This window comes from Hemitrygon akajei, chromosome 8, assembly GCF_048418815.1.
Source record: "Hemitrygon akajei chromosome 8, sHemAka1.3, whole genome shotgun sequence".
Lineage (NCBI taxonomy): Eukaryota > Metazoa > Chordata > Chondrichthyes > Myliobatiformes > Dasyatidae > Hemitrygon > Hemitrygon akajei.
Window position 1 is genome coordinate 27,230,422 of NC_133131.1, and position 72,089 is coordinate 27,302,510.

The 72,089-nt window shown below is 39.3% G+C and overlaps 1 protein-coding gene across 1 annotated transcript; it reads left to right on the top strand.

The window, feature by feature from the left end:
- The first annotated feature begins 2,876 nt into the window (after window positions 1–2,876).
- aifm4 (apoptosis inducing factor mitochondria associated 4) lies at window positions 2,877–56,717 on the top strand. The gene is made up of 19 exons (XM_073053491.1): window positions 2,877–3,028; window positions 5,157–5,280; window positions 6,641–6,750; window positions 8,253–8,362; window positions 13,409–13,453; window positions 13,566–13,647; window positions 14,352–14,464; window positions 17,685–17,771; window positions 19,913–20,004; window positions 24,320–24,450; window positions 31,103–31,216; window positions 31,689–31,762; window positions 31,862–31,925; window positions 35,859–35,935; window positions 38,821–38,938; window positions 43,117–43,215; window positions 51,185–51,260; window positions 51,371–51,475; window positions 55,352–56,717. Exons 1-19 carry the CDS (start codon window positions 3,004–3,006, stop codon window positions 55,383–55,385), a joined length of 1,680 nt encoding a protein of 559 aa, XP_072909592.1. The 5' UTR covers window positions 2,877–3,003; the 3' UTR covers window positions 55,386–56,717.
- Window positions 56,718–72,089: the final 15,372 nt, after the last annotated feature.

Below are 72,089 nucleotides of genomic sequence, written 5' to 3' on the forward strand. Positions count from 1 at the left end.
TGGCGGGGTGGTGATATGTCTCTACCATGTCTCCTTCCCTCTGCTAGCCTGCAGCTCATCCTTGGGCAAGGTGCAGCATCTGCTTAGCCCCACAATCAGGACCAGGTAGTGGATGGTCAGATGAGTAGGTGGTGCATATTACAAGTCCTGGTTATGCAACTCCTGACGACTGGCAACCAATCTGTGAAGAGTATTGATAATGGTGGGGGTGGCCCGCCTTGTAAAGACACTGCCCAGAAGGCAACGGCAGCCCACTTCGGTAAGAAAATTTGCCAAGAACAATCATGGTCAGGAGACCATGGCTGTCTACATCACATGACACAGTATTTTATGATGATGACAGCATGAAACTCACAATTCCCACTTGTTTTTTTGTGTGGGGGAGGGGATTTAGGGATTGATGATCTTGTTGCCTTTTTTGTTAGTTTTTTTGCGCGGGGGAGGGGGATATAGGGGCCGATGTTCTTGTTGTGTTTCGCGTGGGGGAGGGGTGTTTGGGGCCTGATGATCTTCTTATGTTTTGTGTGGGGGGAGGGAGTTTCAGGGGATGATGATCATGTTGCCTTTCTTCTTTTTGTACGGGGGGGCAGGGTGGGTTTGCTGTTTCTCTATGAACTGATGTCCATGGTTTTTCTTTGTTTCATGGACGTGGCTAGAAGAATTTCAGAGTTGCATACTTTGATATTAAGTGAAACTTTGAACCTTTGTATTTCCTAACTATATAATAAACATGGACATAATTGTGCTACAGATACTGAGCCACTTCATATTTTTCACCCCTTCAGAAGCTATAGTCAGTACTGATGGAAGATCTTAATGATGACAGATCTTTGGCATAAAATCTTGATTCGTATTTAACAGTTAATTAAAATATTGGTTCCTCATAGATTAACAAGCATTATTTTTATGGACCATCACTGGGAAATCCATTGACACACAAGGGCTAAAGCATACCTCCCTCCCTATCCTCAGGCCTCCGAAGTCTTTGACCAACTCAGTTGGAACCTGACATACTTATTTCATGTTTTCAATATTGGTTTAGGCCCCACCCTGCGGACAGACCCCCTAAACATTGCACCACTCCAATGGGCAGAGAGGAGTAAAGAAGGAAAAAAAAGGAAAAACTTGTTAGTAATTTCTTTTACTGCAGACATCATAAACTGTTGATGAAAAAAGTGCAACAATTACATCATTACTTCCCTATGCTTCAAGGAGACTGGTTTTCAACAAGGTGACTCGATGGAAGCATATACAATTATGAAACAGGTGTGACAGAGATGCAAGGGAAACTGTAGATACTGGAAATTTGGAGCAACACACACAAAGTGCTGGAGAAATTCAGGAGGTCAAGCAGCATCTATGGAGGGAAATAAACAATTGGCATTCCAGGGCAAGAACCTTCATCAGGTTCTGAAGGGGCTACTCCAGGGTAGACAGAGTATTTTTTCCAATACTGAAGGGGAGAGATTTAAAAGGAAAGGGGAAACTGCCCAGTGGATTACTGGCACCCGATTGCCCACCACTGAGAACATCTACCATAAACGCTGCCTGGGCAGGGCGAAAAGCATTATCAAGGATGCATCTCACCCTAACCATGGACTTTTTACTCTACTCACATCTGGTAGGCACTACAGGTGCCTCCGCTCCTGCACCAGCAGGCACAGGAAGAGCTTTTTCCCTGAGACTGTAACCCTGCCAAACCTCACATCAGAGCGCTAGATAGATACTTTATTCATCCCCATGGGGAAATTCAACTTTTTTTCCAATGTCCCATACACTTGTTGTAGCAAAACTAATTACATACAATACTTAACTCAGTAAAAAATATGATATGCATCTAAATCACTATCTCAAAAAACATTAATAATAGCTTTTAAAAAGTTCTTAAGTCCTGGCGGTTGAATTGTAAAGCCTAATGGCATTGGGGAGTATTGACCTCTTCATCCTGTCTGAGGAGCATTGCATCGATAGTAACCTGTCGCTGAAACTGCTTCTCTGTCTCTGGATGGTGCTATGTAGAGGATGTTCAGAGTTTTCCATAATTGACCGTAGCCTACTCAGCGCCCTTCGCTCAGCTACCGATGTTAAACTCTCCAGTACTTTGCCCACGACAGAGCCCGCCTTCCTTACCAGCTTATTAAGACGTGAGGCGTCCCTCTTCTTAATGCTTCCTCCCCAACACGCCACCACAAAGAAGAGGGCGCTCTCCACAACTGACCTATAGAACATCTTCAGCATCTCACTACAGACATTGAATGACGCCAACCTTCTAAGGAAGTACAGTCGACTCTGTGCTAAGCAGTATTGCACCCATATTGTACTGTCTCAGTACTTTTATATTTGTGTGCTGTAGCACTTACTTTTTATTGGCAGTTATTTTGTAAATAACAATATTCTTTGCATTTCTGGTTAGATGCTAACTGCATTTCATTTGGCTTTGTATCTGTACTCGGCACAATGACAAGAAAGTTTAATCTAATCTGAAGATTTATAAAGCCATTATTTTACACAGAGTTATAATTACCTGGATTGTTCTGCCATGGGAAGTTGTGGAATGAGATACCACAGCACTTTATGTGGATTTAGACAGGCTCATGAAGAGACAGGGCACAGACCGTGTGTAGGCAGATAGGACGAGTTTGGCTTGGCCTCATATTCAGCACAGTCATCGAGGGTTAAAGATCCTGTTCCTGTGCCGTACTGTTCTGTTTCACGATAAAGAACAAGTTTTGCGCGATTCTCTGAAATAAGTCACTGCGGGATCTCTGCATCTCAGTGCCCGGGCGGCGACAGCTGGTGACATCAGGCGGGGCGGGGCTGTTCCTAGGAGACAGGCACGTTACCCTGTCGCCCATTGTTTACCCCGGACTCTGCTGACGTTGGCTCGGCAAAGCCTTCGCTGCTCAGAGCTGTTGCTTCCCTTGCAGGCTCGCTTCCCCGTGGCTCGGCATCTTCCGTCGCTGCGTCTCTAGGTTGTAGCCGTCTGAAGTTCACCCAGTCAGGATGGGAGTAGGCAAATCTAGATCAGGTACTAAATGCCTCTTTAAAGCGTATTCATGTGTTCGGAGAACTTGTTCCTCGTTAGCATTATGAGCAAAGATGTATTTCACACGGTGCACCCGGTATAATCAAGAATCTTATATTGTGTTCTTTCAAGATGAACAGAATATCATGAATGGATATTGGAGAGTAGTAAGATAAACTTGAATGGTTAACTTCTTGAGTAAAAAGTATCATGTCTTTTATGTATTAGCACCATATTGTTTAAGGAGAAATGAACTGATTCATATTTGCTTCTAGATTGAAGAGCGTTTCAAATGAACGGAAATAGAATTTACGATTATTATCAGCGGTTAATTGCTTTATTAAAATGAAATATTTGATTATACTTTAGTTTGCACAAGGAGGTCCCAGTTAATACACTAAAGATAAAGTCCCGCGCCAGGAGCAGGGCGTAGACTGAATTCTCAGGATTTTCTGTTTATCATACTTAAATGAAAAGCAAAAATTAAACCTGACATCTCTAAATAAAAAAAAATTATAGTTGTGTTATTGCTACTTGTGTATCTTTATGCTTAACATTTTTTTTTAGTTGTTAGGACCACTTTTGAGGTGTTGTAGAACTTTGTAGTACCTTTTTACAATGTTTCGCTGTTTTGACTGAAACTTGCTACTCATTTAAAAATAAGAGTAAAATTGATAGCGGTAACAGATCATTTAAACTAAATATTGGAAGATAGCACGAATGGAAAGGAAAATTTGTTCTAATATTTTTCTAAAAACTACCTGCATCAAATAAAGCATTTCCTTATTTAATCAAATTAGCAAAAATCCTTAAAATATGCATGTTGGTTTAGATTGTAACATTTTTAATAAAGAATTAAGTATAAAGGTAGTGTATCTGTGTATATCAAATTACAGATTTATTCCTGGAATGTATCTATAGAGCTACCTTTATTGGATGTGTTTTAAGGGGGAACTTGAATTTTTCCTTCTGGGATTGTGTTTATAATAAACTATTTATATTTAGAGAAGAAATAGTTTTCAGACTGAGTAACACTGAAGTTTAATTGCTTTTGCTTTAATGGTCATTTAGTGAATACATTTTAGTAAGTTTTTTTAGCTTCTATATTAATTTTGTTTTAGAGATTTGTAGTTGCGATCCAAACACAGCTTCATTTATAAACAGATATTCTATTCCACTGCAGAAGATCTGGACTGTCAACATTTTAGGAACAGTTTCTTCTCATCTGCCATCAGATTTCTGAATGGACCGTGAACACGCCTTTGCTCTCCATTTGCATTACATTTTTTTATATTTCTTAAGTAATAGTAATTTTTATGTACTGAACTTCTCTGCTGCTGCAAAACAATGAATTTCATGACATATTTCAGTGATAATAAACCTGATTCTGATTCTGTCAAAAAATTAGATGATGTTCTCTGGCACTGACTGTTGAAACAATTTTCATCAGTCTTGACCGTTCTCAGAGGCAGCATGATTTAAGGTTCAGAAACAATGCCTAAACTAATCTATGTGAGTGTAAACATAACTGATGGCATTTGGGGCATTTCTGCACATTTTTTAATTGAGTTACAGGAATAAAACACTTTATCATCCCTTATACAATGCAGAAGGAGGCCAATTGCCCATCGTATCCTTGCTAACTGCAAAAGCGCTGTCTAGGTTTGTCCACCCTTCCAAAATTTGGTTTGTAGCTTTGCTGGTCATAGCTTGAAAAAGCAGTCAACTGAAGTTACTCTTCTGTGCTGCAGTGCAGGTTCCACACTAACAGCAATATGAAGAAATTTTCTTTGACTTTCACACCTCATGTTCAAGATCTGATTTAACACTGAACAACGATAAAAGAACCTCTGTGTCTTTAAACAAATAAATCTTTGTTCTCTCAGATCCAAATTATGTTGTGCTAATTTTGTCATTTATGTGTAGATTCTTAATATTTGACTATAATTACTGTTGAAATTATTTTTCACAATGCCATTACTGGCACTGTTTATAAAGTAAGACCTATGACTAATGTACTAAGGATTTCTGAGTTTACGTAATCAAACTTGGAAATGGTATTGGGCTGCCTGTCATTTCACAAAAGAAAGAGCTTATAATTCTTTTCCCTTATTCTTTTTTCTCACTACAGTTAATTTTCCTATAATTGACAGCCAAGAGAATAAATCTCCCAAGTATACACATAAGACAAAAGAGAAAGAGGAGGCTATAATTGTGAAAGAGATTTGTTCAGTTGAAGAGATGAACGAAGGAGAGTAAGTGTTCATACCATTTATAACTGCAGTTGACAAAATATTAATGTGCTTCTACTCAAAGATCTATTGTTTGCACAATAACCTATAGGACTCAATTACTATTGTGGAAATAGTACTGAGGAGCTGAGGAGATCGAGCCACCAACATACCGAGCTGTCTTCTATTTTACTGCAGGAACACACAAAAATTTGGAGCAACTGAGCAGGTCCAGTGGTATCTTCAGAAAGAAATGGACAGTCAATGTTTTGGGTCAAGACCATCACATGACTTGCCCAGATGAAAGGTCTCGATGTGAAAAGTCCACTGACCATTTCCTTCCACTGATGCTATCTGACCAGCTGAGTTCTTCAAGACTTTTGTTTGTTGCTCCAGATTACAGCATCTGTAGTTTCTTGTGTTTACATTTTAAAGTTACTTACTTTGTAATTTCAAAATATACATTATTTATTAAAAGTATACACAGGAAATACAATTACTTTTTCATTGCACCATCAAATTAATACATCCTCTTACAATGCACCAATTCTACTCGTTTCCACTTTAAAAAATATACCCATGAGAAAGGATATTACATAATCATTAGCCCCTCAAAGTTCAGTGATAGCAAAACCCCATGTTGTAATTCTTCCCCACAAAACCTTAGCAGCAACTCCACCAAGTTTTAGTCTGTTCTTTTGGTATGCACTCCTGCATATTTGAAAAATATGCCAGTTTGTATCTTAGCGTTGGAGAGCTTCTCATTAATGCTGACTTCAATTTTACATTTGGTTCAATATTGACATGGTATTCTCCCTTTACCTTAAGCTTCCAATGGATATATCAACATTAAGCTCTGAGCTTTATTATCAGATTCACTTCTAGGATTTTGGTGAAAGCAACATATTGGTTGTTCAAAATTTAATGGTAGCAAAATATATGCATTTAAGTAGAGTTAATTATCTGACCACGAAGTACAAAATTAGATTATCAGAGAGCAGCAATCTTGTCCTGGTTACTGATGATGTTAGGTAATTATGCTGCTTGTGCATGCGTTTCAAGGATGTCTGTGGAGAGTAAGAATTTCAGGTTGTATACTGTATACATTCTCTGATATTACATAGAATCATTGAACCACGATCTCCCTTTGTAACATGTGTCCAGTTATAAATTTATAAAAACGTTACCTACACATAACTTTGTTTCTTTATAAAAGTAGCCCCGTCTAAAACTAATTAGAATACTCCAGCCAACAAAATGTTAAATTTTAATTAATTTTGAAGATAGGAGAGAAATTTAAACTAGAAGAGGGCTAATGTCTGGTGTCTAATATTCTTTCTTTTGAGTGGAATTAAACTTTTAATTAATCTGCTGTTGCATGCAGGATGCGTGAATTTGAAGTAGAAAACCATAAGCTGTTGCTTATCAAAAGCAATGGGGAATTTAGTGCCCTAGGGCACTTGTGTACTCATGCTGGAGCTCCACTGGTAAAAGGTAATATGTTGTCTTTCATACATGTAAACCCATTCATTATTGCCACATATTGTTGCATGTTTATACACATTATTTAAGATCAGTAATTTTAAAAGGGTAACGTACAGTAGTAATGATCTAGAGAAGTAATTGGTTAATTTACCTTGTGCTCACACGTCGGCATGTGACCAATACCAAATGGATCTACTCACATCTTTCCCATCCATCATCCCTGACTGTACTCAGGGACTTATATGAAACTGTCCTCCTGAAGACCCCTAATAGGAAAATCTGGAAGTGGAACTCAGTAATGAATTTCTCTGCTGCATTCCCTGGACTGATCGAGCTATTGGTATGCAATGCAATTATCATTTAGTGCAAATTCCCCAGCACAATTGAACTACGAGGCAAGTACACTAGATAGACTTAGAGTATTAAGCTTAGTATCTAACATAACAACTGCACTAGGAGTTAAGGTTGTGTGTGCACTCGTGCATACACACATACAAAACAAATCACTGTCTAATTTCCTAGAGTAATGAGTTACTGATTTTGGTGATGATTTCCACAGCTCATATAGTCTACCCAAAGTTGGCTCTCTTTGTCAAAGTAGGAAGAGCCACAGGTGCACTTTTCAGTGTCTCACAACTGATAATATAGAACAGAAGATCATAGTATGGGTCCTTTGGCCCACGATGTTGTGCCAGGTAGTTCTAAACCTGGTTGATGATCAATCTAACTCTTTCTTCTAACATGGTCATAACCTGCCATTTTTCTTCTTTCCATTTGCCAATTCAAAAGTCTTTTAAATGTCCCTGCTGTATTAGCCTCTACCACCAATCTCAGCAATATGTTCAGGCATCTTCCCTATGAGGAAATAACTGAGTCTCCTTTGCCAAGAAAATGCAGTTTTGCTTTTCTGTTGTACCTCATTTTGTCAAAATACACGGTTTCCATTACACTTTTTCATGTCAAAAGGCACTGTAAGCAACAGCAATGTATATGTAATCTCAGTAAGACTCCATAACACCTACTGAACTGAACCTTTTTTTAAATGATACTGGCTGTGAAAGGAATATCAGGCAGGACCCTTTGTTCTGTTTGTGTCACTACTCGGCAGGACTGGAGAGAAAAAAGCTGAGGAGTAGATTTGAAAGGTGGGGGGAGGGGAGAGGGAAATGCCAGGCAATAGGTGAAACTTGGAGGAGGAAGGATGAAGCAAAGAGCTAGGAAATTGATTGGTGAAAGAGATAGAAGGCCATGGATGAAAGGAAAAAAAGATGGAGGGGTGGGGAGGAGCACCAGAGGGAGGCAATGGGCAGACTAGGAGATATCATGAGAGAGGAACAAGGGGATGGGAATGGTGAAGGGGTGGGGTGGGGGAGGATTCCTGGATTTGTATATTTTTATTCTCTGAAATGAATCCTAAATGTTATCCAATGTATGACGAAATTTGATTTCAACATGCTTCTCAATGTATCTTCTCATCTTATACACAGTCTTATATCTTTCTACATATCTAGGAGTTCTCTCTAATGGGAGAGTTCGATGTCCCTGGCATGGCGCCTGTTTTAATATAAAAACAGGTGATATCGAAGAGTACCCTTGTCTTGATGCACTACAATGCTTTCCGGTACAATTTTAATTATAATAATGATTCTATTTGCGCTTGAACTATGAATTGTCAGTGACATTTATGCATAACTAGATATTGAAGTTAATGTCCAGGTGGTAATTTTATTTTATTTTAATAAAATATTAATTATGTAAATTCATTTTAAGATTAAAATTTATGTCTACACAGTTAAAGATTTGTATTGAAGAATTATTCTGAGCAGAATAGATGTAGGGAAGGTATTGTTGAGCTAATGATAAATGAAAATCTCAATAAGAGATGATGATGGATCCCTAGAGCAGTGCATAGCCTCAACTTAGCACAAAGTTACTAAAATATTGATATAAATGAAAACATTCTTGGGTTATAATTTCATAATGAATCTTCAGGATTTTCAATAGACAATAGACAATAGGTGCAGGAGTAGGCCATTCAGCCCTTTGAGCCAGCACTGCCATTCAATGTGATCATGGCTGATCATCCAAAATCAGTATCCCGTACCTGCCTTCTCCCCATATCCCTTGACTTCACTATCTTTAAGAGCTCTATCTAACTCTTTTTTGAAAGCATCCAGAGAATTGGCCTCCACTGCCTTCTGAGGCAGAGCATTCCATAGATCCACAACTCTCTGGGTGAAAAAGTTTTTCCTCAACTCTGTTCTAAATGGCCTTCCGCTTATTCTTAAACTGTAGCCTCTGGTTCTGGACTCCCCCAACCCCGGGAACATGTTTCCTGCCTCTAGCGTGTCCAATCCTTTAATAATCTTATATGTTTCAATCAGATCCCCTCTCATCCTTCTAAATTCTAGTGTATACAAGCCCAGTTGCTCCAATCTTTGAATATATGACAGTCCCGCCATCCCGGGAATTAACGTCATGAACCTATGCTGCACTCCCTCAATAGCAAGAATGTCCTTCCTCAAATTTGGAGACCAAAACTGAACACAGTACTCCGGGTGTGGTCTCACCAGGGCCCTGTACAACTGCAGAAGGACCTCTTTGCTCCTATACTCAACTCCCCTTGTTATGAAGGCCAACATGCCATTAGCTTTCTTCACTGCCTGCTGTACCTGCATGCTTACTTTCAGTGACTGATGAACAAGGACACCTAGATCTTGGTAGCGCAATGCTGTAACAGCGCCAGCAGTCAGGGTTCAATTCCTGCTGCTGTCTGTAAGGAGTTTGTACTTTCTCCCTGTAATTGCATGGGTTTCCTCTTGGTGCTCCAGTTTCCTCCCACATTCCAAAAAGTACGGGTTAGGGTTAGGAAGTTGTGAGAATGCCATGTTGGTGCTGGAAGCATGGTGATACTTGTGGGCACATTTGTGACACAAACAATGCATTGCACTCTATGTTTTGAAATACATGTGACAAATAAAACTAACCTTTAATCTTCAAGATGCAAGTTATTGAATGAGTATATCTTAGATTTTCATCAGACAGCTTCTCTCACCAACCTCTATTACCAATGATAGCTTCTTCATGTTTTTAAAATTCAACTCACCATTGCTATAAAATAGCTCCATAAATGTTGGCAATTTTTTTTGGGTGCTTTGTCAGGCTTGAATCCATTCAGGCACAGCATCACCACACTGGCAGTTTTTAGCAGATTCACTGCCCGGCATTAGCTGCTTAAACCTTGGCTAATTGCAATCATCTTACAATTTATGACCCAGGGCCCTCACACAAAATGCAACCCTTTCCATTCAACTGAACAGCACAAAGTGAGACCAAACCTAAAACATTCAAAGTTCAAAATGAATTTATTGTCAAAGTAAATATATGTCGCCATACACAACCCTGAGATTCATTTTCTTGCAGGCATTCACAGTGCATATAAGAAACACAGTAGAACCAATGAAAGACCGCCACAACAGGACAGTCAAACAAGCAATGTGCAGAAAAACAACAAACTGTGCAAATATAACAAGAAAGAGAAAAAATAATACCATTATTAACATCTGAGCAGACTAGATGTCAACAAGGAAGTGTTGAATGGGTTAGGGTTAGGGAATGCCTTGAATGCCTGGCTTAGAGTTGGGGAGCGCTTACAAGAAGCAGTTCATTGACAATACAGGACCAGGTGGTTAAAACAAAAAAGTCAAATGTACATCATAAAAAAAACAACAAATTCAAGATGACAAATGCAGAAAATTCCAAGAGAAACCAGAAGCAATATGACACATTACAGGATCCTGCAGCAGTTTAATGCAATCTGACTACTTAGGCACAATCGAGTGGCAAACGTCATTCACCAAACTCTTGCCTTAAAATATAAACAATGAAACGCCCATACCTGACTATAAGTACAAGCCTGATCCAGTTTCAGAATCAGAGTCCTACAATTACATTATGATCAATCTATTATTATAGATAAGATAATACGTAATAACCATCTGGATATAATATTGCTGGGTAAACAAGCAAGAACAACTAATTTTTTATAGATATAGCCATTCCAAACACACACAACATACAAAGATCAATAAATGTAATCTCCAAAAATATACTGAATTAAAAGAAATTGAAAGACTAGAACATGATTAGAACGTATTTTGTCTAGAACGTATTTTGTCCCAAAGAATTGGTATCATCCCAAAATTGTTGCACAATACCATTAAGCTGTTAGGCCTACACAGCAATATTTATGTAAATCTACAGAAAGTCACAACACTAAACACCACTAGAATAGTCTGAAAATTCATAGCGATTAAGAAATATGCTTAGAAATTTGCTTGGCTAAGCCTGTAGCTCAGATTTTACCAGCTTGAGCTGAGAGAAAAAAATAATAGATAAATAAAGCATTAAATATCGAGAAAATGAGATGAAGAGTCCTTGAAAGTGAGTCCTTAGATATTGGGAACAGTTCAATGATGGGTAGGTAAAGTTGAGTGATGGTAACCCCACTGGTTCAAGAACCAGGATAAATAATAACAATTCCTGAACTGGCTGGTGTGGGTTCTGAGGCTCCTGCATCTTCTTCCTGATGGCAGCAGTGAGAAGAGTGAATGGCCTCAGTGGTGCGGGTCCTTGATGATGGGTAATTTTGTCTTAAGGCATCGCTCCTTGTAGATGTGCTCTATGGGTGGGCAAGGACTAGACTGTATCCATTACTTTCTGTGGGCTTTTCCTTTCAAGAGCAATGCCGTTTCCATACCAGGCTGTGTTGCAACCAGTCAGTATACTCTCCACTGACTATAGAAGTTTGTCATAGTTTTAGATGACATGCCAAACCTTCACAAGCCTCTGAGAAAGTAGAGTCGCTGCTATGCTTTCTTCTTAATGATGCTTAGGTGCTGGAGTCTAGACAGATCCTCTGAAATGATAGCAGACGGATTTAATGTTGCAGACCCTCTCTCCACCTCACCTCCTGATGAGGCCTGGCTCATGGACCTTCATTTCTCCTCCTGAAGTCAATAATCAGCTCCCTGGTCTTGCTGACAATGAGTGAGATGTTGTTGTGGCACCATTCTGCCAGATTTTCAATCTCCCCCCTGTATATCGATTCATCAACACCTTTGATTCATCCATCAACAGTGGTATTGTCAGCAAATTTAACTATGGCATTGGAGCTGTGCTGGGCCTCACAGTCATAAATATAGAGCGAGTAGAGCAGAGGTCTAGTCACACAGCCTGTGGTCCCTCATTTCCTTCCGATACAGCAATCTTGCCCTTAGGTCATCAGTCTTGTTCTCCAGTGACAGCATATTTGCTAACAAGGTGCTGGGTGGAAGAAGTTTAATTCCTCAGTGTTTCAGTCTGGATTGTAGTCCTCCTCTCCCTCCCTCTTTTGCAGCCAGGGCGATGTACCATTGTCCACTTTAAGGTGCCATACCTGCATTCTTGATCAATGTCCATCAAATCTTTCAGAAGATAATAGACAATAGGTGCAGGCGTAGGCCATTTGGCCCTTTGAGCCAGCACCACCATTCAATGTGATCATGGCTGATCATCCACAATCAGTACCCTGTTCCTGCCTTCTCCCCATATCCCTTGACTCCGCTATCTTTAAGAGCTCTATCTAACTCTTTCTTGAAAGCATCCAGAGAATTGGCCTCCACTGCCTTCTGAGGCAGAGCATTTCATAGATCTACAACTCTCTGGGTGAAAAAGTTTTTCCTCAACTCTGTTCTTAATGGCCTACCCCTTATTCTTAAACTGTGGCCTCTGGTTCTGGAACATCGGGAGCATGTTTCCTGCCTCTAGCGTGTCCAATCCCTTAATAATCTTATATGTTTCAATCAGATCCCCTCTCATCCTTTTAAATTCCAGTGTATACAAGCCCAGTTGCTCCAATCTTTCAACATATGACAGTCCCGCCATCCCGAGAATTAACCTCGTGAACCTACGCTGCACTCCCTCAATAGTAAGAATGTCCTTCCTCAAATTTGGAGACCAAAACTGCACACAATAATGAAATCACTGATTTGTTTAGACAGTTCAAAAGTACAGTACGTTACTTGAGGACATTCCTAGCTAATTTGGCTTTTTGAGATGGCCAGCAAAACTAACTGATGACCTGATGTCTAATGAACAGTTTTCAAAGGCATTGTCAATGGCTGCTCTAAAGTATTAGACAATAATATGTAATTCACAGCTCATTTGCCCATATTGCTTTCAGATCTTTATTTGTTTTTCTGCTTTGCCAGGAAGAAAGCCAAGCTGTAATACACCATGGAACTTCGAACAATGTATCTTTTAAAAACTGTCATTTGAAAATGACTATTCTTTACATGAATGAAAGAGCACCCATAAACATTAGCAATGGATTAAGATTTAAATTCATCCCTTCAAACATTTCTGCATGTCTTGTAATTCATATGACAATAAGGCATCTCTTTCTTTTTAAGACAGGGTATTCTTTTTCACCTTTTTTTTCCATTATGGCATATCTGAACAATGAAATCCTGGGATACATTGAACAGATGAGACAGTTTATAAAACAGATGAATAAACTTCAGAAATAAATCCCCTTTTGCGTGAAGTTGGCAAGACAGATGCTTTGAAGAAAAAAAACCACTCAAGTATAATCATTTTAACATTGTTTTTGCTTTTGATTCCACAGGTTGAAGTTCAGAATGGCAAGGTTATTATATCGGCAAGTGTTGAAGTACGTTTTCTTTAGTGTGGCAAAGGCAAACTTCAAAAATAAATTCTTATCATCTTGTTTGTCTACCTGTCAACGGGATTCAGTATTGTGTGGGTGTGTTTGTTTTAAATAGACCTTGGAAGAAAACAGAAGGATCAAAACCATGGTCACCCCATCACCAACAAATAAGACAGTCATTCTTCTTATAGGTGGAGGTAGGTATAGTGTATCAACTAAAAGGTTGTATTCTCTACGAAGTGAAGTAATTTGCCTCTGCATGTTGCAGTGCAGCCGCACCAAACCAAAGCAATAATCTGCTCTGAGTCACGTTTGATGTCTGAAATAAAAAAATAATCTGCCTGTGCTCACGTGCAAAGATTATTTTTAAATTGCTAAACATTAGGAAAGAACAGGCCTGAAGTTTAATCTTGTTTAGCATTAATAGCTTTAAAAATTAAGCTTTGATAAGTACCTTAAGAAGGAAATGCTGGAAAAGCTTGGCAGTTAAGGCTGAGTTTTTGGAAAGAAGTACTAAGCTTTGGACTTGAGACGCTTTGTCACAACCCACCAAGCTTTTCTGGCATTTCCTGTTTCTGTTTCAGCTTTCCAGCATCTGCAGTTTGTTTTAAATTTCTTGTGTTTGATGATGTCTTCTTTAGCTTGGCCTCACTATGCCTGATTTTGCTATCATATTTCTATGTTAATGTTTACTTAGGGCATATTATATGGTTAATTTCTGAATATTGTTGTCAGTGTCCTGAAAAAAGCCCAAATGAAAGACAAGATGTAGAAATCACATATTTTATTTTGAGCAAGAACTTCCAAAGTAACTATTGCCAAAGTGAGAATATGGTTCTCTTGTAGATTTATTGAAGACTTTTAAATTAACACTCTTGTACATTTTCACTTCTGCAATAAGGTCCAGCTTCGTTAATTTGTGCAGAAACTCTTCGCCAGGAATTTTACACAGGACGCATAATAATAGCAACCAAAGAACAACACTTGCCTTATGACCGTACAAAACTCAGCAAGGTTAGTAAGGAAATAGTTATATTGCAGGTTAAATAATTAGACACACTTTTGCCTCTAATCTTCATTCAATACTGCTAAATTTGCTATTATATCACTTTGTTTCATAGTAAATGAAACACTATCAACACTGGTGGACATGCAAAATCTAAAAATTTTTGACCCTTGGTAAATCTGGACTTGCTTGAAGAATATTTTGCATGTGAATTGAAACCAAGATATTGTATAGATTCGTAATTGTTTTCCATTAGTTGTTGGAGCAGCACTTATAGAGAAGATTATGTTAATGCCTGCCCTTACCTGTTAGTTGACAATCTGTTGAGGAACCAAGGATATTAAGTAAATTGGTCTCAAATTAACCAGAGGTACAGGCACACAGTGCACGACCACCTGTAATGTGGTCATTCCCAAAGAACCCTTTACAGTTTAATGTGGTAGGTATTTCAGAGTGTATGAAAACATGACCATGGAAACAGAAATGTTATACAGTATGTTCTTTGTATCAAGACAAATATCATAAAGATTAATAAGTTTAAAATAAAAGTTATTTAATTACCACTTTCAGACATAATGAACAACTGTCAGCATTATTTAATGTTATCATTTTAAGTATACTAGCCCTTTTCTGATCTGAATGAATGGCCCAGTCCTTTTCCTAGACTGCAAGGATATTGTTTCCTTGTTACGTCTATTGCAATTATTACTATAATTTCCTTCAATTTTTATACTGTCATCTTTTTAAAAAGCTTATTCTGCAATAATTGGAGTTAAATGTTGACTCCACCTCAACAACAATATGATATCATTTTGATGAATTGTGCAATTAGTTGTGTATTTTATGATGTATTTTCCTATAAAGTAGTGGATCAAGGACTGTAAAGCACCAACATTTTGATTCCAGTGAGTTTGATAACCCACCATGGTTAGCATTGATCAGATGGCTACCAAATTAGCATAGCGTAATTCTGTTGTTAACATATGAAAAGCAGTGACTCAGATAGTGGATTTCTGGTTTGCTGAACAGTAATCCACAAAGAATTTGGCACTGTATATGTATATGATATAAACAATGCTTGGACTACATAAATAATGTTTGGACAAATGCTCTGAATTATAGAGATTTTTGCAATGGTATTTTAAAATCTATTTTTTGTTAACCCTATTTCTGAAAATCGGTAATGAGGAAATAATTGAATGATCCTATTTGACACCACTCAAATTAAAACAATATCTAAGATACTACAGTAAATGCAATAATTGAGATTACCCAGTTAGAAGGTATTGTCTGTGTCTGCATGCATAGTGATTGTCTTTCCTGAGCTGTTTTCTCAGTAAATTGAAGGGTTATGGGAATACAGATCCATAATTCTTTGAAAGTGGCATCACAAGTGGATTGGGTTGTAAAGAGAGTTTTTGGAACATTGTCCTTTATAAAGCCAAAGTATTGAGTACAGGAACTGGGATGTTACGTTGAAGTTGTATAAGATATTGGTGAGTCCTAATTTGTGTGCAGTTCTGGTCACCTATCTATAGGAAAAATATCAATAAGATTGAAAGAGTACAGAGAAAATTTACAAGGATGTTCCCAGGACTTGAAGACCTGAGTTATAGGGAAAACTTGAATAAGTTAGGGCATAGTTAGGACTAGATAACAGTATATAAAATTATAAGTGGTATAGTTAAAGCAGGCTTTTTCCACTGAGGTTGGCTGAGACTAGAACTAGAGGTTATTGTGTATTTAATATTTTAGTAATATTTGAGTAATATTGTGAATTGTTTGACTCAGCATTCTTTGCTGTTTACATAATTCATTACGAGTTATATGTGAAAGTATGTGAAAGGCATTCATCATTACACCACCATTTTATAAACATGCATCTCACAAAAATGAAAATGAAATAGGTACACATTATCCCTGGCTCCCAGTGTTTTTCTTTCGATTCGTTTCATGTTTTGGACTTACAAAGCGTAACAGTGGTAATGAACAAGATTTGAAATGAACCCAAGACAACTACCTGTTGAAGTTCAGCATGTTTTTACTTCGCAAAGGGAAAGGAGATATTTAAATTTTTTAAAAAATGCAGCAAGATGCTGGAGTTAAAAAAAATGCAGTATGTGGTTCTTTGGGCAAGGAAAGATGATTGAGTTTAAATAGAGGCTATGGATGTCTATATAGTAGTTGTATTATATACTGTACTTTATAAATAAGTTGAGATGCATTTTATATTGAGTTGGAGCTTATAGCTAGACAGGGAGGAGTAATATTGTAAATATATTGTTTGATTAAGCATTCTTTGTTCACTTAATTCATTATGGGTTATATGTAAAAGTACGTGAATGGCATACGTCATTACAGCACCACATCATAAGTGTACACCTCACAAGAATAGAAACTACGTAGATACATGTTATCCCCAGCCCCCCAACTTTTTCTTTTGATTAGTTTTATGCTTTGGAGTTACGAAACTGTACTGTCATGGGTTAAGGGTGGAAGGTGAAATGTTTAAGGGGAACATGAGGAAAAGCTTCTTCAATCAGAGGATGGTGAAAGTGTGGTATGAGCTGCCAGTGGAACTGGTGGACGCAGGTTTGATTTTAATATTTAAGAGAAGTTTGGATAAGCATATGGATTGTAGGGGTGTGGAGGACCATGGTCCTGGTGCAGGTTGATGGGACAATGCAGGACAATAGTTTGGCATGGACTAGGTGGGCTGAAGTAGTACTCTGTAACTTCATTTAAAGAACAGAAGCAAATAGGTCTTGGTTGTGGGTAAAGATTGTTTTAGTATGTTGAACTGAAAGAGAAATTGAATGTAATCACTGTCAAAGTAATTTCCAGCTCAGACAAGATTTGTTCTACTGTGTATGCATTAAAGAAATGACAAGAAATTACTAATTTCAGTGCAAAGTATGTTTTTGTAACTGCAATGATTGTGACATTGCTGTTACCTCTATTCTTGGACTTACATAGATTTCTTGAAAGCATTACACCCATTTACTTGTCAACAATTCTATAAAGATTCTTTTCTCTTTTGTTCCTTCCTCACGGACTCTTGGGAACAGTATTAATTGAATGAGCTGAGAACTGATATTATTAGTTGCATGACGATACACCCATAAGGTGATTTATCAAGCTAACTGAACAGAGCTCTGTATTTCCTCTACAAACAGCACATTGCATTCTCTGAAACATTTCTGACTGTATTGTTGTGTGTTTCTTCAGAAGTTAGAAATCAGCATTGAAAGAATCTTGTTACGGAAGTCCGAGTTTTACTCCACTCATGGTATTGAGATGCTGACGAACAAGGAGGTGAGATGTGACATTTACTCTCAGTGCTGGTATTTTACAGCCACTTTTACAGCCACTTTTAGCTACCAGATAACAAATAAATAAACCAAGAAAAACAAAAGTCATGGTTATACATGGTTTTGTAAGGTGCCTAGCTTTGTTTCAAGCTAAGGTGTATCAGCAGGTTTATTGTGGCGAGGATAGTTTCTGGTAATGCAGTAAAAGCTTTACTATCCGGAGTCCATGAGGAACAGGGTTGATGGTTAATTAAGGGTTAAAAATAATAGCAACACACAGAAAATGCTGGAGGAACTCAGCAGGCCAGGCAGCATCTATGGAAAAAAGTACAGTCGACGTTTTGGGCCGAGATCCTTCGTCAGGACTAACTGAAAGAAGAGATAGTAAGAGATTTGAAAGTGGGAAGGGGAGGGAGAGATCCAAAATGATAGGAGAAGATGGGGGGGGGGGGGGGATGAAGCTAAGAGCTGGAAAGGTGATTGGCAAAAGGGATACACAGCTGGAGAAGGGAAAGAATCATGGGACGGGAAGCCTTGGGAGAAAGAAAGGGGGAGGGGAGCACCAGAGGGAGATGGAGAACAAGCAAGGAGTGATTATGAGAGGGACAGAAAGAGAAAGGGGGGGGGAATAATAAATAAATAATAACCAAATAAATAGATAGATAGATAAATAAGGGATGGGGTAAGAAGGGGAGGAGGGGCATTAATAGAAGTTAGAGAAATCAATGTTCATGCCATCAGGTTGGAGGCTACCCAGACGGAATATAAGGTGTTGTTCCTCCAACCTGAGTGTGGCTTCATCTTGACAGCTCTCTAAATTGCATTAATGCCCCTCCTCCCCTTCTTATCCCATCCCTTATTTATTTATTTATTTATTTACTTACTTACTTACTTGTCGCTCTCTCTCCCCACTCCCTTTTTTTCTCTCTCTGGCCCTCTCACAATCACTCCTTGCCTGCTCTCCATCTTCCTCTGGTGCTCCCCTCCCTCTTTCTTTCTCCCTAGGCCTCCCATCCCATGATCCTCTCCCTTCTCTGGCCTTGTATCCCTTTTGCCAATCAACTTTCCAGCTCTTAGCTTCATCCCTCCCCCTCCTGTCTTCTCCTATCATTTCAGAACTCCCCCTCCCGCTTTAAAATCTCTTACTAACTCTTCTTTCAGTTAGTCCTGACAAAGGGTCTCGGCCGGAAATGTCGACTGAACTTCTTCCTATAGACGCTGCCTGGCCTGCTGCGTTCCACCAGCATTTTGTGTGTGTTGCTTGAATTTCCAGCATCAGCAGATTTCTTCGTGATACATTATGTGGTATAGGTATTGTACAACACTACCTTGCAAACCACCGAAAGCTTTAAGCAATGTGCAGCAGAAGAGGTGGCTCAGATGTCCTAAAGTGCTGAGCTGATGTTGGCCCAGGTGCTCTCTAAGTGCGGTCCTGTTTTATCGCATGGGTTTTCATAGCACTTTCCTGATATCAATCAGGATGCTCTTTCATTGGTTGTTTCCTCTAACGTCCTGGTTAATAGGAAGCATGAAGTAACCAAATGTTATATTGTAATAGTCAATGATGCAGAGAATGTATATCTGTGCAATATAATCTTACACCAGAGCTTTACCTGTTCAGGAAATAAACCCTTACAACAATTTCACTCAAACATGTTAGGATTATTTAGGCTATCGTTTGACCCATTTCCCAGTGGTTTTGAATTCACAGTTTAACTTTTCAGTGAACTATTCCACAAATAAAAAGGGTAGAGTGCTCAAAGAAAAACTGGGCAGAGATAATAATACAAAGAGGCAAAGTCTAGAGTACAAATAGTGAACGTAGGTGCACTAGGATGCCCTCCTTTTATTTACACATTGTGATGGCATAATGAGATTTCCTCAAGTTGTCTGTGTAGCTTCAAGTATTCAACATATTTACAAAATATCTTTCTGCGTTATAGTTGCCAATACTACATGTACTGAAAAAGAAAAATATCCAGAAGGAAAGGATTCCAAGTGCTTCCGTCTTAGCAGAGGTTTCCATTCAAAAATGTAAACACACACTTTAATCCTTGGCCTAAATGCTGCAAGTACATGCTGATAGCAGAGGAATGTATTCCCTGAAAGGTTCAGATGTAAATGCGTTGTTTCTGTTATGTTTAGGCAATATCGGTGAACACGGGTAAAAGGAGGGTTGCCTTTAAAGATGGAACCACCCAGCAATATGACTACTTACTGATAGCAACAGGCTGCATGTAAGTGACTGGTTCTTTCTGATTTGCAAATACCAGCTACCTGAATGTGTAGGTCGAATGCTTTCCAACTTGCTTATAACTTTTAATGTTTTTGTTTATATCTAGACTTATTAGATTATCTGAGAATAAGTTGTTCTGTTCAGTAGGAACAATATATGGTTCATCTTGAAACTTGAAATTATGCCAATTTTTCAAAACTCCTTTCATTCCTGTGATAAATTTACTTTATAGCATAACAAATGCGCTGTGTGAACATAGGCCCACATTAGAAACAGTCAGAAAGAAGCATTGAACTGCGGTGTACAGATCTAATGTGATGTGGCAACGTTAGTGACTTTCACTTAATAGAGTTTACCATCGGTATAGTTAGGTTTCTACCTAATTTTTGGAATTTCAATTTCACTTGTCTCAGGGGTAACAGGGATAGAAGAGTTTACAACATAGAACATAGAACAGTAGAGCACAAGAACGGGCCCTTGCCCACGCTGTTCGGCCAAACCAAATAAATTCAAAGTACATTTATTGTCAAACTATGTATCCTATATCCACCTTGTGATTTGCCTCCTTACAGACAGCCACTAAAGAAAGAAACCCAATAGAATTTTTTTTTAAAAGACTGTCAAACACCCAACGTGTAGAGAGAAAAGAAACCAAATTGTACAAACAATGAAAGAAAGCAAACAACTGAAGTCCACAGCCATGAAGCCAGTCGTCACTGTATCTGATCTGGGAGACCACTGGTTGCAGGCCACAGTCTCAGTTCAGTGCAGAAGAGATGTGTAATCCTCGCGGAAAAGTGAGCTGAACACTGGCCCATCGCTCGCCTCTGGCCCCGACACACTGGCGCTTACATTGGTCAAACTTCGGCCTGTTCCTTGCACTCAGACCCAGGCCTTGCCATTTCCGAAATGCTCTCTCAGTCCTGAGCCCTGCCACTTCGATTTGGTCCGTACTTGACCCTTCCAGTTCGGCTCGCCGCTTAAATTGACGAAACCTCAGGTCTTACCTCATTCTCTGGTCCGAGCCCTACCAGTTTGACTCTGCCTTGCATTTGCTCACCTCGCCTCTGTTCTGGCACTTTGAATCACCTCCAAGACTGCTCTAGCAGCTGAACATCGGCTCATTTCCCACTCTCAGGCTTGGTCCTTGTTGCCTTGATTCAGCCCGTACCCGCCACTCCACAATTATCCTGCTCCTTTGGGACTTCAGTACACACTGCAAAAATTAGTAATCAGATTTAGAATTTGATAGGGCAGTGAATACATGGAGGATTTTGAAGACAGAAAAGAAAATTTTAAATCAAGGTGTAATGTACCAGAGCCTATGTTGGCCAGACTGATGGATAGATAGGACTTCATATGTGTTATGATATGTCAGTGGGAATTCTGAAGGACAAATTTAAGATGGTATAACAAGGAAGTTGGCCAGCAGCGCTTTGGAACATAAGATGTAGGAGCAGGAGGAGGCCATTTGGCCTTTCGAAGCAGCTCTATTGTTCCTAAAGACTTCCTGTTGATGTTCTGTCTCAACACCATTCTCCTGTGCTGTCTCAATATCCTTTAATTCCCTTGATAAAGAAAGCTGTGTTTTGAATGAACTTGGCAACTAAGCCTCCATGGCATGTAGCGACTGATTTTATTTAAACTTCATGCACTGTTGATTTAATACTATCTTCAGTATGGCATCAGTGCAGGACATTGATGAGTTAGTTCCTTGCATGCCAGTAACTACCTTATGAACTGCCATCATAAAATGTCTGAAAGTATAAAAGCAAAAAGCAGATACTTGTCCACAGCATATGTATGTGGAAGTCCAAAGCAATTGCAGAAGACTTTAGCAGTAAACCTGTTTAGACACTGTTGTGTTCTTTATACCTACTGTGGGTTATTCATAAAGACACATGTTCTCGAAGAACATAACTAGAATTTTTATTTAACAGCAAACAGCAACCATGTCTTAACATACAAGTTTCTCGATCATTCTGTCAATTCTGCGCATGCTCCCAACTCTGTCTGATCACGTTCTAACACGTGACATGTGATATCACCACATCTTCCTTTCCTTAAAAAGAAAAACAATTAGCAACATTAATCAAAACAAATGCATAATTTAGCATGTCTCTATCAGTCTCTCTGGGGGTTTACAAACACGAGTCGACCTTCTAAGCAGTTCACACAGTTCGTGTTTCGTTGGTATTTTCATGTTTCGTCTGGTCTGCATCAGTTAATGGAAACTCTGAAATTGTCTCTTTCTTGAGGCCTTTGCAAAGAAATCGCAATTCATTCATTAACTGTGTAATCTCTTTTTTTTAATGCTGAGACTTCATCATTTCAATAAAATTTCTCAATTCCTTCACTTGTGCTTTCACTTCTTCAATTGGATCCTGATTCTTGTCACTCTTTGGCTTCAGATCAGTATTGTACTGTACCGGCAAGTTTGGTTATGGTGGCAGTGCTTTGTCAGATGCTGGTAACAAAGGGATGGGTCTGGGATCTTTCTTTATGACTTTTTTTACTTTTGCTGTATTGGAATCAAATTCTGTTCTCTCTCTCTCTCTTTCATCAAGTCACTGTATTCTGACTCTGTGTCACTATCCAGGACTAAAATACTTACCATCAAATTCAGTCTCTCACAGGCAGATAAACCAAGTATTGACTGTACACAAATGAAAGCATGTGCACCATATTTTTGTGTGATACTCTTGCCACACATGTTCCTTTAACTGGAATGTCTGCACCTGAATACCCAGTCACTTTTATATTTGTCTGATGCAACACTGGTCTTGGCTTTAATGCATTAAACTCAGATTCTGCAAGAAAATTTACTTGTGCTCCAGTATCCAATTTAAACAGAATAATGTTTTGGTTCACTTGCAATGGCATAGTCCAGTCATTCTTACTTTGTTTGTTTTCACAAAGCACATCGATATAAAACTCCTCACGTTCATTTTCAAGCACTGCATTTATGTGCTTTTTTTCCCTTTCTACTTCTGCAACAGCGTGAAAAATTATTGCTCTTACCACAGTTGTTGCACACTTTCCGATACTCTGGACACATTTTAGGTCGGTGCTGCTGCCCACAGCGATCACAAAGTTTTTTTTCTTTCAGATGACGTCTTGCTCTCCGTCGGTTTCGTCGTTGCTTCATTATTTTTTCTAACATGTTCGCAGTTATTCACAGCGTGTACGCTGCAGTTCTCAATAAAAAGCTCTTTAGCCTGTGACTTTACGGACTCCGAAGCTTTTCAGAGAATCAGAACTTTTTCCAAGTTTACATCTGGTTCTCTTAAGAGACTTTCTCTCAGACCGTTATCCAGAATGCCGCAAACAATTCTTCCTTTAATGAGAGAGTCCGTCAGCTCTACATACTCGCATGTTTTACTGTGATTTCTCAATTCCGTAACAAATTGATCAATCGTTTGACCAGCTTGCTGCTTGCATGTAAAGAATTTGTACCGTTCATACGTAACATTGCGCTTCGGTATACAAAATGCTTCAAACTTGTTGATTATCGCTTTTAGATTCAAATTATCTCCATGCTCAAAAGTAAAATGGTTATATGCCTCAATTGCTTCATCACCAATCACGTGGAGTAGAATCGCAGCTCTAGTTTTTTCTGATTTATTTTCTGTTCCGAACACCGATAAATAAATTTCAAATGCTGTTTAAATCTTTTCCAGTTTTCAGCTATGTTCCCAGTCAGCTGAAGTGTTTTCTGAGGTTGTAAAACTTCCATTCTTAAAGCTGTTAGCCAACAACAAAAAAGTTTGTGCTTCTTTTTCGATTATCTTTGCTTCTCCCGTGTTAGCGAAACGAATTATTCTTCCAGACCGATTTCTGACACCATGTTGCGTTCTTTATACATGCCGTGGGTTACTCATAAAGACACCTATTCTGGAACAACATAACTAGAACTTTTATTTAACAGCAAAACAGCAACCACGACTTAACATACAAGCTTCTCGATCATTCTGTCAATTCTGCGCATGCTCCGAACTCTGTCTAATCACGTTCTGACATGTGACATGTGATATCACCACAGACACATGTACAGTATATGAATAATTTCAAGTGCCTTCTAATTAGTTTTGAACTTGGGAATGTTTTTTCACCAAAATGTGTTTTTTTTTTAACATAATAGTTCCTCAGATCTGTTTATTTTGTCTTGAGATTTCTTTTGAGTTGATTGTTAATTCTACTATATAATCCTTCAAAATTTCTAGTTTTGACATTATAGCAACAGAAAAACATATTTGATATACATCAGTTCCTTGGAGTTCATTTTTGTTTGTAATATGTGATATGTTTAAATGCAGACCTCGAAAACTTAGTTGTCCAGGAGCAGATCTAGAAAATGTATTTTGCTTGTATACTCCTGAAGATGCACACAAAATTCATGAGTTATCAAATGAAAAAGACGTTGTCATCGTGGGCTCCTCATTCATTGGTAATTCCTTTACATTTCCTGCTAAGAAGGTCACTAGTGTTATTGTGGGTTGAGTAGCCCTTATCCGAAATTCCAAAATCCAAAAACCTCCATCATCAGCGTATGAAAAAAAAAAAATTCACAAGGCTCTGGAAAGGTTGCCAGGTGATGCACTGGTCTTTGTGTATCACAGATAGTTCTGAAAAGTGACATCATGTATGTAATGAACAGAAGTTAATGAAAAAATACAAAAATACTGCATAAAGCAAAAAATGAACACCTTGATCGTGTATTGAAAGAATTAATTTATCATATTCTGATCATGAAACAAGCAAAGATCTGTCACAAAGAACTGAAAGTTGAAGGTAATTGTGAATATTCAGCAGTCTGGAATTTAAGAAAAGGCACAGAATTAAATTTTTAAAACAACTGCCGATCACAAAAATCCAGCAACAGAACAAGTCAATGTTGCTGATATACCTTACATAATAGTATTACATTTTTATCGTGTTGCTAATGAAAATCTAACACCAGAACAAGTCTACAATGCTGATTGTTTTTATACCTCACATAAAACATTAAAAAAAGTAAAATACAATACATGTACAGTAAACTTTTAATCAAAATGCAGTATCAAAGGTGGAGACTGAAAGTCTGCCGTTGTTAGTTGTTGCTCAACAGCTGATTCAGGTCTTCTCCCGATGCTGCTTTTTTTACCCAACACACATTATATTTTCATTCTATTAATTCAATGTAATAATTTTTATTGTTGAGTACACATGTGTAATGAACAAGTGTAAGCTAAAGACTGCTTACCAGCAGCACATAAATTCAGAGTCGGAAATGAGGGCGACCCCGAGCTATCTCATTAAATAGTCCAAAATCCCCAAAAAAATCTGAAATCCAGACACTTTGGCCCCAAGCATTTCAGATAAGGGGTACTCAACCTGTATTTCCATTATGTTTCCATTATTTTATGGTCATCAAGAAACGCACTAATACCCTAGGAACTAGTTTATAACTCCATGTCACTCCATTGTACATAATGGTGTGTCTACACTGGAAGTTCTGTTGTCTGTAATATGAAGAAAAATAAGTGCTACAAGATATGTTACCAACATTACGTATTGTGTGTGGTATTGAATGTATCAGTGATAATTACTGTAAAGGCTGTTTGACTTGTCTAACAATGACGTACAGAATGATTCTAGGGAGCACATATTTCACATTAATACCTTAGTAACAATTTAAACTTAAGCATTGCAAAATGCCTCAAAGGCGCAAGTGTTTTGTATAACACTGTTTAACAAAATTAGACACCAAGCCTCAAAATGAGAGACTAGCACAGGAAGTTGGTTTTAAAGGATGTCTTGAAGACTGAAAAAGGATCTGTTTATTCCCGTAGTTTGCTTTCAATTCTCAATCCATTGTCAGAATTCTATCCCCAATTCCAAGTGCTCTAAATGTGTTGACCAACCCCAGAAGATTAGATTCATAAAAGATTATGTTCCTTTCATAAATGCCTGTTGATTCAACTCAATCCTATTATTCATTCAAAGATATTTGTTATTACGTCCTCATTAATAGACTTAACCATTTTCACTATAATTACCATTGGGCCTTTTTCCTCTGGACTTCCAGACTTAAAAGAACTTCTTCTCATTTGCAACCAGGTTTCTGAACTAATCACCTCTTTCCCAATGCTGCTGCCACATTATTATTGTATTTTTATTTTTGCTCATCTCAAGCTGGTAAAACCTGAGGTATGGGCATTGCCAAGCAGACTCATTACACAATTACAAGGAACTTTTGGACTATTCTAGTGGTGTTTAGCATTGTGGCTGTTGGGAGATTTACATAAATATTGCTGTGTAGGCCTAATTGCTTAATTCCATTGTGTAGTGACTTTGGGGTGATACCAGTTGTAGATATTACTATCAGGACCAAGTATACTCTTTTCATGTTCCAAAGTCTTTCAATTTCCTCTTTTAATTCAGCATATTTCTGGTGTTTTTCACTTAATATTATATGTGTTTGGAATGGCTATATCTATTAAGTAAGTTGTTCTTGCTTGTTCACCCTGCAATATTACATCCATACAGTTATTATGGATTGTCCTAGCTGTATTAATGGCTTGTATTTATAGTATTATTCTTCCTTTTCTTCTTCCTCTTCCATTTTCTATTCCCCTTCTTTCACTGTTTTTTTCCCCTTCTTCCTCCTCTTCCTCCTCCTCATCCCATCACCCCTACTGGGGTTGTAGGCCGCTGACAGCTGCTCGCCAGAGTCCTCTGTCCTGAGCCTGCCTTTCGAGTTTCCCAGGTGTAGCCCGTCTTCTTGGTGTATCCTTCCTCTCCCAGGGATGAGGTTTTTGAAGCTTCTGTTGGTGTTTCTGTAGCACGGATTTTTATTGGGGGAGTGGTCCTTTCTCAGCCAGGCTTGGGATCATCCATGGCCCAGTTGCTGCCACGTTCTTGTACTTTTAACTCAACCCCTCTCAGTTATTCCACTATTGTCACTTTAATTTTGTTTTGCACTACTACAGATTACACAACAACCTTTGCACCATTCTGCTGTTTCGTGTTCATTATATTTATTGCTGTATTTGTTATTGCCATGTATACTGTTTACTCTGAGAGCTTCATACAAACAAGGCATTTCATTACGTCCTTGTGTAAATGATAATAAACTAATCTAATCAAATGGGTGATTCCGTTTTATCCCTCCATCCTTTCTTAAATAGTGGTGTCGTAGTTGCTACTCCTTTAAAACTCTGGCATGTAGATCATTGGACACTTGGGATTTAATGATTGTTGATGTCGTCAATATTTTTCTAGTAATACCTACTTCCTCGGTTCTTCATTCCCTCATAGTTCTGCCTTTTTTTCTGTCTTCCATGCGTAAAACCATACTGATAAATCACAAGTTAAAGAGTGATACAGCACAAAATCAGGCATCCCAGCCACTGAGCCTTGTCAATCATTAAGCACCCATTTACACTAGTTCTCCACTAACTCACATTCCCGTCACCTCCTCTCAAATTCCTCCAGATATCTACACGTTTGGAGCAACTTACATTGGCCAATTAACCTAACAGTCGCACATGTTTGGAATGTCGGTGGGAACTAGTGCACCTAGAAGAAACTCTCACAGTCACGGGGGGGAGAGGAGGAGAAGTCACACGTGCGAACTCCACATGGGCAGCACCGGAGGTCGAGGGTGGCTGGAGCTGTGAGATCGCAGCTCTACTTTAATTCTTAAATACTTATGCCACTTCCTTATTCCTTGTATCTGCTTGTAGGGGTCTCACTCTCTGCTTGTAGAACTTTCGGCCCAATAGTTCATGCTGCGAAATACCTTCTAACACTAGGTTCATACGTACACAGAGTATGGCTTTGCAACTCATTTTCTGATGTGCCTGTGCCATCTCTGATGCCCTTTTAACTGCTTGGCCACATTTTAAGAATCTACGGACATCTACTCTAAGCCCGTGTTTTCCCTCCATTCAGTATCCTGTCATTTGTTGTTCATATCCCTCCAGAACAATCTTTTCTCAGGCTAAGTTACCATCAACTGGCCAATTCCAGTCCACTTTTGTTGTTTTACCTAGCTAAATTAAAGGTTCAAAGGTTTATCGATGATCAAAGTATACATGCGGTATACAACACTGAGATCCGTCTACTTCAAATAGCCATTAAGCAAAGAAAATAATGGAACTGATTCAAGGAAAAAGCATCAACCTCCCCCCCCCCCCCCCACCCCCGGGACTGCGAGAACATCAAACCCCAACTCCCACCCCCCCCACACAAAAAAACTTACAAATTGCTCCCACCAAATTAAATTGCTCAGACAGTAACAAGAAAGAACGGACAAAAACACAGAATATAAGACCTTAATACTGAGGAGCAGAATTAGTCCATTTAGCCCATCGAGTCTGCTCCACCATTTCATCAAGGCTGATCCAATTTTCCTCTCTTCCCCAATTTCTTCCCTTCTCACCATTTCCCTTCATACCTTGACTAATCAAGCATCTATGGTCTTATAAAAGACTTAATGTTCTAAAGTTGGCCTACTTCAATTAAAAAAAACACTCCTTTTATCTTAGACAAATCAAACTGAATTAGTACTAAAAAGAAAGTGCTTCCCCCTCCCCCCACAAGGTTCCTCCCCAGTTTCATTCCCTAAAACTAGATTCAGATTTATGCCCCCTCCCAATAATCCCTTTTATTGGTTAAAAATATTCACTTGATTGCAAGCTAAGAATCCTGTGCTCTCCATATGTTTTACGTTCCCTGCATCTCAGTCAGTATAAGGGTAATTAAAACCTCCACTATTACTGGCCCAAGTGCTCTTGCACGTGTCAGAAATTTGCTCTGTTGCTTTGTTAGCTCTAGTTGGAATTTTGTAATGTACTAGTGTAATTGCCTCTGTTTTTGTTCTTTCATTCAACCCATGCAGCTTCCAAATCGCACCCCATCTTACACCTTAAACAATGTTGCAGCTGTCCTTTTAAATCCTTCTCTACATCTACTGTACAGCAAAATTAAGTATCTAGTCTTGCCCCTTTTTAAAGATATTTTTGTGCACTTCTATGTCATACATCCACAGAGCTACCTGTGGCATCAGTTTATCTGCCTTATTCGCCATTCTCCTTGCATTTCATTATATAAAGGCCATTGCTGAGTTAAGAACATCCGGTTTATGGACAACACTATGTATGAATGTGCTCCTAAATATTATTAAAATCATTAGTCTGACATACTTATGTACATACATTTCTTCCTGGCTTTGCCTTCTATCCACTTATAGTACTTGTCCTTATGTGTTTTTGATGATATTCATTACAATACTGTGAAGGGGCAGTTACCATATTGAGTATTATTTATTTTCCAATTTATGGACATCTGCTAGAACAGAATTTATTTGTACCAGTAATTACAGTTGGGCTTTGTTACCGAATCTTTATTTTCCCTGCCTTTAACTTTCTCGTACCCACCAAAATAAGTAAGAGGATGAGGACTTACTGCTGGAAAGGGTGGTTGTGACAGATATCCTCAGGATATTCAAGGAAATAGATAAACCCTTGAAATGATGTGTAATGCTTGGCCAGGGAGCTGTGGTTGAGTTTAGACTAAATAGCTGTTTTAGTTTGTCCAGCAGGGAACTGTGGACTGAGTGAATTCTTGATTTTGTTTTTTGATTCCAGTTCAGTATCACAGGCAATTTAATTCTGATGTCAGTTTGCGAACCTACGTCAAACAGTCAAAACACTCATACTTCCTGGAGTAACCTGAAACCTGTAATTGAAGATTTTCTTAAAATTCCAGCAGCGTAATAGCTATGAATTAAGTGACCCTGGGATTTTTTTGTTGTGTCATATTACTAACATGACTTCTGGGATAAGTAATGATCAGGAAGTACTACCAGCACGAATTCAGTGTAAAAATGTACAGGGTAGTAGGTGGGATTTGGCCCATTTGAGTCTATGTCAACCAAATCTGGATGTTAAGTTATTCCCTCTTTCCAGCTCTTGGGTTTGTGACCCTGTAAGTTATAGCTTCCAAGGGCTCTTCCATGGATTTATTATATGAGGCTGGTATTTATTTCTCCCACTTCTTTTTAAGAAGTGACCATGGAAGAGAAACAAGAAGAGAAACTGAATGAAATTTGTCTTTCTTCACCACTTCCTCCTTCACTCTATTCTTCTACAATATTCACCCTAGATATCATCTTCTCTGCTGAGGATAATAGGACACTCGTATTCTCAAATTAGTCTTTTCATGATTTTGTACACCTCAATTTAAGCTCTCTCAGCCTCATTTGAACCAATGAAACAATTGTAGCCTCATCACTATCTCCTCTCTTCATAACAAGTCTCAGGCCCTGGCTATATGAAGAGTCTCATCCAAAACATTGACTCTTTATTCCTCTCTATAAATGCTGTCTGACTTGTTGAGTTCCTCCAGCATATTGTGTGTCTCAGTCTGGATTTCCAGCAATTGCAGAATATCTTGTGTTTCTGGCGATATCCTTTTACTGTACATTTTCTTTGATCTAAACGTTTCTTAAATGCTCTGTGGGACTGCCTTCTAGTGCTAGGGATGGGCCTACAGGCAACTAAATAACTACAGCAAAAGAAGATAAATTATTTTTCCATCTCAGGCAATTATTTGAAATCTTCAGTTTTTCTTCTAATCACTAGTTGTTTCTCCCCTCCCCTCCAAAAGTTTACATTTATCTTGCACATTTTATGTATAGAGGACAGGCAAATCCTCAGCAACACGTAAAACACGTTGGAGGAGCTCAGCAGGTCGGGCAGCATCCATGGAAACGAGCAGTCAACGTTTCGGGCCGAGACTGCTTGTTTCCACAGATGCCGCCCCACCTGCTGAGTTCCTCCAGTGTGTTGTGTGTGTTGCTTTGATTCACAGCATCTGCAGTATACTTTGTGTTTAGGCAAATCCTCAGTTTGACAAGTTCTAAGAGTCAGAACTGAGATAACAGAGCATTCCCCATATACTACAACAGATGGAATGCCAGTCTGAATTTTATCTGTGAAAGCTATATTTGAACCTTTAACTTTCAGGTGCAGGGCCATTGTTAGTACATGCATGACTTCATAAAATGAAGTAATGTAAATATTTTACTTCAGATCTTTCCTTTTGTCTTCCAGGAATGGAGATAACTTGGTACCTGATTAACAAAGCTAAGTCTGTGTCTGTGGTTGGAACCAGCAAGGTTCCCTTTCAGGATGTGTTGGGAAGAGATGTTGGCACTGCAATAATGAAGTTAAGTTGCCAAATGAAAATTCAGTTGTCTGAAAAGAACACAATTCAAAATTTGCAGATAATCTGTTGGACATAAAATTTGGTTTAGGAAGTTGTGAAGGAAATTGAAAGTGGGAAAGAAAAGCTGCACTTGTAGGAAATCAAAGTGAAAGCATAGGAAATCCTCATCAGGTCAGGCAGTGTCTATGGGAAAAGAAACATAATTAATATTTAAAATTAAAATATTTTTCCTCCTATAGATTTTGTCTGACCCACTGAGTGTTTTCTGCATTTTCTGACAAAATCCACTGATCTGAATCCTAACTTTAGCCATGTTTGTCTTAATTAGTGAGAAAATACTGAAAATATCTTCCATTGCTGATCAAGAAAAGCACTGAGGTTTATTTCAATCTTCCTCTTAGCTTTTAATATAAGCTTATATTAATTCTTCTTCACTTTGTTTTGATTTGAAATCCTTCTCTGTAACATTGCAGAAATTTGAAGCGGCAAATGTGAAGTTTTACATGGAAAGTAAAGTGACTGAACTCAGGGGACAGAATGGATTGGTAAACCCAATGAAAATTGAATCATTTCAGCAATTAGCTTTTGTTCTATCTTGCATTAATTTTTGTAACTTACGCAAACTATTTTTCATATATTTGCAGTTGGAAGAAGTTGTGCTCGAAAATGGAATGGTTCTTCCAGCAAACATCTGTGTAGTTGGAATTGGTATAAACTTACCCATTTTTTAAACCATATATTTGGTTAGAATCATATATAGACCATAGAACAATACAGAACAGGAGAAGGCCCTTTGACCCATGAATCTGTACTGACCACCATACCAAATTAATTTAATTCCATCTGCCTGCACTTTGTTTATATCCTTCTGTTCCTTGTCTGTTCATGTGACTTTCAAAATACTTTTTAAATGTTGCTATCATATCATATCATACCCCTGATAGTGTGTTCCAGGAACCTATCATTCTCTGTGCAAAGACTTGTGTCATAACTCTCCATTAACCATTTCCCCTCTCGCCATAAACCCATGTCCTCTAGTTTTTAACATTTATACCCTGGAGGAAAAACTGTGATTATCTAACTTATTTATGCCTCTCATAATTTGACAGGACATATTTCTGTCAGATTTCCCCCCAGCTTCCGATGCTCCAGAGAAAGCTATCCAAGTTTGTCCAACTTCTCCGCATTTTAATCCAGGCAAAGTCCTGGTGGACTCCTCTGCACCATCTCTATACCTTTCCTGTACTGTGGTGACGTGAACTGCATACGTAACTCCAAATGTGATGCAACCAATGTTTTCTACAGTTGCAGTATCACTTGTCAACTACTGTACTCAATGCTGTGAACAATGAACACAAGCATGTGTATCTCTTTTATCAATTTGCTTTGCCACTCTCAGAGAGCCAAAAACTTGGGCCCCACTATCTTTCTGTACATCCGTCCTGCCATTTAGACAATGAGACACAGGAGCAGAATTAGGCCATTCAACCCATTGAGACTACTGTGCCATTTCATCATGGTTGATCCATTTCCCTCTCAACCACAATCTCCTGCCTTCTCCCCATAACCCTTCATGGCATGACTAATCAAAAACTATCAACCTCCTCCTTAAATACACCCAATGACCAGGCTAGCACAGCCATCTGTGGCAATAAATTCCACAGGTTTGCTACCGTCTGGCTAATGAAATTTCTCTTTTATCTCCATTCTAAATGAATGTCACTCTATTCTGAGGCTGTGCCTTCTTGTTCTAGACCTAACAGCATAGGAAACATCCTCTCCACATCCACTTCCAGAGACAGATTTCAATGAGATCCCCCTTCATTCTTCTAAGTTACAGTGCGTAAAGGCTCAGAGCTATCAATTATTCCTCATACCCAGAAGTGGCCTTTCATTCCCAGAATCATTCGCATTAATCTCTTCTGAACCCGCTCCAGAACGTACATCCTTTCTTAAATAAGGGGTCCAAAACTGCTCACAATATTCAATGTGAGGCCTCCCGAGTGTTTTATAAAACCTCAGCATTACATCCTTGCTTTTATATTCTAGTCCTCTCAAAATGAATGCTTAACATTGTATTTGCCTTCCTCACCACTGACTCAACCTGCAAATTAACCTTCAGGGAATCCTGCACAAGGATTCCAAAGTCCTTTACACCTCGGATTTTTGAATCTTCTCCCTATTTAGAAGGTAGTCTTTGCTTTTATTCCTTCTACCAAAGTGCATCACCATACACTTAAACCAACACTGTATTCCATCTGCCACTTCTTAGCCCATTCTCCTAATCTGTCCAAGTCCTTCTGCAGCCTCCCTGCTTTCTCAACACTACCTGCCCCTCACCTATCTTTCTATTGTCTACAAAGCCATCAAATCTGCTAGCCAAATCACTGACATACAACATAAAAAGAAATGGTCCCAACAGCAACCCCTGCGGCTCACAACTAGTCACTGGCAGCCAATCTGAAAAGACTCCCTTTAGACCCACTCTTTTCCTCCTACCAATCAGCCAATGCTCTATCCATGCTAGTATTATTCCTGTAATTCCTTGGGCTCTTACCTTGCTAAGCAGCCTCATGTTCCGCACCTTGTCAAAGGCTTTTGGAAAATCCAATTACACAACTTCCACCGATTCTGCTATGTCTGTCCTGCTTGTTATTTCCTCAAGATTCTAACAGATTTGTCGGGCAACATTTTTCATTAAGGAAACCATACTAAATTTTGTCTATTTTATCATATGCCTCCACGTACTCCAAAACCACATCCTTAACAATTGACTGCAACATCTTCCCAACCACTGGAATCAGGCTAACTGGCCTATAATTTCTTCTGCCTCTCTCTCACTCCACAAAGAGTGGAGTGACATTTGCAATTTTCCAGTCCTCTGGAACCATTCCAAAATCTAGTGATTCTTGAAAGATCATTATTGATGTCTCCACATTAGTTCATTAGATAGACTACACCCCAGGGTACTGTGGGGTATAGTCCATCTGTTCTAGGTGATTTATCTACCTTTAGACCTTGCAGCTTCCAAGCATCTTCTCTCTACTGACAGCGACTGCACTTGCTTCTTCTCCCGCCACTCTTGAACTTCCGACATACTGTTAGTTTCTAACATAATGAAGATAGACGCAAAATATTTAATAGTTCATGCGGCATTTCCTTGCCCCCCATTACTACCTCTCCAGCATCATTTTCTAGTGGTCCGATATCTACACTCGCCTCTTCTACTCTTTATATACCAGAAAAATATGTTCGGTATCCTCTCTGATATTGTTGGTTAGCTTACCTTCGTATTTCATCTTTTTCCACCTTGTGGCTTTTTTTAGTTGCCTTCTGCTGGGTTTTAAAAGTTTCCCAATCCTCTAACTTCCCACTAACTTTTGTTCTTTTATATACCCTCTGTTTTGCTTTCATGTTGGCTTTGTCTTACCTTGTCAGCCGTGGTTGCGTCATTCTGCCTTTAATATACATCTCCTTTAGGATGTATCTATCTTGCGCCTTCTGAATTGCTCCCACAAACTCCAGCCATTGCTGTTCTGCTGTCATCCCTTGCTAGCGTCCCCTTCCAATCAAATTTGACCAACTCCTCTCTCAAGCCTCTGTAGTTCCCTTTACTCCACTGTAATACTGCTACACCTGACTTTAGCTTCTCCATCTCAAATTGCAGGGTGAATTTGATCATGTTATGATCACTATCTTCTAAGGGTTCCTTTACCCTAAGCTTCCTAATCAACTCTGGTTCATTACACAACACCCAATCCAGAATAGTTGATCTCCCAGTGGGCACAACCACAAGCTGCTCTAAAAATCCAACTCTTGGGATCCAGCACTAACCTGATTTTCCCAGTCTTCCTGCATATTGAAATCCCCCATGACTATTGCAACATTGCCCTTTTGACATGCCTTTTCTATCTCCCATTGCAATTTGTAGCCCACATCCGGAGTACTTTTCGGAGGCCTGTATCTAACTCCCATTAGGGTCTTTTTACCCTTGCAGTTTCTTAGCTCTACCCACAAGGATTCTTCATCTTCTAATCCTATGTCACCTCCTCTGATTTCATTTTTCCCCAACAGAGCCTCACCACCCCCTCTGCTTACCTGCCTGTCCTTTTGATACAATATGTATCCTTGGATGTTTACTGAATATTTTCTTTTTACATTTGACTTCCAATGTACAACACCTCACACTTGTCCGGATTAAATTCTTGCCTTTTCTATGTTGAAATTTCTAAATGATTTATATCCTGCTGTATGTTTTGACAATCTATCTACAAACTTGCCTCTACCTAAACAGCCATTCTGTATCCTCTTACAAATCATATGAATAGGCAGCTAATGACACCTAATTACTTCTGCCTGCACATGGTAACTATCACTGGTTCATATAATTAGAAACATAGAAAGCCTACAGCACAACACAGGCCCTTCAGTCCACAATGCAGTTTCGAACATGTACTTACTTTAGAAATTATCTGAGGTTACCCATAGCCCTCTATTTTTCTAAGCTCCATGTACCTATCCAGGAGTCTCTTAAAAGGTGCTATCGTATCCGCCAATTGTGAATCGTTTAGTTTTTTCCCCCTAAGGGGCTGTCCTCACATGATCTTTTTCTCTTATATAAACTGCTTGCTGTGTGGAAAGGAGTGGTACCCGCAACAGATTACCTTAACAAGAGTGGCATAAAAACTGATTCGAATGGTGCAGTTATTGTCAATAAGGTAGAAATTGTTTTACGTTTTACCATTGATTCCTTGATTTAAATGATAGCATTTCCACTTTGGAATGATCTGCCGCTTTTTCACCTGTGCTAAGTAGGGCATTTCCTCCTTGATTTAATTCTTTAGATTTTCCCTGGCTGCAAGCCAATTGAAACGCTTAATTTTCGTTCTGGTGTACCTTACAATGTAAATCACTTGTCTGAAACAGAAAACTACATGGGGAATCTCATGTCGGAAAGGGATTACATTTTTTTATCAGTTGTTTCCCGGAAAATAGGACGTGATGAGTCAGTAGTGAATTGAAAACATGGAGTTAATGGCTAAATGAAATTTAATGTGGATAGAATACAGGAGGCAACGTAAGACCGTAGGCCATAAGACATAGGAGCAGAAGTAGGCCATTTGGCCCATTGAGTCTGATCTACCATTCAATCATGGCTGATCTTTTTCCATCCTGCTCAGCCCCACTCCCCAGCAATCTCCACGTAACATTTGATGCTGTGTCCGATCAAGAACCTATCAAGACCTGCCTTAACTACATCCAATGGTCTGGGCTCCACGGCTGCCTGTGGTAATAAATTCCACAAATTCCACCCTCTGGCTAAAGAACTTTCTCTGCATCTCTGTTTTAAATAGATGCCCCTCTATCCTGAGGCTGTGCCCTCTTGTCCTAGACTCCCCAACCATGGGAAACATCCTTTCCACATTTTCAATACATGAATGTGTAGGGAGGGAGGAGCATATCAGGTCAGTGCAAATTTGTATGTTGTCATGATAGATATAGTCATAGAGCACTACAGAACAGAACCATTCTCTATGGCCCATCTAGTCCGTACTGAACTGTTACTCTGCCTTTTCCCATCAACTCGCACCTGCATTGCTAAGTGGCTTTAGCAAAGAATGATGGGAGTATTACACAGATAGAGCTGAGTAATCTTTGTAATGGACAAGATGTTTTGTTTAAAGCGTAACTGGACACCGACATTGTGTGTTTCCTGTTTAGAAAATTAGTCAAGAAAGGAGAAGGTGTCAATGACAGGGGAGTAAAACTTGTAATGTGAAAGCGGTAGTGTGTAAGAGGAATGCCTTCAGTGCCTATGATGTAGAGCCAGTGGAAAACAAACTGCTGGAGGAACTCAGCAGGTCAGGGAGCATTTATAAAGGGGCCCAGTGATGTATTGCATCGAGACCCTTCAACAACACTGCAGTTTACAGTTTATCTTGGTCTCCATTACTGCATTAAGGTCAAGAAAGATACTGGATTGCTTTGCAAATGGCTTAACATAGTTACACGGAGCCAATGCCGTTCTACTGTGCAGGTACCGTTCTATGATTCTGTATTGCACAATGGTGTTGTAATGGCCCAGGACTCCTTAGACAGAAGCTTTCAAGCCAACAACCTCTACCAGCTAGAAGGACACGAGCAGCAAAACCATGGGAGCACCATCACCTGAAATTTGCCTTCCCAGTCACACTCCATCTTGACCTGGAAGTACTGTACATCACTGTTCCTGGAACTTCCAAACAGTTTTGTGGTTATGTCAACAATGCCAACAAGGACTGCAGTGGTTCAAGATGACAGCTCTCCACCACATCCTTAAGGGCAGTTTGGGACAGACAGTTAAATGCTGGCTTATACTGCGAGGCCCACTTCCTCTTTACAATAAAAAAAAAGGTGGCAATAGGAGCGACAGATCAATGATTTATATTTCATGCTGAATTTAAGATAAGTTCATCACTCTCGGCGAAGGTCTAGTGCTGGTTTTAGATGATGTTGCAACATGACACTGGTTCCTCCATTAAACTGTGACTCAACGGGAGGCGTGTATAAGCTTTGAAATGACCCTGCAGTGATGTCCTTAAGTTGTGCCTGGTCACTTTGTAATTCATTAAGAACATGCCAGACCACACCCACACTGAGCTCTTTATAAAATTAATAATGTAAATATGGGTATATCTACTCCAGTAGCTTGGCATTTGACTAATCACTCAAGTGTAACCTAATCAAATTACCAATGTGGATCTGTTCTGTGGGTCTACATTTGCAGCTGAGCATGTTAGTGTAACGTGTACGGCAAAGCAAGATCACTGCTAAAAATACTTGTTTAGTAATAACCAGAAGGTTTTCTGTGTTTGTTTTTATCTATTGACTGCCCTGCTAGCTAAACAGCTCTATCCATTCCTGTGTAAGCATCTTTTTAGTGTCACCTTCAACTTAATTCAAAACTTTGAATGCTGTCAGTTCTAAATTCTGAAGGGCCTGTTTCACACCATCTGGTTGAAATGAAATGCTTTGCAATTAAAATTGCATTACTTCTCATTGTAGTGATGCCTCTTGAGTCCAGTTACATTCATTCCATATGCCAGTCTCCCACCCATAAGACCATAAGTTATAGGAGCAGAATTAGGCCATTTGGCCCATTGAGTCTGCTCCGTCATATCATTGTGGCTGATCCATCTTCCCTCTCTGCCCCAATCTCCCACCTTCTCCCCATATCCCTTCATGCCCTCACTAATCAAGAATCCATCAACCTCCACCTTAAATATACCCTGTGATCTGGCCTCCACAGCCCCCTGTGACAACGAATTCCACAGATGCACCACTCTCTGGCTAAAGAAATTCCTCCTCATCTCCGTTCTAAATGGACATCCCTCTATTCTGAGGCTGGGTCCTCTGGTCTTCCCCAACTCATGGTGGTTTAAAAAAAAATTGTGCAATAAAAAAAAAATTGGCTTCACTGCATTTTGTTTGGGATTAAGAGAAATGTGACTGATGTGGAAACTGAATTGCACGGTGTTTTAGGGCAGGTTTTAAACGATGCTGGAATTTGAAATTTTGCCAGGCGAGTGATTGCTTTCATTTTTGTTTTGGCTCTCTGTTTCAGAACATGCAGACCAGTAATCCTAGAGTGTTTGCAGCTGGGGACATTACTTCATTTCCACTACCACTGAAAAATAATGAAAATGTGACCATTCGTCATTGGCAAGTGGCTCATTCACAAGGTACTTTGAGCTGCCCTTTTGAGAATTGTGGTTGTACAAATTGCAATGATAAGGGACAACCATTTTTATTCATTGCTTTCTTGGAGGGTGGCCAGTTCATTTGCTTGTAGAGCTGCTGTCTTAAGTCACAGAATTCACAGCTGACTTTTAACATGCGCTCTATTTTTTCTGTCCAGCTGGTTTTTGATGGAAGCCATAGTCATCCAGCATTGAAGCTGGTCTTTCTGCCCACTACGTCCATGCCAAGTATCTATCTAAACTAGTCCCATTTCCCAGCACATTGTCTTCTTAGTTATGGTATTTCAAGTGCTTTTCTAAACACTTCTTATTGCTGTGAGAGTATCTGCTGTTACGTATTCAGGCAACAATAAATATATATGAGTTAGGCAAGGGTTTTTATAACCAATAACACGTTTATTAAACACTGAAAACAAACCCCCCAAAAGTAAACAAACACTAGCGTAACCGGAAATCAGCTGCTGTGCGGCAGATTCACAGTTCTTAATAGCGTTGCAGTTCAAACAGTTCTTAAAGCGGTATCGAAAAAAACCAGTTCTTTAAAGTGGTATGCCGAAAGTTCAAAAGCTCACAGTCCATTTAAAAGGAGAGACTTTTTAAGGCGATTTAAATTCTCTTCCACGTCGTTGTCCTTCGATCCCCGGCGTCGAACTCTTCCCACGTCGAATTTTTATGAAACGTAATGGTTTAATGGCACTAACCTCTTCTTCCACACTCTGTCCTCAATCTCCCGCTATCCCAGCGGAGATTAACATGAGAACAGTCAACAAAATCCTTCCGAATGAGGATCAAATAAGGTCGAAACCAATCCACCGTCGAAAATCGATTCTCCTCGATCTTTATCTTCCAAATTCTTATCTTCACTCTCCACCAGCAAAGAAACTACTGGCAATGACCTTTTAAACTTTAGGCATTATATAAAACTTCATTTTTCAACTAAACTGCGTCATCACATTAAATCACGCAGTGACATGAAGTCAGCTTGGCAAATCCAGCCACGAATTGCCCCTCCCCACAGGGTGGGTCTTCCTTTTATAACCTGTAAAAAAAAAAAACCTGTCACATGACCTCTACTGGCAGGAAAATGACGTCACTCCACCATCACAAGACCATTACCTCAAGTCCAGTATAGCTTCAACCCCAGTCACGTGACAAGGGTACCACTGTCACGTGTCACGGGTACGTAACACTGCCCACACCATACTCTCAGATAGTGCAGATATTCTTTCTAAAATCCCCACTAAATCTCCTACTCCTGACTTTCAACCTATGACTAGACTTATGCTGAGGGCAAAATTTATCAATGCCTCCCCTATCAATGAATTGAATTGAATTGACTTTGTTATTTACATCCTTCATATATATGAGGAGTAAAAATCTTTACGTTCTGTCTCTGTCTAAGTGTGCAATTTATAGTAATTTATAATAAATAGTTCATATAATAGGATAGTCAATATAACATAGAAATACTGTTGTGTCAGCGTGAGTTCATCAGCCTGATGGCCTGGTGGAAGAAGCTGTCCCGGAGCCTGTTGGTCCTGGCTTTTATGCTGTGGTACCGTTTCCCAGATGCTATCAGCTGGAATAGTTTGTGGTTGGGGTGACTCGGGTCCTTTTTACACATCTGTCTTTGTAAATGTCCTTAATAGTGGGAAGTTCAGAGTCAGAATCAGGTTTATTATCACCGGGATGTGACGTGAAATTTGTTAACTTAGCAGCAGCAGTTCAATGCAATACATAATCTAGCAGAGAGAATTAAAAATAATAATAACAAATAAAATTTTAAAATAATAATAAATAAACAAGTAAATCAATTACATATATTGAATAGGTTTAAAAAAAGTGTAAGAACAGAAATACTGTATATTAAAAAAAGTGAGGTAGTGTCCAAAGATTCAATGCCCATTTAGGAATTGGATGGGAGAGAGGAAGAAGCCGTTCCTGAATCACTGAGTGTGTGTCTTCAGGCTTCTGTACCTCCTGCCTGATGGTAACAGTGAGAAAAGGGCATGCTCTGGGTGCTGGAGGCTCTTAATAATGGACACTGCCTTTCTGAGACACTGCTTCCTAAAGATGTTTTGGGTACTTTGTAGGCTAGTACCCAAGATGGAGCTGACTAGATTTACAATCTTCTGCAGCTTCTTTCAGTTCTGTGCAGCAGCCCCTCCTTACCAGACAGTGAGTTTGTCAGAATGCTCTCCACAGTACAACTATAGAAGTTTTTGAGTGTATTTGTTGACATGCCAAATCTCTTCAAACTCCTAATAAAGTATAGCCACTGTCGTGCCCTCTTTATAACTACATCAATCTGTAGTTCACATCAACAGATGTACTGGGCTGTCCACATCACTCTCTGCAGTGTACTGTGATTAGGTAAAGTACAGTTCACATACCAGGCAGTGATGCAGCCAGTCAGGATGCTCTCAGTTGTGCCCCTATAGAAAGTTATCGGGATTTGGGGACCCACACCAAACTTCTCCAACTATTTGAGGTGAAAGAGGCACTGTTGTGCCTTTTTCACCACACACCCAGTATGTACAGACCACGTGAGATCCTCAGTGATGTTCATGCCGAGGAACTTAAAGCTGTTCACCCTCTCAACCCCAGGTCCATTGATGTTAATAGGGGCTAGACTGTCTCCGTTCCTCCTGTAGTTCACAACCAGATCCTTTGATTTTGCAACATTGAAGATGAGGTTGTTTTCTGGACACCACTGTGTCAGGGTGATGACTTCTCTGTAGGCTGCCTCATTATTATTTGAGATTAGGCCAATCAGTGTAGTGTCGTCAGCAAATTTAATTAGCAGATTGGAGCTGTGGGTGGCGACGCAGTCACGGGCACACAGAGTGTAAAGGAGGGGGCTTAGTACCCAGCTCTGTGGTGCACCTGTGTTGATGGTCAGAGGAGCAGAGGTGAGGGAGTCCACTCTTACCACCTGCTGGCGATCTGACAGGAAGTCTAGGATCTAGCTACACAAGGCAGAGTGAAGGCTGAGGTCTCTGAGCTTCTTGTCGAGCCTGGAGGGAATTATGGTGTTGAATGCTGAACTGCAGTCGAAGAACAGCATTTTCACATAAGCGTCCCTTTTCCCCAGATGTCTAAGGATGGTGTGTAGAGCTGTGGCTATTGCATCATCTGTTGATCAGTTGTGTCGATAGGTGAATTGTAGGGGGTCCATTGTGGGTGGTAGCATGTTGCAGATGTAGTCCTTGACCAGCCTGTCAAAGCATTTGCTTATTATTGAAGTGAGTGACAGGACGCCAATCATTCAGTCATGTTACCTTGGTCTTTTTAGGTACAGGAATAATGATGGATGTTTTGAAGCAGGAGGGCACTCTGCACTGGGAGAGGGAGAGATTAAAAATGTCTGTAAACACACCTGCCAGTTGTGCCGCACACACTCTGAGTAACCGTGCTGGGATGCTGTCTGGTCCCGCAGCCTTGCGACTGTCCCAATGCACTCCATAATTCTGTATACATCCCTCAGCCTTCTTCACTTCAAAGAAAACTCATCCAGCCTCTCCATAACTGAACCGGTCCTCCCCAGACAACATCTAAATGAATCTTCTCTACAACCCCTTCGCTATAATCCCATCATCCCAGAACTGCATGAAGTACTCCGACTGTGACCTAAGTAATGATTTATAAAATTGTATAATAACCTCCCTGCTCTTAGATTCTTTACCCTGACTAATGAAAGCAACTACCTTTTACACTGACTTTAACTTTCTGTTCTGCCTCCTTCAGGGATTCTTGGACATATGCATCAAGGCCCCACTGTCCCTTAGTACTTGCTAACCTTAATATTCACCCCAAATATATTATCTCATATACTTTAGGTGTGCCTTCTTTTTCACATTGGTTCTTTTCAGTATTTGTTTATGTATAATTATTCATAAATTCTATTGTACTTTTTCCCTGTAAACACCTGTGAGAAAATGACTCTCAATATGGTAACGTACATACTTCGATAATAAATTTACTTTGAACTTCGGTTTGTGACTGTGACTCTGGTTCTGAGATCCTTCGCCAGGGAAGACAATTTTGTATCTACCATGTCAAATGCTGTGAGGATTTTGCCTCCAGCCATACATGTTATATGGTATTCTTGTTTATAAAATCGGAAAATGTAAATATCTGTTTTTTTTTGTACTCTTAAGGTCACGTGGCTGCGCTGAGCATGCTGAAGAAAAAGGCTGCCTTTAAGTCCGTGCCATACTTCTGGTCAGCCATTTCAGAAAGCAGTGTTCGATATGCAGGTAATGATGACCTAATGCATCATTGTGGGGGAAATGGACCAAAATGCATTTGGACTCGCTCCATTCAGGCCCTGCCAGTCAAAAGCCTAGCTCATTGTGGAAGTAACAATACCTTAGAACAAAGAACATAGAACAGTACAACACAGGGCTTAAAGTGATACAAAATGTGATTGGGCTCTCATTTTCACCATGCCCAACTGCCTGGCCTTTCACTGAACTGGTATTAGTACGTGAGACAAAAGGAATAGACAATCATGACAATCTGCAAACGTGTTAATATGATTTGGCATAAACTGATATGTACTGGTTTTAAACCAGATGCTACACTTGGGTTTAAACTAGCCTACAAACTACTCAAATTATTTGTCACCAGCCTCGATGGAGATCTAATTAACCAGCCCAGGAAAAAAGTCATATTCGCCTAAATTTAACTAAATGTAGAACACATACTGAGTTCCTCTCCTCTTCTACTTTGAATTCTTTAGAAAGATAGGTGTTTCTGTGGAACCGAATCTTCCTGCTCTTGAAATGTACCTCAGGGTTTAAAGAGATCCAATAAATCTTCAGTAGGGCCACCACAGTAGTAAAATGGTTAGCACATTGATTCATAGCACATCAGCTCTGAGATCGGGGTTCAAACCCCGCTGCTACTGTACATTTGCCTTGAGACTACAGGGGTTTCCTCCAGCTGTTCCTTTATTCCTCCCACATTCCAAAGATGCCCAGGTTAGAGTTAGTAAATTGTGGGCTTGCTATGTTGGCAACACGTGCAGGCTGTCCCCCTTCCCCCAACCCCAGCATATCCCTAATGCAGACAACACAGTTCAAGTTCAGTTTGTTGTCATTCAACCATACACAAGCACACTGCCAAACGAAACAACGTTCCTCCGGACAATGGTGCACAGCACAACTTCATGCAACACATGAAGGGATATTGCCACAAATAAATTAACAAATAATGAGGTGCATTTACAACACAAGTTAAAACGTGAAGAGTATAGCACTATTGGCACTTCATATGTGATGAGACCTAGGTGACGGCAGGGAGTTCGGTAGCCTCACAGCCTGGGGGAAAGAAGCTGTTTTCCCTCCTAACGGTTCTTGTCCTAATGTTATTGTATGTCCTGCCTGATGGTAGGGGGTCAAAGATATTGTTGAACTGATGGGATGGATCATTGACAATGCTAAGGGCCCTGCATATACAGTATAGCGCTCCTTGTAAATATCTCTGATGGTTGGAAGAGAGACTCTGACGATCCTCTCAGCAGTTCTTGCAGTCCTTTGTAGGAATTTGCAGTCAGATGCCTTTCAATTCCCGTCCCAGATGGTGATGCAGGTGTCAGGGCACTCTCGATGGTACTCCTATAATTCGTTAGAACGGCGGGGTGGGGGAATCCTCGCTCACCCACAGTATTTCTCTTCAGGAACTAGAGATGGTGCTGTGCTTTCTTGATCGAAGAAGTGGTGTTTGAGGGGCCAGGTGAGATGGCCACTCCCAGAAATTTGGTACTCCTAACAATCTCAATGGAGGAGCAGTTCATGTGCATTAAGGACTGGTCAGCCTGCACCTTCCCAAAGTCCACACACGTCCCTTTTGTATTATCCATGTGTGCTCTCGATATTCTCCGAACCACTCTACCTCCTCTCTGAATGCCGTCGCATCGTAATTGTTTGTGAGGCCAGCCACTTGTGTTATCAGTGAGCTTGATGATTTGGTTTTAGCCGGATTCAGCAATACAGTCATGCATCAGCAGCATGAACTTTTATGGCTGAAGAAGTTTGACATGAGTCACCAAATCCTCAGGACTTGCTCAGGAGAGCATCCTGACTGGCTGTGTCATCGCCTGGTATGGGAACTGTACTAACCACAATCGCAGGGCACTGCAGAGTGGTGTGGACAGCCCAGTGCATCCGTGTATGTGAACTTCCTTCTAATCAGAACACTTACAGCAACAGGTGCGTCAAAGGGGCCCGGAGGATTATCAGGGACTCCAGCCACTCCAACCACAAACTGTTTCAGCTGCTACCATCCAGGAGATGGTACTGCAGCATTTAAGGCCAGGACCAATAGGCTCCGGGACAGCTTCTTCCACCAGGCCATCAGATTTATTAATACTCATTGATCTGATTGTGTATCTGACTGTACATAATCTGATTGTGCATCCGACTGTAATACACGTATACGAAACAATTATGTACACAATCTTTGTGTTTGGGCAATATCTTCTCATATTTCCCCTCTTTATTGTTTGTACATTGCAATGGAGATACAACATAAAGATCTTTACTCCCTTGGATGTAAGAAATAAAATAAATAAATATACCTCTTCCGAATTACACTCATTGCAATCTGCAACCTGTAATTTTCTATTAAGCAACGTACTTTTGAACCATCTTAAAGAACTAGCGATTTCATCATCTTCTGAAGGACTCAGTGGACTTGACTCTCAAGCATGCAGGTACAGCTCCTTCCAGCAGATGAAGTTACACCATCACAGGTGGAAGAGTGGGAGGAGGGGAGGACTCTTAAGTCAAGCTGAAACACAAAGCAATGGAAGTTCCTCTACCCAGCCTCTTGTCTGCAATTGTACAGTTGCTGGAGAAAAAGATTGAGGACTTAACGGCAAGATTAGTGTATTGGAGGGAGAGATGAGGAATTGATGCATTCTGTGTTTCATGGAGACATGGCTCACTCTGAACATGCCAGATTCAGCAGTCAGAGCTGAGGGCTTCTTGATACACAGGATGGACAGAACTGCTGATTCGGAGAAGGCAGAGGTGGCGGTGTGTGTTTCATGATAAACTCTCTGTAGTGCTCAGATGTGGCAGTCTTGTTGCACTGTTGTTCCCCTCACCTGGAACATTTAATGATTAAGTACCGACCACTCTACTTGCAAAGAGAGTTCTCCTCCGTGATCTTGACTGCAACTTACATACCACCAAAAGCTGATATTACTCAGGCACCCAAGAATTAAATGCTGCCTTCACCAAACAAGGCAATGACACAGCCAGTCAGGATGCACTCGATTGTGCTCCTGTGTAAAGTTCTGAAGATCTGGGGACTCAATGCATTTCAAATCATGGTCAGGGACTTCAATCAGGCTTGTTTGAAGAAATCTATGCCCAATTATCATCTGCATATAACTTGAAGCTCCAGTGGTTCCAACACACTCGATTTCTGCTATTATATGATTAAAAGTGCCTAGAGTTCTATTCCTGGACCACAGTTTGGGAAATCAATCACTTGACTGTACTTCTCCTACATGCATGTAGGCAGAAGCTACAGAGCAAAGCTCCAGAGATAGGGACAACAAAGAGGTGTCACAGGAGGCAGAGGAACAGATACAAGATTGCTTCACGTTGGTGGACTGGGTCGTGTTCAAACACACATCAGAGGATCTGAATGAATACACCAGTGTTGTCGCAGACTTTATTAAAAGAGTCCTAGCTGAGTTTGTCTCCACAAAATCATTTAGAATCTTCCTCAAGCAGAGCCCTGGATGAACTATGAGATCCGCCTTCTGCTGACGACAAGATCAGTGGCATTCAGTACTGCCCATCAAGTAAGATGCAAGAAGTCCAGGTACAAGCTCCGGAAAGCTATCTCATGTGCAAAGTGGCAATTAGGATCAAACTTGAGCTACTGGAGCATGCTCAACAGCTGTGGCAGGGCTTGAATGCTATTACCTCTTACAGAGTGAAACCAGGCAACATAGGCGACAATAAAGCTTCGCTCCCAGATCAGCCCAGTGCCTTCTGTGACCATCAAAACATGGTGGAACCATACAACCCCCGTTGGCCCTGTGATTCCAGTCCCTGAGACCAATGTACGAGCGCCTTCCGGAGGCTGAACCCACGGCAAGCATCCGAGTCAGATGGGGTACCTGGCCGAGTACTAAAGACCTATGCTGATCAACCGACTGGAATGTTCATCGATTATCTTTAACCTCTTGCTTTGGCATCTGAGGTACCCATCTACTTCAAGCAGGCTTCAATTATAACGGTGTCTAGAAGAACCTCAATGACTATTGCCCAGTAGCACTTACATCTACTGTGATGAAGTGCTTTGAAACATATTCCTCAATCCTGGAACATCTGGACAGTAAAGATGCATACATCGGGATGCTCTTTATCAGCTACAGCTCGGCATTTGGCACTATCATCGCCTCAAAACTAATCAATACAATTCAAGACCTTGGCCTCAATATCTCCTTGTGCAATTGGATCCTTGTATTTCGGATGTTGCTACATTGATAACTGCATTGGTGCTGCATCATGCACCCATACTGAGCTCCTCAAATTTCATCAACTTTGCCTCCAACTTCCATCCTGCCCTTAAATTCACTTGGTCAGTTTTTGATACCCCTCTCCCATTTCTCAAACTCTCTGGCTCTATCTTTGGAGACAATCTGTCCACTGATATCTTTTATAATCTCATCAACTCCCACAGCTATCATAACTCTACCTCTTCCCACCCTGTCTCCTATATAAATGCAATTCCATTTTTTCAGTTTCTTTGTATCTGCTGGATCTGTTCCCAGAATGATGGATTCCTCTTCAGAACATCAGATGTGTCCTTCTTCTTCAAAGAACAGGATTTACCTTCCTCAACATTGATGCTGCCCTTGCATGCATCTCCTCCATTTCTCACACACATGCCCTCACCCCATCTTCCTGCCACCTTAACAGGTATCAAGTTCCTTTTGTCCTCACCTACCATCCCTTGAGCCTCCATATCCATCATTCTCCACAGTTTGCACCATCTTCCACCATCTTCAACAGGATCCTACCATCAAGCACATTTTACCTCCCCCCTCCCCAACTCTCTGCTTTCCACAGGAATTGTTTCCTCTATGATTTTCTGTCCTTCACCACTAATCTTCCTTCTGACACTTACCCCTTCAAGTGAAAGAATTGCTGCGCCTACCCATTCACAACCTCCTTCAGCTCCATTCAGGAGTCCTTCCAGATGAGACAAGATTTCACCTGTAAATCTTTCAGGATTGTCCACTGTGTCTGATATTCCTGATATGGCCTTCTCTACACTGGTGAGACCTGATGTAGATTGGAGGACCGCTTTGTCGAGCTCCTTTGCTCCATCTACAAAAAGCAGCATTTCCCAGTGGCTAACCATTGTAATTCCAATTCCCATGTTGGTCCATCTACTGCCACAATGAGGCTACTTTCAGGTTGGAGGAGAAACACCTCATATTTTGCCTAGGTAGTGCACTCAGATGCAGCGGCTTCGGGGTCAACCACAGGCGTTACTGTATTTTTTGTAATCGCAGTGCCCTGCTGGACATTAATAACTTAAAATACTATGGGTCTACTCCTTCAACAAGTTGCTCATTGGCACAGAAACCGAAGGAGCTGGATTTGGAGTGGATTATGACGCTAACTACAACAGAGAGGTGTCGGTGCGTGAAGTTGGCATGTAGACTAATAGCAAGTGATCATCTCAGTCACTTCTCTTGTGATCACAAGAAAAGTTTGGATATTGGTGGTGAGGACTGCTGCAAGTCCCATTCATTGGTTTATTAGTGGACGGCGGGAGAGCTGCGCAGCCTCAGTCGTAGCGAAGACTGGCCCTCAAGCCATGTTGTCCCCTGTTCACAGCCACCCAAGGAGAGATGTCGGAGTTGGGGGCTGCACGGGAATGCTGGAGGCGGTGTGGTGTGGCATCCATGTTGGAGTCACTGCTGCCCCCTCCCCAGTGATCACTCAGCAGAAGACAAACTGTATTGTTCAACTGCTGACTGCTGCAACACTCATGGACTCAGGGACTTGGACTATATACTGTACTTTACTGCTGTCTTATATGCTATATGTATTTGTTATCTTATATGTGTCTGTTAGTCCTGTGTTTTCCACTTTGGCCCTGGAGTAACATCCTTTCATTTGGCTTTATTCATGGGTATTCATGCATGGTTGAATGCCAATTAAACATAACCTTGAACTTGAACTCCAACCTTATAGCATGAAAGTTGATTTCTTTAACTTCCAGTAATTTTTCCCATTCACCCTTCCCTCTTCTTTCATTCCCCACTCTGGCTCCCTTCTTACCTCTTCTCTTCTCCTCACCTGACTGTCACCTCCTCATGATGCCTCTCCTCTTTCCCTTTCTCCCATAGATCACTCTCCTTTCCTATCAGATTACTTGTTCTTCAGCCCTTTACCTTTTCCACCTATCACCTCTTAGCTTCTTACTTCATCCCCTCCCCCACCCACCTGGCTTCACCTATTATCTTCTGTACACTCCTTCACTTCCCTCCATCTTCTTATTCTGGCTTCTTCCCCTTTCTCTCCAGTCCTGATGAAGTGTCTCAGCCCAAAACATCGACTCTTTATTCATTTCCATAGATGCTCCTGAACTGCTGAGTTCCTCCAAGTAATTTGTGTGTGTGTTGCTGAGGATTTCCAGAATCTGCAGAATCTCTTGCGTTTATGATGAGCTAAAATTAATCTTTGAGATTAAAAGCCTTTTGTCAAATATTTGTATGGATTTTGCAACCTTTTTGTTTTTATTTTAGGTTTGAGGCACCTGCAAATTTTTTGTTTTCATTATTACTTTCATACTTATGAAATAAATGATTCTTTAGTTGATGTTCTTAATATTTATGGGCTGCCGGCAACGGTGGTGGAGGCGGATACAATAGGATCTTTCAAGAGACTTTTGGATAGGTACATGGAGCTTAGAAAAATAGAGGGCTATAGCTAAGCCTAGTAATTTCTGAGGTAGGGACATGTTCAGCACAACTTTGTGGGCCAAAGGGGGCTTGTATTGTGCTGTAGGTTTTCCACGTTTCTATCAACTTGCATCAATATTTCACATCGATGGTTGTGCAACCGTGACTGTGAAATATTGTGGTGTAGCAGTAAGTGCTGATTGTATAATGGATGATGTGCTACGTGGCTGAGTAATTTGCTAACAGTAATACGAACTGGTGTCAAATGTACGGGAACTATAAAAGTGGAACTCTATCCTTTCCGAGTGCATTGCTTTAGCAGAGGAAATGGTCACTAATTTCAAGCCTTGTACTTCATTTTTGGGTTTGTTTGCATGGAGAACAAATTGATTGATTAGTTTGGTCTCTGATCATACCTTCACTTCCACTTTTGTTCATGTTGTATTAAGTACAAATTCCTGTTTAAAATGTAGGATGAACTCTGAAATTGTGAATCTTTAGATTTCTTCAGTGAGCTGGAGAGACCGAATCATAACGAAGCCTGAAATGGGTGGATTGCTGGACTGTTTGGGAGTCTAGGGTTTTGAGGAATAGGCAAGTGTTGGAGTTGGGGCTGAAGTCAGAACTGCTCTGATCCTGTGGGAATAGCAGAGTCAGCTTGAGTAGTTTAGTAAACCAATCCTTCTCCCGTTTGTGTTGTTTTTATTGATGTTACTATATATCTAGCAGGTGTTGGGGGAGTCCGAGGGCCCACACTCGATGTTTTCAGAAACAGCTTCTTCCCCTCCGATTTATTAAAGGCCTATGAGTGCTATGTTGTTATTCATTTTTTGGTGGGGTTTATTTATTTATTTGTTATAACTTATAGTGATTTTATGCTTTTTCAGTGTACTACTGCTGCAAAACAAATTTCACATCATTTATGACATTGATAATAATTCTCATTCTGACTATAGTTTTCTAACTCTATTAAGCTGACACCACTCTCAAACACTAGCTGACATTGTATACTTTCTTTAAAAGTAATAAAGTTCATAGTCTCATCTGAATAATGTGTTATGCATAATTAAATTTCTATGGAATAATATTAATAGTAAGTACTTTATTGATCCCGAGTGGGAATCCTGGTCATATAAAAGTTTCACTTGAGATTCCTTTCAATTCTATGACATTTAATTTTGCATATTCAGTTGGTTGAGACATTCCTAATCAATTAGAGCATATATACCAATTACAATCATGCATTTAATTCTCCTGAAATTTACCCTTTTGTTTTCTGCCAGGATATGGAGTAGGCTATGAAGAAGTAATCATTCATGGCAATATGGATGAAATGAGATTTGTTGCATTCTATATCAAGTAAGTCTTCACCAAAAATCTATTTAAATAAGAAAAATACTTGCAGATTCTGTATTTTAAGAAACTGGAATTAAAGCATATAATTTGTAATATTTTGTTCAAATTATTAGAGAAGATACAGTCATTGCAGTTTGCAGTCTGAATTATGATCCTGTGGTTTCCCAAGTAGCTGAAGTTCTAGCCTCAGGAAAGACTATATCGAAGGAAGAAGCTAGGTATGTCTTTCTTAATATGTGAGTTTGATAAATTCTATGTTACCTCTCTGAACTTGATTTAAAAGTAAGTATAACGTGTGCCGCTGTTCTAAAGATTGGGCATAATCTGTAACTGTCCAACTCTAACATTTATGCTTCTGTAGAAGTCTGATTACATAAAAATATATAGATTTCACTTGCACATGAGCAGTAAATTCGTGTTTCATGTGTTGCAACCTTCGTTGTGTTAAGTGGAACATTGGAAATGTGTTCCTCGAATGTCAGAAATTAAAGTTACACTGGAAAGGACTAAGGCCAAAATTTTGTATCGCAATACCAGCTGTTCGATATCTTCTCCCTGCGAAACTGTCCATCAACTTTGGGAATTTCCAAATGAATGCAGAGATCCTGAAGTTGTGTTAAGATGTGTTTGCCAATTTTACTAACTGTGCTCTGACTCAATAAGGAACATGAGAGAATAGGAGCAGGATTATGCCTTCAGGCTTCAAGGCTGCCCCACCATTTAGTATGACCATGGCTGATCAATGCTGGCCTCAACATTTCTTCTATGCCATTTCTCAGTACCCTTCAAATTCACCATCCATCAAATAATTATCCATCTCCACTTTAAATATTTCCAGTGATCCAACTTTCCGAGATTAATTCCAGGGGTCCAATACCATCTGCTAGAAGAAATTTCTACATTTTGAATATCTGGCTCCTTATCTTATAGTTATATACCTCTGTTTGAAACTCTCCCACTGGTGGAAGCATGACAACATCTACCCTGTCAAGCAACACACACAAAATGCTGGTGGAATGCAGCAGGCTGGGCACCAGCATTTTGTTTGCGTTGCTTGAATTTCCAGCATCTGCAGATTTCCTCGTGTTTGCGTTTTTTAAAATCTACCCTGTCAAGCTCATTTAGGATCTTGTATATGTGAAGAAGATTACCCTTCACTATTCTAACCTCCATAGAATACAGAGTCAAATTATTTAGCCTCTCTTGGTAGGAAAATCTCTCACCCTTTTGGTCATGAGGGCAAAGTTGTGGAGTTTCACTCAAACACTTGCGTCAACGATTTCCCTGTTCTTTGCCTTGGTTCCTTGTACCTGTTGCTCTCCATTTCAAAATATCAGCCAATTAAAGACTTAATTATTCAAATTTGTCAGATGTTTAATTTTTTTAAAGTTCAATGTATTTGACATCTTTGACAACCATGTCATGTGGCTTACCCAGTTGTCAATGTTTTCCTACCACTTCTGCGGGCAGAATTTAACTTTAACTTGATGTTGCAACTCACTTAGAAATGAATCTTTGAATATATATTACTTAATATCAAATTCAACTCTTGATGAATGAACATTGCCTCCTCAGCCCAAACCTTTCTCAGAACTGACTGAAAATCCTAAAAATAGTCTGATAATCTAGATGAGAAACATTGATGAAAGAAATGAATTCATGGGGGACTAGAGATGATGGCAATCTCAAGTAGATCAGTGAAAACCTGATTAGGCAATCCTTTTTTTTTCAGAAATTAGTTGGAAGTTGAGCCATTTTATTTACTTTCCATTAATTCATGGGACCAAAAAAAATCAAACCACAAAAATTGGAATACCTAAAGTTAAAAGTAAAATGTATTATCAGAGTACATACATGTCAACATATACAACCTGAGATCTTTTTCCTGTGGCCATATCAGCAAATCTATAGAATAGTAGCTGTAAACAGGATTAGGGAAAGAGAAAGAACATAGAAGACAATAAATTGTGCAAATGCAAATATAAATAAATAACAATAAAATGGGAGCATGAAATAACAAGATAAAGAGTCCTTAAGTAGCGACAACACACACAAAATGCTGGTGGAACACAGCAGGCCAGGCAGCATCTATAGGGAGAAGCGCTGTCGACGTTTCGGCCCGAGACCCTTCGTCAGGACCCCATATAACCTGGTGCTTCATAACCAGATGACCCCAGGTTATATCACTGATGATGTGTCCCAGTGCATCCTAGGATGTATCACAGCTTCATAAAAATATCACGAGACTTTGTACGAGGCATTTTACAATTGCATTGTTTGGATTTCACTCTGTATTACACTAACATTACAAAGAAACGGCACCTCGCAGCTTTGGTGCCAGACTAGAAGTTTTTATTGGAGTCTAAGAGACTGGAGATCTGGAAACTCAAACAACAAACAACCTACCTGCTGAGTTCCTCCAGCAGATTTTTTGTTGCTATCCACATTTAGTTTGTGCTAATACTTCCCAGCATGGTTTTAATTTATTTTTTACATGCTACACAGTAGAATAATAAACTCTCAGGGAACCCAGTGTGTCTCAGGAAGTGAGAAATATAATAAGCTTTCAAAACCTTGGTTCCGACTGCACACATACCCATATTCCTGACCCCTGTTGTTCTGGACCTCATTCCTGGCTCTCACAGTTTACCTAGCCCACAATCCATCCCTTGGCCCCAGGCAAAACCCTGGACCTATGACACTGGCTGCAGAAAAGCCACAGGTGAAATGAACAACCTCTTTCACCTCAGTCAGCTGAAGAAGTTTGGTATGGGCCCCCAGATCCTAAGAACTTTCTACAGGGACACAGTTGAGAGCATCCTGACTGGCTGCATCTGTGCCTAGTATGGATAATCGCAGGACTCTGCAGATAGTGGTGCGGACAGCCCAGCGCATCTGTAGTTGTGAACTTCCCGTGATTCAAGGCATTTACAAGGACAGGTGTGTTGGATCATTGGGACTCAAGTCACCCCAACCACAATCTATTCCAGCTGCTACCTTCCAGGAAATGATACTGCATCATAAAAGCCAGGACCAACAGGTTCCCGGACAGCTTCTTCCACCAGGCCATCAGACTGATTAACTCACACTGATTTGAGTGTACTCTATGTTACATTGACTGTCCTACTTATTTATTATAAATTACTATGATTGCACATTTAGACAGAGACATAATTTTTACCCCTCATGTATGTGAAAGATATAAGAAGAAATAAAGTCAATTCAGTTCAATTCAAGTCAATTCACCATTGTGGATTCAATTAGAGACAGATCTAAATATGGCATTCAAAAAGTGGCTAAATCTGAAAGGAAAGATTTGCAATGTGGTGGAGAGGTTTTGGGGAAATGAGTTAAGTTCCTACATGGATCCAGTATAGATTCATCAGACCGAATGGCCTCTTTTTGTGCTGTAACCGTTTTGAGAGAGTTGGCTGACAGTTGACCATGATCTTTAATGATTTACTGCTCTACAGAAAAGACCCAGGCAAATTCTGTTCTAAATACTACCTTAAATTTCTGCAGTTTGTGCTTTCCCTGTGCAATTTTGCGTTGAATCGGTACCTGGGTGTGATATCACTCTTCAGAATGGAGGAGTGATCAGGTAAAGCATCAAGGTAATCAGAGAGAGAGAGAGGGGATTGGACTCTGACAGCAAAGTCCCATCAAAACCCCTGTGCATTTAAATAGATTGACAAAATGTACTTACTGTCAGAAATGTTTTACTGGAGATGTGTTGTCCTCACAGCTTTAACTCTGCATTCACCTGATGTGAAACCCATGTGCCGGAGTAGGAAAAGAGGAAAATTTTCTCTCTCTACTTCTAAACTTCCCGAAATTTTCACTTTATCTTGTTCCTACTGCTTTTGAGATACTCAGTTGTGGCCAGATGGGCTAATTGGATTGGTGTTTGATTCTTTTCTGAATGTACCACCTTCACCATATATACATTGTCACTTTGTGTAGACTTGCAAGTTCAAATCTGTATGAAAATCATCACTGTGCTCTACCATCCTGATTCACCTTCATTGTCCTGTAGTAATGATAATGCAGTTCAAGGTTCATTTGACTGAAATATTTATTTTACTTTCCAACAGCTCTGAGGATATGCCGTGGATTAAAAAGATCTGATGTTTTCCGTGCTTCAAGCAAAAATTTTGGAATTACATTTTAAAGGAAGTTTCCCAAAACTTAATTGATTTTTCTATTTGTTTTATGAACCTTTTATTTCAAAACATTTTATGTAAACTGGGAGAATACAATAATTAATTTCTATGATCTACAGTTAAATTTGATTACCATACCTAATATTTCTATATTTTTTAACCCGCCTAATAAAATGAAATGTGTTAGAATTACCATTATAATTGTTTTTTATAGGTATTCTCCTGATTTCTTTTTATTCCTGAAATTGATAAATGGTTATAGCACAACTGCTAGAAATTTGAATGAGTAATCCTCTGGTTAGCTGTAGATGCAGATAATGAGCACGTTATGGCATAATGTTCCAATAAACTGAGTTTATGGGGGTTGATAGTGGAGGAAACTTTGGATCTGTATTGGCGTTGAAAATATACAGTATACTCTAATATGCAAGCTGTTGCAGTGTTATGCAAACAAATCATATGAATATATTCTAAAAATATAAAGTCACATGTATCTCTGTACACATGATTTTCAGTGTTTTTCAAGTTAAGCCAGAATAAGCCACAGACATACAAGAATAATATTACTCTTTATTCTGTTTTGCCATGTATAGAGATAGCTGTAAAAATAATTTTTTAAAGACCCCGTTTTCATTTTTATATTCAATTCACAATTCTCCCGCTTGGTTTCAAGAAAATGCCGCCTCTCACACAAAATGCCAAATAATCCACAAAGCAGTACTCTACCAGTTGGATGAAGCTTCGATGCACATTGATGGAGTAATTCTGTTTTCTTCATTGAAATTAGAACTTTTGAAATATCTTTACTGAACAGCAGCAAGTAAATTTGATTGGAGTTATTCCTTTTAATGCACATTAACCATATCCAAGAACAAAGTCTGCATTTAGTACTTGCCTCGTTGCTGCACTAGTTGTCTTTGGAATGCTTGTTTTGCAAGTGATGTATAAATACCAATGGCCAAAACAGAACAAGTATGAAAGCCATCTCGGAAGTTGGCTATTTAGTTTATTCTTTCCAGCACTTATTTTTTTGCTTTGGACTGGCTTTCTTCAACTGATGCAGAACATTCTTCTTCTTGCAATCTATATATATATATACATAAAAATACACCACAAGTATCTTTTTTATTCTGAGCTTCCAAGCCATTCACACTACAACTATGTAACATTGACATAAGTTTTAATTTTTGATGAAAGAAGCAAACTTGCGCTATAGGATTTAGTCCAATTTCTGTATTCATGATTACGCTGTTTCTCTTTCTGCATTTCAATAAAACCATTCATAAAAGCAAAGCAATTCTCTCTGCCGACTCATTTACAATCTTAATGCTAAGTTTGAGTGCCCCCTAGTGTTAACACTTCATTCCCATTGTTTTGGAGTAACAGGGACAACTTGTTGGGGGCAAATTTTTGAATCTTTATTTTGCCACAGGAAGCAATTATATTATTTGGTATCACATTTTGGTCTCCATATTATGGTCAGGATGTGTTCAGATTGGAGATGGTGCAGAGAAGATTGATTCCGGGACTGGGTGGGTGAAGAAGAGACTAACATGCTCATTGGAGTTTAGAAGAATGAGAGAATCCTTAGACTCACATTGGATCCTGGGGAAGTTGCTGAGAGGATGTTTCCCTTTGTGGGATTTTCCAGAACAGCATCATCGTTTCAAAATAAGGAATTCTCCATTTAAGACAGTGATGTGGAATCTCATCACTTGGAGGGTCGTGGCTCTTTGGGATTCTCTATCCCAGGTGCAATGTCTGACAGACATTTGAAGACACGGACAGACAGGCATTTGAACTACATCGACCTGAAGAGATGGGGAGAAGAGGCTGGAAAGTGATACTGAGACCAAGATTGGATCAGCCATGATTATAAGAAACTGCAGAGCAAGCTCAAGTGAAGGACCAGCTATCCAGCTTCTGGTTCTCATTTTACTCTTATTCTGATCTTTGTTCTATTTAATGTGGAAATAAACCAAACATTAATCAGGTGGACCCAAGTTCTTGACCTTCATGATCCTCACAGGTGAATTTATGGAAGAACATCAGATTGATTTTTACCATCAGGTAGGAGGTACAAGAGCCTCAGGACTCACACCACCAGTTTCAAGAATAACTACTACCCTTTAGCCATCAGTCTCTTGAACAGAAGGGATAGATTCTTCACTTGCTCATCCATACAGATGTTCCCACAACCAATTACTTCCCTTTAAGGACTCACTCTCGTTATTTATTGGTGTTTGTTTATATTTGCATTTGTATAGTTTGTTATCTTCTGTACTCTGATCTTTCATTGATTCGGTGATAGTTACTGTTCTACAGATTTGCTGACTATGCTCACAGGAAAATGAAATTCTGAGATGTATATGGTGACATTTATGTACTTTGATAATAAAATTAACTTTGAACTTTGAATAGAAATTTGAAGCTTGAGATTTCAATAGGAGTAGGCTACCATTAAGGTAAACTTCAAGGCCAACAATGAAAGGACCAGGAGAAGAAATGTACAGTGGAATTGCATGGACTGCTGGGGCCAAATTGGCAGGAGATGAGAAGTGGAAGTTGTGTTTGGCCTTTAGTTTAAAAAGCACGTGGAGCTATTTAAAGCATCAAAAGCACAAGAGAACGCACAGATGCTGGAAATCCAGAGTAACACATACAAAATGCTGGAGGAACTCAGCAGGTCAAGCAGTGTCTGTGGAAAGGAATAAACAGTCAATGTTTTGGGCCAAAACCCTTCCATCAGGAGGGTTTTATTCCTTTCCGTAGATGCTTCCTGACTTGCTGAGTTCCTCCAGCATTCTGTGTGTGTTCATGTTAAACTTCACCTTATTTGTATTGTGAACTGAATTTAGCAGAAACTTCACACATTTCAGGTACAATAAATAAATACTCTTCAGTGTTATATCAAATAAATAAATGCAATGTTTGTTAACAGGAATCGAACAGGCATAATGAAAAAAAAAGATAAGAAGCAAGGAAACACTATTTATTTATTTGTTTGCTTGTTTGTGGATACTATAGAGAGAATGCCTAAGAGATTTACAAGGATATTGCCTGGATTGGAGACCACGCCTTATGAGAATAGGTTGAGTGAACTTGGCCTTATCTCCTTGGAGCGGCAGAGGATGAAAGGTGACCTGATAGAGGTGTATAAGATGATGAGAGGCATCGATCATGTGGATAGCCAGAGGCTTTTTCCCAGGGCTGAAATGGCTAACACGAGGGGGCATAGTTTTAAGGTGCTTGGAAGTAGGTACAAGGGGGATGTCAAAGGCAAGATTTTCACACAGAGAGTGGTGGGTGCATGGAATATTCTGCCAGCAATGTTCCCTCTAATTTTTAGTAGTTAGTGTGTGCAAAAATCTTATGTTGTGCAAATTTTTTTTACTGTGGCAGAGTATGTGCGTACTGAATGCACACATGGCACAGTTTATGTAGTTTACAAAATATTTGACATAAAACTGCACAGAATAACAACAAAATAACATCCATATTTAAGTCACTCAGTTTTTTTCTCTCTCCTGTCTTTAGTATTTACCCATTCTTTGTAAACTCTATCTAGACTAACAGAACATCCATCCAATTGATAGCTTTTGATTCTCATTAACATATCCAGTACAAACGACAATACAAACAGGTAACTCCAGTTTTCGAATCATACGTGAATATTTCTCGTAGCTGAACGTTCATGACCTCATGAGCTTTTGGTGTAGCAGTTTCTACTATTTTGATAAGCCATTCAACTTTAAACAAATTTCCAGTTCTTTTGTGCTTCACGCCCTTCGCTTCTTTTGAATTCGACATAGTGAATCAATAATTTTTCTTTAATGAAAACTTAGTAAGCTATCTACAGGATTTGAAACAGCTCTTTGTAAACTTTACGATATGAACACTGTCCGCCAAAGATGGCTGCCGCCGTGATGCAGCTGTACAAACCGGAACAGGACAGTTGAGGTGACGTAAATTAGTGACGTGCATTGTGATATTTGAAAAACCGACTAACTAGTCAACAGAAATAACAGTCAATAAGTATAATTATTAATTACTACATTATTTTAGGTAACTAACCTTTTGTGCGCACATTAATTTCCTTTGCACGCTGGTTGAAAAATGTGTGCGCGTGTGCACGCATGTGCACAGCTTAGAGGGAACATAGACTGCCACTGGCGGTGGTGAAAGTGGATACAGTAGGGGCTTTTAAGACCCTCTTGGATAGGTACATGGAGCTTAGAAAAATAGAGGGCTATAATTCAGATAATGGTAGTAGAATCATTTCAAGCATGTATAAGGGTTTGTCAAATCTTAAAACACATTTGACTCCATACATTAAAACAAAATGGGAGAAGGAAGGAGGGATAATTATATTTGAGGAAAAATGGACAATAATATGGAGGTATTAATGGAAGTATACCAATTCACAGAAATGGAGCGAGTTTGGATGGAAAAACTTGATAAGATATTTTATTACACCCTCTCAGAAATTCCATTATGATAGTAACCTCCCTGTTTGCTGGAGAAATTGTGGAAATCAAAATGCAAACCGTTATCATATTTTCTGGGAATGCCCCTTTATCAAAGACTATTGGAGTGGGATACACAATGCCCTACAAGACATCTTTAAATGTGAAATATCCTTAGAAAGTAAGACCATATATTTTGGGTATATACCTCAAGAATGGTTGAAAAGAGATAAATATTTAATGAATATACTGTTGGTGGCTGGTAAAAAGACTCTTACTAGGAAATGGTTATCACAGGAGAGCCCAACCTCAAATGCATGGATGGAAATTACAATGGATATTTACAAAATGGAGAAGATAACAGCATCAGTTAATCATAAGTTGCAACAATTTGATTTATACTGGAAAAAATGGTTTAACTACATAGCACCTTATAGGCCTGATTTTATTCTCACAAATCAATGAATCTGTTGTAAAAAAAAAATCACTCCCTACTTGTACATAGTTTTCTCCTTTCGCTTGTTCTTTCTTTCCTCTCTTTTCTGTAAGTGTAAACTTCAGAAATATTACGTGGAGATTTGTGGCATATATGACTATATGATATATAGTCTGAAATACATCTTATGGAAATGTTTGATGATGAACTTCATAAAAAATAAATTACGGAAAAAATGAGGGCTATGCAGTAGGGAAATTCTCGGCAATTTCTAGAGTAGGTTACATAGTCAGCACAACATCGTGAGCAGAAGGACCTGTAATGTGCTGTAGATTTTTAGGCTTCTATGTTTATTCTCTGGGAGGAGATCACTGACCACATCTGTGTTCAAGGTAGATTAGTGTAATATAGGATACAATAATAATCAATTCCCAAGCAGAAAATGTTGTATTCTGTGGTGCAAAATGCATGGAAGGAGAAGGGAAATAATGGCTCCCAACATCCATTTATGGAGTGCATGAATACCTGCTATTGAATGAGCCCCAACAAGAGCAAGTTTACTTTGGAATAGAAATATAGTTCAAAAGAGAAGTCTGCCTTTTTATTTGTGTCTTTAATGTTTCACGTTGTCCCAAAGCATTTTACCATCAGTTACTTACTAAGTAGTAAAGACTACTGCACAGTAGCATAGTCGTAGCACAGCGCTTAACAGTGCCAGCAACCAGGGTTCAGTTCCTACCACTACCTGTAATGAGTATGTACATTCTCCCCGTGACTGCATGGGTTTCCATGTTTTTGCACCTGTTGATTCAGGAAAATAAACAAAATTAGATACCATGAATGTAAAGGAGCTATTGGAAAGTGGAACATTAGGGAATAATTTAAGAAATATTCTAACGTTTGATACAGTATACACATCTGGAAAATGTGCACATGAATAACTAGGCACTTTTGGAGCACAAATGGATTTGGTGTTTTCCAGTCAGTCAACTGATCATTCACATTTATAGCAAATGTCCTGAGCCAGTGCTTGTGGTTTAGACAAACCTCCTCCTACTCTGTCACATGTCCCTTTCAACACAACCTTCAAAATTTTCCTTCTTGTTAAACACATCCATCCTATTCACTTCAACTCAACTGTTTCTCTAAAATCCTTACTGGATTTATTAGGACATATCCACCGTCAGCTCTGCCTCAATATGTTCATCGCATTCATAAGGTTTATGGTTCAAGAGACACTCCAAAGACTTCAGCATAACAATGTAGGGTGAACGATCAGTGCATCATCGAGAGAGTGCTGCATTGTTGCAGTTGCCAGCCATTAACTGGAAGTTATTGCAGAGCAGCACACACAAACTGCTGAAGGAACTCAGCAGGCCTGGCAGCACGCATGGAAAAAAGTACAGTCGACGTTTTGGGCCGAAACCCTTTGGCAGGACCAAAGAGAAAAAGCTGAGGAGCAATCTACTCCTCAGCTTTTTTTCATAGATGCTGCCTGATCTGCTGAGTTCCTCCAGCATTTTCTGTGTGTTGCTCGGGTTTCCAGCATCTGCAGATTTTTCTCATGTTAGTTATTGCAGAGTCCTTGTTTGCTCTCTCAGGTAAATGTAAAAGAGTTCATGTCATATTGTCAAAGGTAAGCAAAGAGGTTGAAGCAGGATTACAGCGATTATTTATCCCTCAATCCATAATACCAAAATATAGTTCAAAAGAAATGGAAACTCATCTTTGTATATGGATTACTGCACAACTGATTGGCTGTCACATGTCCAACTTAGTAGGACTGAGAACATTTCAAGAAGTGCGTTCTTTGCAATGGGACATCATGAAAGGGATGCAAAATGTAGTAAGTAAATTTTTTTCCTTTCAACATTTATTTCATGGAAAGACCAATGTTGTAAACAAAAAAGTAACATTCTTTGCTGTGGTGAAATTCATTTTCTACTTTCAAATTTTAAAATAGATTATCCAACTTCCTTCCAGAGTGTGTTTTGAATATTCAAAATGAATGCCCCAAATTTCTTTAGAATTTTAAAAAATTTTTCTTTAGACAAAATCCTGAGGAATAGGTTCTATTGCAGATAGTGCTGTTGTGGTGTGAACAAAGTCACTGGAGAGATACTGAAGCTGGTGAATATGGAAGTGCTTTTTTTAAACAAAAACAAGCAGCAGGCATCATATTGAGACACTCGGCAGATGAGGACAACTCGACCCAATATTACATGACATTTTATTTGCTAAAGATCAAAGGTAACAGCAGGACAATTCTATAGTTACAATGTATTTACAATGCTTCCTTTGAATTACATACAATTCTTCTCACGCTTTCACACCCACACTCCAGGCATCCAAAATGAATGTTAATCTCCTCTGACTCTATGTCACATTCATGCATATGCAGGCCTCTGAGATCTTTCTGTTCTGAGCTGTGTTTTAAATCTAATCTGCAAGCTACATTCAAATCTGAAGACGGGCTGCTGGTGAAATTAATACTTGCTATATACCCTAACTCCAGAATACGCCCTAACAGTTTCACAGACCCTTCAGAGACAATGCCTTAGAGGAGCAACTTAAAGAAAGACCAAAACATAAACCAAGTTTTAAAAGCTACCCCCTCCCACCACGTACACAAAATTATAAGCAAAGCCTTTACTTATCGTTATTTAAGAATGGATTAAAAATCACTTTGCGTCCATGCAGCAGCAGACTTTAGACATGCTTTTCATAGTCACAGCAAATGCAATCACCGGCAGCTGTTCAAAGATGAGCATATTAACGATGGGTGCTGAGTAAACAGCAATTCGACCAGGTGTGACAGCAGGAAGTCGTCATACTTGTTGAAGAGGGAAATAATGGACAAAGAAAGGCTCTGATGGTTTGTATCGAAATGCTTGAAACCCCTGCAGCACCCACACCTTAAAATCATGGATGAATTGCTTTTCCCAATGCTGTTACATAAAAGCATTTATTGTTCCTCGACTCTTTGTTAATGTCTGCCTGTATGCAATTAAACTCATAATGATGATGATCATCATTATCATAATAATTAGATACTAACACTCAATTACAACTTTTCTCTATTTCTTTTTACAATATTTTTATTCAGAAGAAAAAAAGATTTACAGAGTGCAACACATAGATACATCTCAACATAACTTGTGTACATTCGTATATTGTAATAAAATTGATCAAAATGTTATAGCATAACATATAAAGGTATACCACTCTGCAATCAAAAATTTAAAGATAGGTCATACATCATAAAATAATTTTTTTATATATAAAAAAAAGTCAACCCCCTACCAACTATCAAAGAAAAAAGCTGATGGATGACAATGGATAATTAGAAAAAAAAAACATATTCACTTAAGAAGATAAAAATATACATAAAAGTCTGTGCACTATTAAACTTTATAAATTGGAAAAGTAACTTAGGAAAGGTCCCCAAATATCATAAAAAGATTGTTTCGAATTTAAGACTGAGCAGCAGATCTTCTCTAAATTTAAATAAGACATAATATCACGTAGCCATTGAAGATGTGTAGGAGGGGTAGACTCCTTCCATTTAAGCAAGATTGCTCTTCTTGCTAAAAGAGAGGTAAAAACTAAAACCTGTAGGTTAGGAGTATTTAAAGTTATATCTTCATTTGCAATAATACCAAACAAGGCAGTAAGGGGATTTGGGTCAAATTGGACCCTAAAATGTTGAGAGAAGGTATGAAATACTTCCCACCAAAACTTTTCAATTGTTGGGCAAAACCAAAACATATGAATTAAAGAGTTGCATTTATTACAAAGTGGAGAAACATTTGGGTAAAAACTGGAGAGCTTCTGTTTAGAAATGTAAGCTCTATGAACCACTTTAAATTGTAGAAGAGAATGACGAGCACAGAAAGATGATTTATTAACCCGTTTAAGAATTTTATTCCATCTATCATCAGAAATCTGACAACTTAGGTCATCCTCCCAAGCTTTTTTTATTTTATCTAAAAAGTCTTGTCTAGAATCAATCAACAAGTTATAGATACCGGTAATAGAACCATTAACAAAAGGTCTTAAATTTAAAAGATCATCCAGTAAATTTTTATCAGGACCTATAGGAAAAGTAGCTAATTGAAAACGTAGAAAATCTCTAATTTGAAGGTATCTGTAAAAATGTGATTTTGGGAGTGCAAATTTATTTGACAATTGGTCAAATGAAGCAAGAGATCCTGAGATAAACAGGTCCCAAAAACACTTAATACCTAATTCATCCCAATCTTTAAAGACTTTATCAGTCATGGAAGGGATAAAAAAAATAATTAAGGAGAATGGGAGATGATAATGAAAAATTCGCTAAACCAAAAATTTTTCTAAATTGAGACCAGATCCTTAAAGTTTGCTTAACAATTATGTTATCTGTTGTTTTATTTGCTGAAAAAGAAGAGTATGATCCAAGAAGAGAGACAATAGAGGAATTTTTTACAGAATTAACTTCTAAGGAGACCCATGATGGGCAATCTTTACGATAAATATAATAGGACCAGAAAGTAATATTCCTTATATTGGCAGCCCAATAGTAAAACCTAAAGTTGGGTAGGGCTAGTCCACCCATCTCTTTATTTCTTTGTAAGTAAACTTTCCTTAAATGAGCTTGTTTATTATTCCAAATATAAGAGGTTAAAATTGAATCTAAAGAATCAAAGTACGTCTTAGGAATAAAAATAAGTAAGGCCTGAAAAAGATATAAAAATTTAGGAAGAATCTTAATTTTAATCGAATTAATTCGGCCAATTAGGAATAAAGAAAGAGGGGACCATTTAGAAAGCATCTTTTTCACATAATTCAATAAGGGGTTTAAGTTTTCTTTAAATAAATTCTTGGTTTTTAGTAATTGTTACACCTAGATATGTAAATTGACTTGTAACAACTTTGAACGGAAATTTGGCATTTGATGACATTAGGTCATTTAAAGGAAATAGCTCACTTTTATGTAGGTTCAGCTTATATCCTGAAAAAGAACTAAACTGGGGGATTAAAGAAAAAACCAAAGGTAAAGAAGTTTCAGTGTTAGAGATAAAAAGTAAAATATCATCAGCGTATAATGAAATTTTATGAGACATACCTTCCCTTTGTATAGCAGAAATGTCCTTAGATTCTCGAAGTGCTATTGCTAAGCTAAAGCAAAAAGTAAAGGACTAAGAGGACAACCTTGTCTAGGTCCCCGCTGTAATTTAAAGGGCTTAGAAATTTGGGAGTTAGTAATAACCTGAGCAGTAGGAGACAAGTAGATTAATTTAACCCAACGAATAAAATTAGGCCCAAAATTAAACTTTTCTAAGGTCTTAAAAAGATAATTCCGCTCAATCCTATCAAAGGCTTTTTCTGCATCTAAGGATAATATACACTCTGATTTTTTTTGGATGGTGAATATATCACATTCAATAACTGACGTATATTAAAATGTGAATAATGATTTTTAATAAATCCTGTCTGGTCATGTGATACAATAGATGGTAGAATATTTTCAAGTCTTCGAGCTAAGATTTTGGATAAAATTTTTGCATCAACATTTAATAAAGAAATCGGTCTGTATGAAGAACATTCAGCTGGATTTTTATCTTTTTTAAGAATAAGAGAAATAAAAGCTTCATAAAAAGATTGAGGGAGTTTACCTGATTTAAAGGACTCTGATAAAACAGAGGCTAAATAAGGTGTCAGGAACATAGTAAAAGTTTTATAAAACTCCCCAGAAAAGCCATCAGGTCCTGGGGTCTTACCAGAATGTAAAGCACGTATAGCCTCAGCCACTTCTTCATTGGAAATAGGCTGATCTAACTGTGTTAGACTATCAGCAGACAATGTAGGAATGTTGATATTACTGAAAAAAGCATTCATATAGGTATCATCTGAAGAAGAGTCAGACTGATACAACTTAAGGTAAAAGTCTTTAAATACGTTGTTAATTTCAGAATGGTCGGATGTCTTAGTTCCATTATCTTTAAAAATTTCTGTGATTTGACGATTAACTGTAAAAGATTTTAAGCGATTGGCTAATAAACTACCAGTTCTATCCCCGTAAATATAAAATTGAGTTTTATCTCTCAACAGCTGTCGTTCAATTGGGTAAGTCAGCAGAAGATTATACTTGGATTAGATTTCAATACGCTTATTATATATACTTGGATCTGGAGATAGGGCATACTTTCGATTAAGATCTTTTAATATTGCTGCTAGGTCAGACCTTTCTTTGTCAGCTTTTTTCTTTATATAGACAATAGACAATAGGTGCAGAAGTAGACCATTCGGCCCTTTGAGCCTGCACTGCCATTTTGAGATCATGGCTGATCATCTACTATCAATACCTGGTTCCTGCCTTGTCCCCATATCCCTTGATTTCCCTATCCATAAGATACCTATCTAGCTCCTTCTTGAAAGCAACCAGAGAATTGGTCTCCACTGCCTTCCGAGGCAGTGCATTCCAGACCCCCACAACTCTCTGGGAGAAGAAGTTTTTCCTTAACTCTGTCCTAAATGACCTACCCCTTATTCTCAAACCATGCCCTCTGGTACTGGACTCTCCCAGCATCTGGAACATATTTCCTGCCTCTATCTTGTTCAATCCCTTAATAATCTTATATGTTGCAATCAGATCCCCTCTCAATCTCCTTAATTCCAGCGTGTACAAGCCCAGTCTCTCTAACCTCTCTGCGTAAGACAGTCCTGACATCCCAGGAATTAACCTTGTGAATCTACGCTGCACTTCCTCTACAGCCAGGATGTCCTTCCTTAACCCTGGAGACCAAAACTGTACACAATACTCCAGGTGTGGTCTCACCAGGGCCCTGTACAAATGCAAGAGGATTTCCTTGCTCTTGTATTCAATTCCCTTTGTAATAAAGGCCAACATTCCATTAGCCTTCTTCACTGCCTGCTGCACTTGCTCATTCACCTTCAGTGACTGATGAACAAGGACTCCTAGATCTCTTTGTATTTCTCCCTTACCTAATTTTACACCGCTCAGATAATAATCTGCCTTCCTGTTCTTACTCTCAAAGTGGATAACCTCACACTTATTCACATTAAACGTCATCTGCCAAGTATCTGCCCACTCACCCAGCCTATCCAAGTCACCCTGAATTCTCCTAACATCCTCATCACATGTCACACTGCCACCCAGCTTAATATCATCAGCAAACTTGCTGATGTTATTCTCAATGCCTTCATCTAAATCGTTGATGTAAATTGTAAACAGCTGTGGTCCCAATACCGAGCCCTGTGGCACCCCACTAGTCACCACCTGCCATTCCGAGAAACAACCATTCACCACTACCCTTTGCTTTCTATCTGCCAACCAGTTTTCTATCCATGTCAATATCTTCCCCCCAATGCCATGAGCTTTGATTTTACCCACCAATCTCCTATGTGGGACCTTATCAAATGCCTTCTGAAAATTGAGGTACACTACATCCACTGGATCTCCCTTGTCTAACTTCCTGGTTACATCCTCGAAAAACTCCAATAGGTTAGTCAAGCATGATTTACCCTTGGTAAATCCATGCTGACTCGGCCCAATCCTATCACTGCTATCTAGATATGCCACTATTTCATCTTTAATAATGGACTCTAGCATCTTCCCCACTACTGATGTTAGGCTGACAGGTCAATAGTTTTCTGTTTTCTCCCTCCTTTCTTAAAAAGTGGGATAACATTAGCCATTCTCCAATCCTCAGGAACTGATCCTGAATCTAAGGAACATTGGAAAATGATTACCAATGCATCCGCAATTTCCAGGGCCACCTCCTTTAGTACCCTAGGATGCAGACCATCTGGACCTGGGGATTTGTCAGCCTTCAGTCCCATCAGTCTACTCATCACCGTTTCCTTCCGAATGTCAATCTGTTTCATTTCCTCTGTTACCCTATGTCCTTGGCCCATCCATACATCTGGGAGATTGCTTGTGTCTTCCTTAGTGAAGACAGATCTAAAGTACTTATTAAATTCTTCTGCCATTTCTCTGTTTCCCATAACAATTTCACCCAATTCATTCTTCAAGGGCCCAACATTGTTCTTAACTATCTTCTTACTCTTCACATACCTAAAAAAGCTTTTGCTATCCTCCTTTATATTCCTGGCTAGCTTGCGTTCGTACCTCATTTTTTCTCCCCGTATTGCCTTTTTAGTTAAGTTCTGTTGTTCCTTAAAAATTTCCCAATCATCTGTCCTCCCAGTCACCTTAACTCTGTCATACTTCCTTTTTTTTTAATGCTATGCAATCTCTGACTTCCTTTGTCAACCATTGTGGCCCCTTTCCCCCCTTTGAATCCTTCCTTCTCCGGGGGATGAACTGATTTTGCACCTTGTGCATTATTCCCAAGAATACCTGCCATTGCTGTTCCACTGTCTTTTCTGCTAGGATATCCATCCAGTTAACTTTGGCCAGCTCCTCCCTCATGGCTCCATAGTCTCCTTTGTTCAACTGCAACACTGACACCTCCGAGCTGCCCTTATCCTTCTCAAATTGCAGATAAAAACTTATCATATTATGATCACTACCTCCTAATGGCTCCTTTACTTCAAGATCGCTTATCAAATCCTGTTCATTACATAACACTAAATCCAGAATAGCCTTGTCCCTGGTCGGCTCTCGTACAAGCTGTTCCAAGAATGCATCCCTTAGGCACTCTACAAACTCCCTATCCTGTGGTCCAGCACCAACCTGATTCTCCCAGTTTACCTGCATGTTGAAATCCCCCATAACTACTGCGGCATTACCTTTGCCACATGCCAATGTTAACTCCCTATTCAACTTGCACCCAATATCCATGCTACTGTTTGGTGGCCTATAGACAACACCCATTTGGGTCCTTTTGCCCTTACTGTTCCTCAGTTCTATCCACACAGACTCCACTTCTCCTGATCCTATGTCCCCCCCTTGCAAAGGACTGAATCTCATTCCTCACCAACAGGGCCACCCCACCCCCTCTGCCCACATTTCTGTCCCTACGATAGCACATATACCCTTGCACATTCATTTCCCAGGTCTGATCTCCCTGCAGCCATGTCTCCGTTATCCCAACAACATCATAGTTACCCATTCGCACCTGAGCTTCAAGCTCATCCGCCTTATTTCTGACACTTCGTGCATTCAGATATAGAGTTTTTAGCCCACTTCTCCTCTCTCTGTTTGAATCTCTGCCTATTGTGCTTAACCCAGCTCCCCAAACTCCCATCGGGCTATATGCCCCTAGAATTTTGTTGTCCTTCCTAAATTTACTTATTCTTTCTGCACATTTAACTCCATGTTCCGTCAGACCATCCCTCTGTACATGTGTCCTCCTTATCACTTGTTCCGCCTCATCTTTCTCTACTACACACTTAATATTCCGGAACTGTTTAGTCCCCACCTGTCCTTTATTCTTCCTCTCGCTATCCTCTCTCACATTCTGGATCCCCGCCCCCTGCAAATTTAGTTTAAACCCCCCCAAGAAGCACTAGCAAACTTCCCTGCAAGAATGTTAGTACCGCTCCAGTTCAGGTGTAAACCGTCCCTTCTGAACAGATCCCACCTTCCCTGGAACAAAGCCCAATTATCTAAAAACCTAAAGCCCTCCCTCCTGCACCATCCTCTCAGACACGTATTAATCTGTATAATCTCTCTGTTCCTTGCCTCACTCGCACATGGCACAGGTAGCAATCCTGAGATTGTTACCCTGGAGGTCCTGCTCTTCAGCTTCACACCTAACTCCCTGAACTCCCTACGCAGGACCCCCTCACTCATCCTACCCACATCGTTGGTCCCTACATGGACCACAACATCTGGATTCTTGCCCTCCCTCTCGAGAATAACCTGCACCCGATCTGAGATCTCTCGGACCCCGGCACCAGGGAAGCAACATACCATCAGAGACTCCCGCTCTTCCCCACAAAATCTCCTATCCGCCCCCCTGACTATAGAATCCTTTACTCTATAGGTAGAGTAAGAGATAATTTCTCCATGAATATATGCTTTAAAAGTATCCCAGACTATATTACCAGCAGTATCTCCTTTAAAATTTTCTTTAAAGAAAAAAGTAATATGGTTTTCCAAAAACTTTAGAAAATTTTTATCAGATAACAATGATAAGTTAAGACGTCAACTTCTATTTGGTACAGAGTAAACAGGTAATCTTAAAGCCAGAAGCACAGGTGCATGATCAGACAAAGCAATCTCCTTATAATCACAGGATCGTACCAGTGGAAGCAAGTTTCTATCTATACAAAAATAATCAATCCGAGAGTACATATGATGAACCTGAGAGAAATATGAATATCCCTTTTCTTGGGGGTGTAAAAAACGCCACACGTCAAGAATACCACATTGAGATAAAAAAGATTTAAAAAGTAGGACTGATTTATTAGTGACAGGGGTTTTACTTGAAGAGCGGTCTAATATAGGGTCAAGCCAAAAATTAAAATCTCCACCCATCACTAAGGAATACCGATTCAAATCAGGCAGAAAAGAGAAAAGACGTTCAAAGAAAAAGGAGTCATCTGTATTTGGAGCGTATACATTCACAAATACGATTAGTTTATTCCCAAGACTACTCGAAACAATAACAAAGCGCCCATTTGTATCAGAAATTACATTATGTTGAATAAAGGATACATTCTGATCAAACAGGATAGAGACGCCTCTCGATCTAGATTGAGAGGGTGAGTGAAAATGTATACCCTTCTATCCTTTGAAAGAACGTGAAATATCATCTTTACGAATATAGGTTTCTTGGAGAAAGATTATATGAGTTTTAAGTTTCCGGATATAAGAGAAAATCTTATTTCGTTTAACAAGGTTATTTAGTCCTTTCACATTATAACTGAGTATATTAATAAAAGAATCCATCAAGTATCCTTTAGTAATGTATAAAAGGTAATCACAGACATGTAGATAGTGAATAAGTAAAACAGTAAAAACATCCAATCAGCTTTATAGAAGAACCCATTTCCCCCCTCCCTCCCCCCAAAGAGAGAAATCAGCCAAGGGAGGCTGAAGACTAATTCTAACGTTCCCAACCCAAAACTCCAGTGGCTCCAGAAAATATATATGTATAGCTGTGCTGAATAAATGATTGTAAATATATAGATATACAAAAAAAAATCAAAGTAAATAAGTTTGCTAATTACGATAAAAAAAACCATGGGAAATTATAAATATTAGTCTCGGTAAAAAAGGAAAGACAGATAAGGAAAATCAAATATGGAAAATCAATAAGTAAAACAACATATACTCACGGGTGCAAAAATTGAGTAAAGAAACAAATAGAAGATAATTAAAAAGGGAAGCGGTTTAGATAGCTTCCTACATAACACTGAGAGAATATAACGTATTGTTTAAAAAGAGCTGCGAAAAACAGCAAAAGAGAAAATGGATGCAGTCTGCCTGCATGTTTTGCATAGTTTGAAAGATAACAAGGCGCCAGTTACTTAATCAAACAAATGATTAAGACTTCGTAAAACCAAGAAACCTTGTTATCAACAAAACGCCAATTACTTGATTGAACACCTGAAATTAAAACATTTAACATAAAACAACTCAAAGTTGAATTTAAGGATGGAGACTTTGTAAAAATTTCTTAGCTTCTTCAGGCTTCGTAAACCAAGAAACCTTATTATCAGAAGTATAAACCTTGAGTTTACACGGATCTCTGAGAGAAAGGCGACAGCCAAGCTTAAAAAGATCAGACTTGACCTCTTTAAAAGCCTGTCTAGCTCTTAGAACTTCCGGTGGATAATCTTGAACGATCCGAAA

What these genes read in the sequence shown, in the direction of transcription:
- aifm4 (XM_073053491.1), top strand. Translation starts at nt 3,004, where the DNA reads ATGGGAGTAGGCAAATCTAGATCAG. An exon ending in AGTAGGCAAATCTAGATCAG is followed by an intron (nt 3,029 to 5,156) that starts GTACTAAATGCC and finishes TTCTCACTACAG; the next exon opens with TTAATTTTCCTATAATTGAC. An exon ending in GAAGAGATGAACGAAGGAGA is followed by an intron (nt 5,281 to 6,640) that starts GTAAGTGTTCAT and finishes TGTTGCATGCAG; the next exon opens with GATGCGTGAATTTGAAGTAG.